This window comes from Pinus tabuliformis, chromosome 9 (assembly GCF_031772625.1).
Source record: "Pinus tabuliformis cultivar Carrire ecotype Pingquan chromosome 9, CPIR1, whole genome shotgun sequence".
Taxonomy (NCBI): Eukaryota; Viridiplantae; Streptophyta; class Pinopsida; order Pinales; family Pinaceae; genus Pinus; species Pinus tabuliformis.
Window position 1 is genome coordinate 1,201,009,149 of NC_142307.1, and position 72,089 is coordinate 1,201,081,237.

The window sequence follows — 72,089 nt, forward strand, 5'->3', positions numbered from 1 at the left end:
ACTAGAGCACTTTGTCGCCAAGCGATGACTGTCAGACCATTCCCGCGGGCATTTCTGAGCCTTCCTCCTGGATTCTCCGTCTAATACCTGTTGTTCCAAATGAAAATAGGCAACTAGATCTGTGGTGCTGCCTGATTCGTTACCTTCATCATTCAACCGAAAGTGATCAGAGTTTTAGAGAGCAACGAAAACCAAAAAATGTAGACGAATCAGGTGACCTCGTCCTCCCGCCTGTCTCCTGAATCCCTTTGATCAGTTCTGTTCACCCATAGTTCCATATCTTTGGTTGCAAGATGAAAACAATCCTCTCACAGTTTTTTGGTAGGAAATGACTCCCAAGCATGCTGAAAATCCCTATCCCTATTGGTCACTCCTTCGTTGCCAACCGATCCACTAACATATTTGCTTTCCTTTACGCATGAACAAATCTTATCATTTTAAGGGTTTGTAGGTGAGAGTGTATACAGTAAAAAACCTGCAGTAGCTTCCAATGCTTTGACACTTTATCTAGCAAAGTTCCATTGTGAATTTTCTTGGCTACTCTGATGATCAATTCTGAATCTGCTTCAATGGTAGCATTCTATAAATTTGCCTCCACCAGGATTTCCAAGCATTACTCTAATACCAGGAGTTCAGCCATGTTATTGGTAGCCTTCCCCAAGTGGCCATGGAAGCTGTATTTTGTTTTCCCTTGATGATCTCTTATGGCACCCCCAAAGCTAGCTACCCTTGGATTGCCCTTAGAAGCTCCATCAATGTTTACGTTGAAGAAACCATGTGGAGGGGGCTTCCAACTACTGGCCCCTATGTTTATTGTTCTCACTCCCTTTATTAATCCTTGAGGACTGATGGACAGGAGTCCCAAATTAAGTAAAATATTCTCCTCTTGAGGTAGAGGAGGATCCTTAGGAAGTGACTTCAATAAGCTTTTTACTATGTCTTTAAGTTGTTTTAGAATTTGATCGATTATGTGTTGAGGCTCGCTAGCTTTATCTTTGAAGATCCGCCTGTTGCGCTCTTTCCAAACATTCCACATTACAAAGCCTGGTACCAGCATCCAGGCTTTGTTAATAATCTCATTCCCTGAGAAGTTCTTTCTCCAGTTTTTCAAGGTGTTGGAGATGCTGAGACTGTCCCTGTGGGTTTGTCTGAATATTGAGGCTACCCAGTTCCACACCTTAGAAAAAAAAGGGCAGAGGTTGAGAAGGTGTTCAATCGTTTCCTCATGTGAGCCACAGAGGTGACATTTGGAAGGGCCACTGAAGCCTTCATTTAGGAGGTTTTTCTAAGTTAGGATCTTTCTTTGATGCATTAGCCAGATGAATAACTTTATTTTCATCGAGTGAGGAGTTTGCCAAAGCTCCTTCCAGACTTGATCAGTATTCACAAAGTTAAATCCTGTGACTACCTGTTTCGCCTCTTTGAGGTTAAAGTTACCTTCATTATTCTTCCCCCATCTTAATTGGTCAGGTGAGGAGGAAACTAGAATCCATCTATTCTCTAAGTTCTGGATAAGAGCATTTGCCTTGCCTTCAAAGGACTCTCATCACTGTAACTTAGATCCTTCCATTTCCTCCATTTTTCATTATTCCTTCCCTGGTCCCAGAAATATTTTACCATTAACAGAACTGTGTTATCTGTGTCTCTCTTTAGGGCTACTAGGTCATTTATGTACAGGATGGGTTCCTGTTTCCAGCTGTCCTCCCAAAATCGAGCACGGTCACCTGCTCAGATTTCCCAGAAACAGTGTTGTTGAACAATGCTTTTATTCTCCCAAGCAAGGTTCCAAATGTGTGAGCCCCTTATTTGTCCTAACATTCTAATATGATCCTTCTCCTGCCAATGCTTAGCATACTTTTGTTTCCAAATATTGGCCCAGGGAGCATTCGGCTCCTTGATCCATCTCCACCAAAGCTTAGCTCCTGAAACTTTGCTGAGAGTCTCTGAATCATGCAGCCCCAAGCCACCATGGCTTTTGGGCTTGTAGAGCTTGTCCCAGGAAACTAAAGCGCACATCTTTTCTCTTCCCCTCTGCCCCACAGAAATTCTCTTTGTATGCTCCTTATTTGCTGCTTAAGACCTTGAGGAGCAGGGAGAGCTACAAACATGAAAATGGGAATGGCCTGCAGTATCGCCTATGTGAGCACAAGCAGGCCTACTAAGTTTAAAGATCTGCGTGTCCACTTTCTGATCTTGTCCTATAGTTTATTTAAATTTTGTTCCAATATTTTCTAGCTTAGAGGTTTTTCTGTAAGAGGAATGCCAAGATATTTGGAAGGTAACTATTCCCTTTGAAAACCAAGAATCCTAGTAATGTTTCTCTGTATAGAAATATTAGTATTAAAGAAAAAAACTTTGGACTTGTTGAGGCTTACCTCTGTACCTGCTGCCATAGCAAAGTCGTTTAGGAAATTTTTGATTGTTCTTGCTTCCCTAATTGTGGGTATTCCTTGCAACATAGTATCATCCACAAATTGTTGATGAGTGTTAGCCTCTCCATCCGAGGTGAGCTTGATATCCTGAATTCGACCTTCAACATTTGCCATTTTTATTGCCCTACCTAACCCTTCCATCATGAGGAAAAAGAGGAAAGGTGAGAGCGGATCTCCTTGTCTGAGCCTCTAGAAGGTGTAAATGTACTTGAAGGAGCTCCATTAAGCAGAATGGAAAAATTGATCATGGTAACTAGTGCCATAACCCATCTTATCCAGTTTTGGTCAAAGCCATAGGCTTTTAGAATAGCTCTGATATAAGACCAGCTAAGTTTGTCATAGGCTTTCACAAGGTCCAACTGAATGATCATACCTGCTTGATTGTTGCATTTGAGAGAGTGTACCACCTCATGTGCTTGGATGATGTTGTTGAGAATTTGTCTTCCTTCCACATAGCCTGTTTGCTCTTCTGAGATGAGGGAAGGTACCAGGGGCTTGAGTCTATTGGTGATCATTTTGGAGATGATTTTATACACCACATTACATAAGGATATGGGTCATAGCATTTTCCTTTTTGGGGATTAAAACAATGAAGGAAGCGTTCAATGCTTTTAGAACCTTTTTGGATTTTCTTGAGTCTTCCAAAACCTCAAGGATGTCCTATTTGAATGTTTCCGAGCAGGCTTTGAAGATGTCTACATTGAATCCATCTGGGCCTAGTGCTTTTCCACTTTGCATTTCCTTAATCACCTCACTGACCTCCTCTTCCGAGACTGGCCTGTTGAGATTGTGGTTGTCCTCTTTGGTAACCAACTTAGGAATATACTAAGTGAACTGATCAATGAACCTAGATCTATCCTCTATTAGCTCCTTTGCAATATTGAAGAAGTGTTGTACTAGACTTTATTCCATGTCTTTGTGAGAGACAATCTCAATACCCTGAGAATCTTTAATCTTTGTGATTCTATTGTGTGATCTATGGGCCATAGTGGATTTGTGGAAGAACTTTTTATTTCTTTCTCCCTCTTTGATCCGTTGAATCCTAGATTTCTGTCCCCAGAAAATTTCCTCTTGTAAGCATCGATCCTCCCATTCTTCCTGCAAAGAGTTAGTTAGTTTTTGTCTCTCTTCATTGAAACCCTCTGTGATATTGATTTGATTGATTTCCTATAGTTTCTACTCAGTTTCTATTATGTCTTTGAGGATATTGCCAAATGCCTTTTTGTTCCAAGCTTTAAGTTTGGATTTGATATGTTTTAGTCTCTACTGCAGCATGAACATTTTAGTACCTTGAATATTCAACTCCTCTTTCCACCATTTATCAATGTTACTGGTGAATTTGGGGTGTGCAAGCCAGGCATTTTCAAATCTGAAGGGCCTGTTTCTCAGAGTGCCCATAAAGGTAGCTTCTAGCTGAACTAGCCAGTGATTCGAACCTCCAAAGGGCAAAATGGAAGCTATGATGGCTGGTCCTGTGAGGAGGAGATCCTCAGAAACAATAAATCTATCAAGTTTGGAAGCCACTTGGGAAGCCCCTCCCCTTTTATTGTTCCAAGTGAAGGTTCCATTAATTGTCTCAGTGTCCACTAGTCCCATGTTCATAATGAAATCTTGGAAGGCTTCAGAGTCTCTGCCTAGCTGTCTAGTGCCTCCTTTTTTTTTCTGAAAGAGATTTTATCATATTGAAATCACCTGCAACTATCCAAGGCATATTGGGATGTCTTGCTCTTAGACCTTCCAGGGAGGTAAGAAGCTTGAGTTTATCTACTTGCTTTTGAGGTCCATAAACATTTGTTATCATGTATGTCTCCTTATCACCGATAGGATTACACACCAAAGATAGATAGTTCCTGGATGCTTCAGCATCCAGGATTCCAAATTTCTATGGATCCCACAGCGTGAGAATCCCACCTGCCGAGTTATTTTCCTTAACCTCTAAATACTCATACTTGATTAACCATTTGTTATGAATTTCTCTTATTTTTTCCATTGAACATTTAGTCTCCTGAATAAAGACCATGTCTGGTTTTTCTTCTTTTATTATGTTACTTAGATTCCTTTGTTTCCTTCTACTACCTATACCTCTAATATTCCAGGTTGTGAGCTTCATTAAGAAAGGTTAGTAAAGGAATAGTTGGTAAGATCTTTCATCTTACTTGAGTTAATCAGTAGTTTTCCACATTCGGTTAGCAATTCATTCTGTCTTTTCCTGGCTCTTTTCCTTCCTGAGTTCTTTGGAGATTGTGCCTGTGAGTTCTCCATCATTTTGATCCCACTTGGCTCCTGGCTTTCGTGGTTTCTTTTGACACCCATTCCCTTCAATTGTGCCCTCCATAGAAAGAGCTGTTGAACTCGATCATAATCTTCTTTTGGCAAGGAGTCCACTCCTTTATTCTTTCCTTGTTCCAGAAATATTTCTAGATCTAGATTTTCCCTGTCTAGAATCTCTTATAGTTCATGGTCCTCCATTCCTGCCTCACTTGGAGTCATCTCATGGTCCTTACTGATCTCCATGCAGCTTGGTAGATCCTCCTTCTACTGGTTGTTTACTGTGATATCCTCCATTTCAGCTTCCGTATCCTGCTCCTTAAATACATTTTCCCTGTCCTAGACTGTCTCCACGTTCTCCTCTACTTCCTCTAGGATTTTGAAGCTGTTGTGTCTTGTGTATATATCTTCATTGATCTTCTTGTGTGGCTGTTTACCCCCTTTCCCTTTTCCCCCAACCTTGGTGAAACCTTCGTGATCTCTATCCAAAGAGGTTTTCCCATTGCCTTCCATATTGTTTGTTGGGCAGTCTCTGAATAGATGGCCGTGTTCATGACATTTGTGGCATCTGAATGGTATGTGCTCATAGTCCACCGTTTGCACCCATTATTCATCATATACCTCTAAAATTATTGCTTCCGGAAGGGCTCCAGATAGATCCATTTCCACACATATTCGGGCGAAGGAGGTATATTTACCTTTAAGGGTTGCCTCTGATATCTTCAGAAAATGCCCCAGCTTGTTGCCTATGGTTTTCAAAGAATCTAGTTGCTAGTAATCCAGAGGTAATGAGTATAGTCTAGTCCAAACCGGTACGGGTGTAAATGTTTCACGTTCCAGGACAAAGTTCATCATCCATGGCTGCATGTAGAGTCCTGCCACAGCATAAAAGTAAGGCCTTCCTTCAAACACTCTATCTTTGTCCTCTAGGCTCACGAACACCACCGTGAAGAAGCCCTTAGAACCTAGATGTGAATGTATTTCTCCCTTTGGCTTCCAATGGCTCCTAATCCAGATATGTAATGCCCTCTCCATTACGATAACCCCATGAACTTGCAAATGATCACATGTTCTTTCACATGGTCCCTATGTGCTTGAATCATTGGATCACTTAGTATGACCTGGGGAATGATGCTCGATTTGGGTTTACAAACTCCCATAGTTCCTGTGGAGGTCGTTTTTCTGCTGCCGCATCCCTTCTCCTTTTCTTTACTTGTTTCCTGTTGATTTCTCTCCTAATCCTGGAATTCATTTCTTCCAACTGTCTCCTTGCCTCTAGCTTCTGAAATCCTTTCCGATGGTTTTTTGAAGTGCTTCCCTCATGCTTCCTTGCCTCCCTCTGTGACTTCCTGACTATAGGAGGGAGCGGCGCTCCCCCTGCGCGTCCCGCCATGGAATCCTAATGCAAAACCCTAGCTCCAACTTCAATGCTTGCTCATGTTTCTCCATTGTGAATTCACTAATATTATTAGTATCAACAATAAATCACAAAGACAAGCATTTCATTTAATGGAAAATTGAAATATTATATGACATTAATTTTTTTTTGCAAAAATTATCATTAAGAGAACAACATAATTTTCCACAAATTTCCTTTTTAATCCGAATAAAAATTCACAAATCTTATATGAATTTTGAGGGTTTCAACTCGATACAAGAGTAAAATTTTGAAATTTCATCACCACATTTGGCCCAAAAGTGTAACGCATCTTCATGCATTCACCTTGTGATTAATCTCTTGTAGATGACCTCAAAAATAAATAAAATTGAATAAAACTTATTTGTTATTTACTAGACATATTTTAAAATTGAATTTAAAACTTATTTCAATCCTATTTGTGTTTTTTAATTCAACCATCATATAGTTTAGTTCATTTTAAGTATCATAGTGACTTGCATCATAACGTAATATTGTACTTATTTTCTTAGTCTATGAAACTAGAAATTAAAATTATTATACTTTTTAATAAAAATGATAATATATAGAAAGAAAATTAAACTAATAAAATAATTTTAACAGATCCATAAACTTCAAAAATTAATGAGCATCCATAAACAAGATTAATATATATCTATAAACTAAAATAATGAAAGTATCAATAAACTATCCATATGAAAATATATACAAATTACAAATATCACATGAACATCCATAATATGAAATAGTGTTCATGTACATCCATAAATTGTTCATGTAAGAAAATATACGAAGTCTACAAATCACTTGTGAATGTGCCCTAGGAAATGGGCATGAAAATATACAAACTAGATATCCACTCGAAGTACCACCAGAACTTCTATGTGAGTTTTGTTGGGTAAAGTAAGTGTCCATAATCTAGTACCTGCAATATAACATTCAAATTCAAACTAATTAGATCATTATTTGTACAAAATAAATAATATGAAAATAAATGATTTTGAACCACATTTTTAATTATATATATGAATTTACTAACCCCATTTGAGTCTAAATGCAAGTCAGATACGATTGGGGTCTGATGAATCTAGGTTTAGTGCTCCCCTACCTATGGCTCAAATAGATGGGGGTCTGATGAATCTAGATTTAGTGATCCCTTATCTATGGCTCAAATATTGGGGCATGCATTGATGGACTCGCATTGTCAATTCTTCTCTACCCAACATCCCTCTCATGCGTCCACATAACTGTGACATTGAAAGTACTCTGCATATGGGCCTATGTACACAATGGCAAAGATAAACTATAATTAGTCTATGAATTAATTAGCATGCATGTAACTTAAAAAAAAAAAATGTTGAAATCTAACATAGTTATCGACCAAATGAGAAAATTACCTAGTACCCATTTTTTTGAGGTAGCAAAACATCACCAAATTTTGAAAAGTGGTGATTCAAAATACACCTTTTTCTTGGAGCATACTTTTGTGATGTAGGAGCATCCAGCTAAGGGTATCATGGCTGGGGTATTTGGTCTCAGCTAAGACAGACAGGTTCACAGTAACCTTTTAGTTTTCATTTCCATTTATTAGTTAAACAACATTTAGGGACTTTTGTTTTTATTTTACTAGTCAAATAGCATTCATGAACATTATGATTAGTTGGAGGCTATTCCAACCAACTTGTTCTTTTATTTTATTTAATTAGCTGTCTTGCGTAAAATTACAACAGGATAAAAAAAAGAACAGTTATCATAACCATGCAACTATATATGTAAGTACCAGCAGTTGTGAGAAACTGTTTCAAAATAGCTTAAAAGAAAATACACCAAAATTGTAATGGGTTCGATTTCATGAGATATGGAATAGAAGACAAAAAGAAATTTTCTGTTACAAACATCTGAATCCATTTGCAGCTAATTATTATCTCTTTCCATTAATTACTATGCGTAGTAACAAATCATAAGAGTGCATTACCTATTCTAGCATTTCTTTCCTAGAATTCATCCAGGCAAACAGAGTGTCTCGAGGATAGTTCAAGCAGCAATCGAAGACATCATAATAACAGGAAGCCAAATTCACAGTTCCAACCAGCAATGAGTTTCAGACATACGAAGATCAGACAATCAACATGGAGAAACCCTTCAAAGATTAACAGTCTCAGCATAAAATAATCGCATTCGATACATAGGTAACCCACAAGCATATAATTTTTTTTTTCCTTTTCCAAGTAACAGTCTTTACATGAAAATAAGTTACAGAATATTATACCAACAATTGTTAAGACGGGGCGAGCCCATACATAAGACAATTGACAGCAAACCCAGGGTGTGAAAACACAGAACGACTCCATAACTGTTGCAAACATAAATTATACAGAAGGGTTGAAGCACGAAGGCAACCCAATAGCAAATGAGGAACAGAGGAGTTGAGGCTCTCAAAAACCTAACCAAACTACCAAGCAACAAGAATGCTGGAGCCGTGAAACAAAAAACGATAACACAGTTCAATATCATGGATTGAACCTACCGATTTCACCAGACAGCAACAGGCATGGAAACAAGCATCCAGGGCCACAACCCACCTGCCGAAAAAACCAACAGAGAGGCATTAGTGATCTAACTATCCAACCTAATAGAAGAAGCATGAAGCAGAGAGGGTGAGGGTTTGAAGGCTTACCAGAGGAGTGGATAGTGTCGGAGAGAAGAACCCATAACCAGGTCGCAACCACAAGAGGGAGTCCCTGCTCACAAGGAGCGACTGCCCTTAGTAAAGAAGAAAAATTGTGAGGAGGAGCTAAAGCATGGACCAGAGGGCTTACCTTGCCCAGTGACGAGCAGAGCCGAGGACCCGGTCCCTTGTGACCGCAACCTGTAAACCATAAAAATATAACAACCAGTTAACCAAAGAAATGACCATGCGAGCAACCAAACATTCAAACAGAGAATGCACACAGAGAAAGCCAAGACAATAGTAACAGGAACAACGCCCATGAGAGGGTAAGCTACAATAGCTGAAGAACGAAAAAAACTCTCCACAGTAGTCGATGGAACAACTAGCATAGTGCCTAGGTGAGGCCAAAAAGTCAGCAGACAAGGAGTTGTTGACAAAGTTACCAAACCTCCAGGTAGAAGGGCCCGTGGCCAAGCGCAAACCGAGCACCATTGCCATAACCCTCACAAGCACAGAGTAATAGTTGAAAAACTCTCCCAGAAAATAGCAGAGAACCACAGTGTCAAAATTCCATAGTGAACGAGGGTTTGGGGTGTAATAAAAGCACGAGAGAGCAAAGTTTGAGGCAGGGACAAGTGTCCCCTCACACCAACCACAGTACACACCTTTTAATTGCACAATAAACCCATCTCACTGTTTACATTATTTCTTTTTATTAATCATAAATTAATTATTGATTGGCTGTAAGGGTTGAGAGGGCTAGTCCCATCATATTGTGGTATCAAAGCCAGGTTTGAGTATTTTTTCATATGAAATGGAAGTTGGAAGACAAGGTCATGGGAGAGGTATTTGGAGAGTAGCAGAGGAAGGATTAAGGGAAGAGATTAGGATCCTAAATGCCCACTTGGCGGTAGTAGAAGGAGGAAGGAGAAGGGATCCGGAAGTAGGAGATGAAAGTGAAGAAGAAGCTGTAGTTACGACAGATGGATCAAATGAGGAAGGACCTGAAATCAGATTATTGAGGTCAGTCTTGTTGGCTAGAAGTAAGCCAAAGCCTGAGATTTCGAATTATGATGGCAGTTTGTCCAGAGAAGTGATGTTGGATTGGATTAGCTAGCTAGACATATATTTTAAATGTGAGGAGGTCAGTGAAGATAGGAGAGTTAAATTTGCTGCTACCAAGTTGAAAGGACACACGGCCTTATGGTGGGGCAGTGTCCAAAGATTACCAGATGAAGGGCGGGTTTTTTCCCAAAGATTGCTAGATTTCTTTGCATCGACAGGCACATAATTTGAAGTAGAGAGGAGTGACGGTGAAAGAATATACTAAAGAATTCTACCGGGTGAATTTGAGAGCTGGTTATACTGAAGACACTCTGGAAAAGACAACAAGGTTTGTGAATGGCCTAAGGCTGGAGATATTGGACGAGATAAGTATTATTTCTCCAAAGAACATAGAGGAAGCATACTAAAGTTCCTTAAAGGCAGAAGAGAAGATCACAAGAAAGCATAATGCCAAGAGTTGACAAGGAACTGGCAGAGGGAAAGGACAATCCTTTGGTAGAGAAAGAGTTGCCAACAACAGTGAAGAGGGTAGCAGTTCAAAGACCTCAGGGATAGCAGAAAAAGAAGGTAGCACTAGAGAAGGAAGGCCATATCAGAGAGGAAGGGAAAATGGTAGAGGCAAAGGAGCTACCTACCAGTGCTACAAATGCCACAAGTGGGGGCACAGATCCTTTGAGTGTCCTGAAGGGGAACAGGCTGGCCAAAGAGGAGCATATGTTGCATAGCCAGAGGAAGCAAAGGCACCACCCCAGGAGGTAGAGAATGTGCCAGAGACAGGGGAGGCCTTAATTTTGAATAAGGTGCTGCTGAAACCAGCAAAGGAGACAGTTGACCAAACCCAAAGAAAGGCATTATTCCAGACAGTCTGTAAGTCACATGGAAAATGCTGTAAGCTAAATATTGATAGTGGGAGCACGGATAATCTAGTTGCCACAGAGATGGTGGAGAAGTTGGGTTTGAAACGGTTGAAGCATCACACTCCCTATAAGGTGTCGCGGTTGCAGAAAGGCCATCAATTATTGTTTGATGAACAGTGTGAAGTTGAGTTCCATATTGGCAAATACAGGGACAAGGTTATTTGTGATATTATGCCTATGGATGTGTGTCACATACTACTAGGAAGACCATGGCAGTATGATAGAAAGGTGGTTCATGATGGAAAGACAAACTGTTACAAGTTTGTCAAGGATGGGATTAAACACATGCTTGTACCCATCAAGGAGGAAGAAACAGTAGAAACTAGTGGAGCCAAAGCATTGTTGGTGGGAGGAAAGGAATTTTTGAAACAGATCGAAGACATTGAGATAAAATATGTTGTTGTAAGGAGGCCAAGAGCAATGTTTTTACACACTAAAATTGCAGATTTTCCTGAAGAAATTCAGGACATGTTGCAGGAGTTCAGCAACATTGTGGTGGATGATTTGCCAGATAAATTGCCTCCTAAGAGAAGTATCAATCATCACATAGACTTTATACCCAGAGCTAGTTTACCAAACAAGGCAGCGTACCGAATGAGTCCTAAGGACAATGAGGAGATTAGGAAACAGGTACAAGAATTGTTGGATAAGGGATTGATAAGGGAGAGTTTAAGTCCCTGTGCAGTTCCAACAGTTTTAGCTCCCAAGAAAGGAGGAGAGTGGTGGATGTGCACAGATTCGAGGGCCATCAATAAGATTACCATCAGGTACAGGTTTCCATTACCATGGATGGATGACATGATGGACTGTTTGAGCAGGGCAGCATATTTCTCAAAAATCGATTTGAAGAGTGGATACAACCAGATCAAAATCGGAGAAAGGGACAAATGGAAGACAACTTTCAAAACCAATGAAGGTCTGTATGAGTGGCTGGTGATGCCATTCAGGTTAAGTAATTCCCCTAGTACCTTTATGCACTTGATGAATGAGATGTTGAAAGAATTCATTGGAAAGTTCGTGATTGTATATCTTGATGATATACTGATTTTTAGTAAAACCAAAGAAGAACATTTTCGACATGTTCGAAGTGTGCTGGAGAAATTACAGCAAAACAAGCTGCTGATAAATTTGAAAAATTGTTCTTTTCTTCAGAGGGAATTAGTTTATTTGGGTTTTGTGATTGCAGAAAATGAGCTGAAAATGGACCCAGAGAAAATTGCAGCTATCATTAGCTGGCCATCCCCAAAGAGTCTGTTCGAGGTACGTAGCTTTCATGGGTTGGCAAGTTTTTATCATAAGTTTATAAGGAATTTTAGTGAGATCTATGCACCTATGTTGGAAACTATTAAAAAGGCAAGTCAACCTTTCCATTGGACTGAAGCAGCAGAGAAAATCTTCCAGATGTTGAAGAGGAAGATCACTGAAAGACCAATCCTGAGATTGCCTGATTTTAACAAGCTTTTCCAGGTCCGTTGTGATGCCAGTGGTACAGCCATTGGGGCTGCACTCAGCCAGGAAGAAAAACTAGTTGCTTATTTCAGTGAAAAATTGAACAAAAGCAGGTAGAATTACTCATCTTGCGACTGATGTCGTCCAAGAACTGAAGCATTAGAGACACTATTTGCTCGGTAATGAATTGTTTTGTTTTCTAATAATTCTGCGTTGCAGTATGTTATGCAGCAGCATAAGCTGAACCACAAGCATGCAAAATGGGTTGAGTACTTGTAGAGTTTCACGTTTGTTTTGAAGTATATCAGTGGATAGGCCAACAAGGTAGTAGATGCGTTGAGCAGGAGAGTTTTTCTCTTGCAGGAGAGCATGATACAAGTGCTGGGTTTTGAACACTTGACAGACTTGTATCAGATAGATGTGGATTTCAAGGAGGCTTATGAAGCCTACCAAAACCCTTTGTTGAGGAATAATAGTCCATGGTTAGATTATAACTTACAGGAGAAGCTGCTGTTTAAAGGAGGATAGTTATACATTCCCGACTGTTCGATGAGAGAGAACATCATTCGGGAGAAGCACAGCGGAGGTCTAGCCAGACATTTCAGCATTGATAAGACCTTAGATCAGCTCAGTCACTTTTATTACTGGCCAAAGATGCGAAGGGATGTGCAGCGATTTGTAACCAGGTGTAAAGTGTGTCAGTTGGCAAAAGGACACAGTCAGAACATGGGACTCTACACACCACTACCTATTCCGAGTAGACCGTGGGACTCATTCAGCTTGGACTTTGACTTGGGTCTACCTAGAACGCAATGAGGTTATGACTCTATGATGGTGGTAGTAGACTGGTTCTCAAAGATGGCACATTTCATCCCTTGTAAAAAACCAGTGATGCCACTCACGTAGCACACTTGTTTTTCATGAAGATAGTCAGGCTGCACGGCCTTCCTAAGTCTATTGTTTCCAATAGGGATGTGAAATTTACAGGACATTTCTAGCACACCTTATGGAATAATTTTGACACACAGTTGAGTTTCAACTCTGCTTATCACCCACAGATCGATGGGCAGACGGAGGTGGTGAACAGGAGGTCAGGAAACCTACTACGAAGCTTGATCAGAGAAAATTCATGGATGTGGGATCACGTACTTGCCCAGGCAGAGTTCGCTTACAACAATTCACCGAATCACAGCACGGGATATAGTCCTTTTCAGTTCCTGTATGGTATGCATCCTCGCAGAGTGCATGAGTTACGGGATCTAGGATAGCTAGAAAGATGGAGTGCTGACAGGGAAGATTTCGCCAAAGCAATGAATGACCTACATGAGCAGGTAAAGTCGAAATTGCAGGACAACAGTCAAAAGTATAAGCAGCGGGCAGATCTGAAATGGTGAGAGGCACAATTTAATGTGGGGGATGAAGTCCTCACACATTTTCACAGAGAACGGTTCCCTAAGGGTGAATACAACAAACTGAAGTATAAGAATATTGTCCCATGCAAAATTCTACGTAAATTCTCTTCCAATGCTTATGAATTACAGCTGCCTCCAAGGATAGGCATATCACCCATTTTCAACATGGAAGATTTGTTTCCATACACTGCCAGTCCAGAAGACGACAGTTCGACACAGCCAAAACAGGACACCCAGGAAGGAAGTAACACATGGATGAGGCAAATGCCTTCAGCTCAGCCCCTTGAGATCGAGAGAATCCTCGATACTCAGGTGGCCAGGTGGACTTGAAGGAAAGAGTACCTATAGTACCTTGTCAAGTGGAAGAACCGTCTCATCGAGGATAGTTCCTGGCTTGACAAAGGACAAATATAGCGTGCACAGTATTCAATCGAGGAGCTCATGGATCGGAGCCATGAATTTTTATTACCCCAGGAGCCTAATGCAGGAGCATCCAATTGAGGGTATCATGGCTGGGGTATTTGGTCTCAGCTAAGATAGATAGGTTCATAGTAACCTTTTAGTTTTCATTTCCATTTATTAGTTAAACAACATTTAGGGACTTTCATTTTTATTTTATTAGTCAAATAGCAATTAGGAACATTATGATTAGTTGGAGGTTGTTCCATCCAACTTGTTCTTTTATTTTATTTAATTAGTTGTCTTTTGTAAAACTACAACAGGATAAAAAAAAGAACAGTTATCATAACCATGCAACTATATATTTAACTGCCAGCAGTTTTGAGAAACTGTTTCAAAATAGCTTAAAAGAAAATACACCAAAATTGTAACGAGTTCGATTTCATGAGATATAGAATAGAAGAAAAAAAGAAATTTTCTGTTACAAACATCTGAATCCATTTGTAGCTAACTATTATCTCTTTCCATTAATTACTGTGCGTACTGACAAATCATAAGAGTGCATTTCCTGTTCTAGCATTTCTTTCCTAATAGTCATCTAGGAAAACAGAGTGTCTCGAGGACAGTTCAAGCAGCAATCGAAGACATCATAATAAAAAAGAGCCGAATTCATAGTTCTAGCCAGCAACGCGTTTTAGACATATGAAGAGCAGACAATAAATATGGAGAAACCCTCGAAACATTGACAGTCTCAGCATTAAAATAATCGCATTACATACATAGGTAACCCACAAGCATATAAAGTTTTTTTTCCTTTCCCAAGTAACAGTATTTACATGAAAATAAGTTACAGAATATTAGACCAGCAACTGTTAAGATGGGGCGAGCCCTTACATAAGACAACTGATAGCAAACCCAGGGTGTGAAAACCCAGAACGACTCCATAATTGTTGCAAACAAAGATTATACAGAAGGGTTGAAGCTCGACGACAACCCAATAGCAAATGAGGAATGGAGGAGCCGAGGCTCTCAAAAACCTAACCAAACTACCAGACAACAAGAATGTTGGAGCCGTGAAACAAAAAATGATAACATAGGTCAATATTGAGGAGCGACCCTACCGGTTTCACCAGGCAGCAACAGGCGCAGAAACAAGCGTCCAGAGCCACAACCCACCTGCAGACAAAACTAGTAGAGAGGCGCTAGTGGTCTGACTATCCAACTGAATAGAAGAAGCATGAAACAGAGAGGGTGAGGGTTTGAAGGCTTACCAGAGGAGTGGACGGCGCCGGAGAGAAGAACCCATAACCAGGTCGCAACCACAAGAGGGACTCCCTGCTCACAAGGAGCGACTGCACTTAGTAAGGAAAACAAATTGTGAGGTGGAGCTAAAGCATGGACCAGAGGGCTTACCTTGCCCAGTGACGAGCAGAGTTGAGGACCTAGTCCCTTGTGACCGCAACCTGTAAACCATAAAAATATAACAACCAGTTAACCAGAGAAATGACCATGCGAGCAACCAAACATTCAAACAGCAAATTCACAAAGAGAAAGCTGAGACAACACTAACAAGAACAACGCCCAAGAGTGGGTAAGCTACAACAGCTGAAGAATGAAAGAAACTCTCCACATTACTCAACGGAACAACCAGCACAGCACCCAGGTGAGGCCAAACAGTCAGCAGACAAGGAGTTGTTGACAGAGTTACCAAACCTCCAGGCAAAAGGGCCCGTGGTTGAGCGCAAACTGGACACCATTGCCATAACCCTCACAAGCACAGAGTAACAGTCGACAAACCCTCACAGCAAACAACAGAGAACCACAGTGTCGAAATGCCATAGTGAATGAGGGTTTGGGGTGTAAGCAAAGCGCGAGAGAGCAGAGTTCAAGGCAGGGACAAGTGTCCCCTCACACCAACCACAGTACACACCTTTTAATTGCTCAATCAACCCATATGACTGTTTACATTATTTCTTTTTATTAATCATAAATTTATTATTGATTAACTATAAGGGTTGAGAGGGTTGGTCCCATCATTTTGGTACTTCAAATTTTCTTATGTATCAACTATGAACAATTTTTTTTTAATGTTAACTATTTTCATGTTGATTTTGACAAGTGTTGATGCAACATTTGACACTTTAAATTTTCTAATTAATTAAGTGTGAATAATTCTTTTTAAAAGCTGATTATTTTACCATTTTTCAAGTTGCCTTGTTTATTTTTGAAGGTTTTACAAACATGTGTTTTTTGTTTTTCTTTGCAATATTTTTTTATAAATAAATTTTTAATTTGTTTTGCAAAGTTTAAAAAAAAATAATAACATTAATATTTTGAGGTTATGATTTTTTATATATTTATATTTCATTAATTAATACTTCAATTCACATAAAATAATTGTCACTAAAAAATAACAATTTTAAATGCTTGATATGTAGTTCATGACCTTTTGCTAAAAACGACATGTTAAAAAAAATGAAAAAAATTAATAAAAAAGTTCAAAAACTAAGACATTTTATGATATTTTTATGAAATTTATAGTAAAAAATGATGATATTTTAAATATTTTTTCAAAAAAAAATTTATTCAAATAAGATTTAAAGTAAAAATAACGAAAAAAAATGTTTAAAAAAACAGAAAATATAATTTAAAAAAACTAATAAATTTACCAAAAAAACTTAAAAATAAAAATTAGAAACATAAAACAAAAATACAAAAACTAAGAAAAAAATATGTCAAAACAATTTAAAAAAAAAAAAAAAACTTAAAACCAACATTAAAAAATAAATTCATTGAAAACAAATTTAACAACTATTAAAAACAAATATTAAAAAATAATAATAATAATAATGTAAATAAATAAATAAAAATCATAAAACAACAAATTTTAAAAATAATAATTAAAAAAATAAATAAATAAAATTTTAAGAAAATAAACATATTAAAAAAAAATTAAAACTATACAAATAAAAAAAAAAACAAATAAAAACATAAAACAATTAAATAAATGAAAATAATAACTAAAAAAACATTTAAAAGAAAAATAAACATATAAAAAAAACATTAAAATTAAATAAGTTTACACAAAAGAATAAAATCAAACTAGGTTGGCCTGGGCCTAAGCAGTTGGGGAGCCACATGTAGCACCCTCCCACCCAGGCCCCAGCCTAGTGGGCCCATTAGCGGCAAGCCGATGCTTGGAATCAGCATGTTGCCTAGGGCCCGCCGGGTTGGGGTCTAGGCAAGCGCGGAGCTACCTACAACTCCCCAACAACCCAAGCCCAACACCGCCTCCCCCTCCCATGTGTCACCCAGTTTGATTATTTTTTTTTTCATTTTTATAAATCTATTTTTTTAATGCATTTTTATTTCTTTTAAATGTTTATTTTTATTTTTATTTTTTTTAAATGTTTATTTTATTTTTTTTAAATTGTTTTTAATTTTTTAATTATTATTATTTTTTTAATTTGTCTTATATATAATTTTTTTAATTATTATTTTTAGTAGTTTTTAATATTTTATTTCCAATTGCTTTTTCAGTTAATTGAAAAAAAAACAATTGTTTCGATTTATTTTTTTAGTTTTTGTTATATTTTATTTTTATATTTAATTACATTAATTTTAACTTTTGAAGTCTCTTTTTTTTTTTTTTAATTTATTGGTTTTTAAAATTTTATGTTCTATTTTTTTTTAACATTTTGTTTTGTTATTTTTACTTTAAATCTTATCTTAATCAATTTTTTTTGGAAAAAATAAAAATAAAAATAAATAAATAAATAAAAACTAAAAATACCATCATCTTTGAATATTAAATTCATCAAAAATTCATAAAATTTGTTATTTTTCCAACTTTTTATTCAATTTTAAATAATAATTAAAAAAAATATTTAAAAAGTCACTTTTAGCTCCCCGCCCACCTAGGCCCAAGTTTTCGATTTTTTTTCATAATTATTTTTTTTTAATTATATTTTTTTAAATGTTTTTTTTTCTTCAAAATGTTTAGTTTTTTTATTTGTTTCTATTTAACTATTTCTTTCAAAGTTTTTAACTTTTTTTTTTAATTGTGTTTTTTTAAATGTTCTTGTTTTTTTATTAATTTATCTCATCAATATATTATTATTATTATTATTATTATTTTTATATTTATTTTTTGGGGTCAAATTTGTAAATTCTTTTCTTAAATTGTAGGTGTTTTTTTGTTTAAATTTTTATCTTTTATAAGTTAATTTTTTATTTTTCTATGTTTTAATATATATTTTTGTTTACTTGTTATTATTTAAAAAAAAAATGTGTGTGTGTGTTTTTTTTTTTTTTTTTAGTTTTGTTTCTAATGTTTTCATATTCTGAATATATTTGATTTGATATATATGTCAAAATAAAGAGTATGTAGAAGTAATAAGTCTATGAGAACAATTTGTTGTTGATGGTGTACTTCCTGGAAATGACAATTTTTTTTTTGGGTAATCTTCAATATGTTTATTGGGTTTTGATTTATTAAATATAGCTTTTTAAAAAACAATTTGCAAATTTCAAAATCTTAAAATTATTTAAAAATAAACTATTTACCTAAATTTCCATAAAAACAAATGTTTTAATGTATAGAGTATCTAAAACTCCAAAATCACATATAAATTCATTTGTTTTGTATGTTGTTCATTCATCATAAATGACTTCAAAACATTATATAAAAAAGAAATTATATTTAATAAATTGTTATTAATATGATAAACTGAAAATACAAATAAATTAATATAAATTAAATGGTAGTATTTTTTTAAAAGAATACTAACGCCATGGCTAAAAATTGTTGAAACTTAAAGGCTTTTCATAGAGGTGTTATTTAATCTTTAATATCATTCTTGGAATTTTAAGGCTTTTCAAAGACATTATATTTTATATATCATGCCTAAAAATCATTGGAATTTAAAGACTTTTCAAAGATGTGATATTTTATATTTAATGTCATGTCTATCCTTGGAATTTTAAGGTTTTTCAGAGTCATGATATTTTATCTTTAATGTAATTATTAAAAGATGTTAACACTTTACCTCGAAAAAAAAAGACGTTATTCCATCATCAACACTTTTCGTTTTCATGGTGTTTTTTGCACAAAAAAAATTGGCTTTTACTTCCATTTTTAAAAAATGTTGAAAATTTAACCTAAAAAAAAACGTTATTTCCACATCAACGCTTTTGGTTTTTAGGTAGTTTTTTCATGTTTTATTGGGTTTTTTTGTTAGAGTTCTTGTTTTGAGATAATAGTTCTCATTTTATCGGTAACTATGTTATCTTAGGAATAAAAAGGTTTACCTCAATTGTTGGTCCATGTGGTTGTACATAGTGACTCACCTTCACATGAGTCTTATGAGGTGGAGGTGGAGGTAGAGGTGGAAGAGAATCCCTGGAAACATTTACTGGTGGAGGATGGCTTAGTTGATCAACTGCCCCCTCGAATGACCTCATAAGCTCATCCATGTAGCTGGGTTGTGTCTACATGTTATCAAGAACTTATTAATATAAATTATTTCTAATACGCACTAAATTAATAGAAATAATTATGCATAATTTGATGATAAGAGTCAAAAAAATCGTATATATATGTACCTGATTTGTGTCACATGGTTTGTGCACTCTCCAAGTGTCACAGATGGAATCACAACACCTACATGCATATGGAAACGGTTGGTCAATGAGTATTGTCGCAATAAATGAATCAACATATAAAGGAACTCGTAGGTCATGAGGCAGTGGTGGCGGTATGCTAATCTTCACACAATGCAACATGCGCATAAACCAATGTTGTCTGCATGCTATCTGCAATGGGTGACGTGGTCATGGTGGGGGAGTTGGCCCAAACTCGAATGGATCAATCAAACACAAAAGGGGCTACATCAACATTCTTGAAATATTTGAGTGGAATCAGACCTGTATGTTTAGCAGGGCAATCCTGAGGGATGTTGAATAACTCCCCATGAACATCAATGTTCTTGGTGACCTCTTTCACCACCTCCCAAGTATGTGGATCTCTAACCTCATGCATCATAATCCTTTGTATAGAATGTAGGGGGTGGCTCTGTAGACCCGACCTCTAGTATGTCTCAATCAACCTATTTATGTTATCTAGAATCAAAGGAAAACCACACCTATTAGGTGAACTAGAAGCGATGTTACATAACTCTCACATGATCCACGTATGCTAGGTCATAACATCCTCCAATGTGATACTAGATGTAACATCGTCCCACAGAGGGATCAATGTTGCATTGTGATCCTCAGCTTCACTCTGCTAAGGATCTGCAAATCATAAACACAATTTAACACACACACACACACAATATACTAGAAGCATAATAATATATACATTAAACTCAAACACATCAGTTGAAGACGAATTAAAAATTAAAGAAAATTTCAAGACATAAACACATAAGGTTTAAAGATGATTTTAAAATGTAAGAGGTATACCTAAAACAGGTGAAGAAGGTCCACTATCGGCAACATGATTATCAGCAGAGATAGAAACACTACCTTTGTCACTCTGATTGGTGTTGAAGGCAAGATCTATGAGTGGAACATGCACTATGGGTGGGTTATGTGATCTATCACAAGCCCAACCATCTATAACAATTCCCCCCACACTCCGACGACCTGCGTTTGGGGGGCATATAAGAGATGTCTCTTCATATTACATATAATACATATAACCTAATCCAAGGAAAAAAAATTCACTAAAATTTTACATATAATACATATAAACAAATGCAAGAAAAAATTGTTGACTTAGAAAGAATGTTGACAAGAAAACGATTTCTAAGCTCAAGTAGAATAATCTAACTTGAAATCCTCAACTTTAGAGTCCATTCTTTTATAATTTACCAACCAAAGTATTGAGTTCCATGTAAACACAATCGAAAGAAGTGATCAAATATACCTTCACACTTTTTCTCATTTCTAAATAATGCATTTTATTCATAGGGCATAATTATCTAAATATATGTGTAAACAATTGAAATAAACATATTTGCAAAACTAATAAAATTTGATCCCAACCAAATACTCCAATATACTTTAAGTTCTTATAATGTTTGCATTTGACGCATGACATGTACTAGGTGCAAGCACATGAAGACAATGTTTCTTGTACCACACATTACTTAATGAAACCATATGGTACAAATTAGAAAAGAGTAAAAATATTTTTATTCACTTTAAATCACTTTTAATGATGGATTTAATGTATCTATCAATGATGCATTGTTGAAACTTGAAATATATATATATATATATATATATATATATATATATATATATATATATATGTTTTAAATAGTTATGTTAGGTTAATTGTTATATTTATGTTGTACATGTTAAGCTATGTTATGTTATAGTTATAATATTATATTATACATAATTTATCTTTATTTATAGTCATGTTTATCTATATATATATATATATATATATATCATATATATAGAAGTATTCTAAGATATAGTTGTTAGTTGATGATGATAATGATGACTAACATCCACTAAGACCAATGTGGTCTGTCAGACCTCAAGAAAAGAGAGTATAATTGTCATTGTTCAAAATCTTGTTTCTATGATCAAAGAGCAGGGAAAGAAGTATTCCAAGATCGCTATAGTTGGGTTAGCTTAATAAGTCAAGAAGGTTGGATGTTTAGCTGATGATAGGGAATTGAGAGTGGATGTGGGCAAGGGTCGGGCAGTCTAAAAGGAAGAGCTTTTCATCTTCCACATTCTTAGTATAACAAAACTGACAAATTCTATCGTCCCAAGGAGTCTTAGGAGTAGACCATTGTCCGGTCTCACTCCGAAGTTCATGAGAGTCAGTTATAATCCTAGTGATGTTCATTTTATTCTTAGTGCTAGTCAACATAGAGATAATTTTGGTTATCGAGGGTGGGGTTGATCACCTCCTTATAGTACCTTAGCTTCCTTTTTCCCTCCAGCTCCTTAGCATCCCACATATTGTCCTTAAAACTATATAGGTAATAGTATATTTGATACTGTCCTTGCTTCCCATCATGAGATCCTCCTTAAGCCCCCAAAGGTTGAGGCAAGACTAAGCATCCTAGTGCCATCGACGCTTGAGGCATAGGTGGGAGTTTTGACTAAAGTTAGGAGCAATTTTTGGGAGCCTCTTGGATTCCATGTTGTGAAGCTTCTTCTTATACATCAGATATCTAAACATAGCCACACTTTCAATAGGGGATAGGCCAACTTCGATCAAAGGATAGGGTAGGGAGTATTTCCCTTGATCTTGAGGTCATAGTTTAAGAATTTCTTTTGGATCATCTCAATGTTTCTCCATGACTCCCTAGATATACTACACCGCAAACTTCACATTCATATAAGATAACAAGGGTGATGAGAGTCTCAAAGAGGAACCTTTTTTTACTCCAAATGTAAAGATCGGCAGACTTACAGTTGTTTTCAAGCTCATAATAAGCTTTCCATCCTCCAATAATTCTTTTCTCGATTCTATAATTCCAGTTGAGCTGATGAGGAAAGTCAATACCCAAATATTTATAAGAATAAACCTTCTCAAGACAATGGTTATCATAGATGAAACCACCATGGGTGAGCTTTTTGGATTTAATGATCATGACTTTAGTCTTATCAGTATTAACTGTCATACCCATCTTGAAGCAGCAGACATGAAGAGTCTTAAGTTGCTTGTCTAGGTCATCATGGCTCCTTGCAAGAAGAACGATATCGTTAGCATAAAGGAGAAGAGTAATGATAATACCAGCGAGCTCAATACCTTTGCAGCCCGTAGTTTGTAGACACTCTAGTTTATTTATGTAAACACTAAAAAGGCTAGGGAAAAGGTGAAAAACTTGCTTAACCCCGATATTACATTTAATAGCTTTATTAAGCTTGGAAATGATAGTCTCATAGAAGTAGATCATAAAAATCCTCAGTTCAAGAGGAACTATGATCTCTTCAAGCCTCTCCCAGAGCTTAGCTCAGGGGACAATGTTGAAATCTTTTCTAAAGTCTACAAAACAACAGAAGATATCGGTTTTACTATTGCGAAATTACTCCACGATGATCCTAAGGGTGACAAGGTGGTCAATGGGCGAGTGATGTCTCCTAAAACCATCTTTCCCTTTAGCTCTTTTACCGTGGTTCTCAAGCCAAAGGCTAAGTTTTTTTCCCAGAATGAGCCCAAAAAGTTTGGCTAGGATGCGGCTGATAATAATGGTCCTATAATTAGATGGAATGTTTATGTCCCCATTTTTTAAGATAGGCACAATAAGGATTTGTGTTTAAAGCTTAGGGAATCCATTCTTTACAGCCAAATTAATAAGCTTGTGGAGATGAGGAATGAGGATAGGTTTTTCCATTTTAAAGATCTAAGCTTGGTAACCTTCAATATCTTTGGCGTTCCCATTAGTGAGTTTATTAATCCCAAACTCAACGTCTTCCAGAGAAAAAATATCATCATTAATAGGAGTGTTTAAGATGGTGCCCATGCTGTCCGGAGAGTCATACAAATTCTTAAGATAGTTATCCCAATTCTCTATGGGGATAAACTGATTACCTTTAGTTTTATGAAAAAGCACATTCCGCCAAAACTTTATGGGCACAACATTAGAAAGGTGGAGAAGATGCTATTGTGTCATATTAATATATGACCTCTTCTTCATCTTAATGAGAGATTTGTATATACTTATATTCTGGAGCTTAATGCTTTCTTTAGGGGCATCTATGATTCCTTTCCTGGCAATTTTACAATCTTTTTCATACCAAGGGTTGGAAGTTCTATTATTTTTCTTATATGAAGTCTAATTAGAGAATTTGCCAATGGTGGTGGAGAGAGTAGTAGTAAAATTGTAATAGATTTGATCAATGTTTTTATTGGAAGTTAGGGAACCTAAATTCCTTTCAAAATACCCTAATAAAAGGTCGACATTACTTCTATCAAAGTGCATGTGACTTTTTCTTTCACTATTCTCCTGCATGTGGGTGGTATGCATAACAAGATTGAGGGATACAAACAAAGGTATATGGTTAGAGTCAAACTTGTACCCGTTAAGAAGCTCAAAGTTTGTAATATGGTTGAGGATAGGAATGTCGAAGATTGCATAATCCATGACACTGCTACCCAGCCCATGGAAACAGGTCGTATGACCAAAGAGATACCATTACAAATTATTAGGTCATAGGAAATACAAAGTTTGAGGATCTCGGTCTTGAATAAGTTCTTGATTATGTCTTCAGATTTTCTTTTGAATCTATTAGCTAAGTGACCATCCTCATCAAGCCACAAGGGTTCAAGGTTAGAGTTGTTACTTAACATAACAACTTGGTTAGCAGAAATCTGAGCATTAAAGTCCCCAAGAAAAAGGATATTTCCATCATTCCTTAGGTTGTAGATGTCTTTTTCTAAGGTATTGAAAGGACAATACTTATCCAGGTTGTTTTTCTTATAGGATGTAGAGTTGATAGGAGCGAAATAGAAGATTGCAAGGAAGATTCTATTGGTTTTAGAATCAAAGATATCGATCTAAATGTATTGATTGAAGGAGTCAATTTTACGAAATCGGATGTGAGAGGAAACAATGTTCCTAATATAATAGGCTATACCACCAAAATCTCTCATGGATGATTTCTTATTCTTGGAAGACCAAAGAGTGAACTCATCAAGGTGAGGGACCCTAGATTCGCCTTTGCTCCCAAGTTTCAACTAAAAGAATAAGATCAACATCACTCAAATCCAACTAACATAGAACCCTTACACCATGGAAAACCATGACATTTCTAGAAGAGGATCCAAATTGATGTTATTCCCTATTTATCATTCATGTTTGGACTCTATCTCTAATAATAACTTTTCTATTCCTAATGATTGCCCATTTCCCCTCTTTTCTTGCCTCCTTGACCTTTTGTACTTCTTTCCTAAGTTCAACTTTGCATTCTGGAATGAGGTCTTCATTTATCAAGATTCACATTCCTTTTAGGCTTGGGGATTTCCTAAGTATATCTAATTTATGGTCATTACAATTGACCTTAACATGGATTAGTCTATGTTTATGCTCAAGTATCTTTCCTACCTTATTGCTTCAGTGATATAAGTTGTTTGAATTTGAGATTTTGTATTTAATTGTTCTTTAACTAATTCTACTGTGACTTCATTTTTTTCTTCTATACCAACAATTATAAGGTGTAAGGCTATTTTGTGGCACTCATGGTTGAGTAAAATTAGTTTATTAATTTTTTCTTTTATGGGTTTAATATCTAATTTAGTCTCTCTAATATTTAGGGCTAAGTTATTAAGTAGTTGTTCTTTTAGAATTTTAATTTTGTTTTTCAAAGTGTCATTTTCTCTAACCATTCCTTATTTTCTATGTTTGATTTCTTGAATTCTAACTTTCATTCCTTGGAGTTAAGTCTCAAGTGAGAGTATTTTATTTTGTAATGATTTGTCATTATTGTCAAGAATTGTAGTTAATTCTAGTTTAAAATGGTTTTCTCTTTCTTCTCTTTGTCTTTCTAAAGATTCAATGTACTCATAAATACTCTCTAGGGTAATTTTACTTGGTCTCCCTTTGCTAGAGGGGGGGTTAGAAAGTTGAGGAGAAGTACTCATAGTGGAAATAAGAAAAACTTAACAAGAGGAGAATAGGTGGGAACATATGCACTTCCCAAAGTTTTATGTAGTTGAATCGATTCTGGATTCACTCGCAGTTGACTTGTATTTTGTCTCCCTCTGAGAGTGCGTGCTCTAATAGCTAAAGTAAGTAGCAAATTGCCCAGCTCCAAATCTACAATATTAAGTTGCTCATGTTCTGCAACAAACTATGTTGGTTCTAAAACCCTCGCTGTAAAGCACTTCACAATTCGAATCAAAGATTTGAAACCCCACTCTATCTCAAAGCCTAGCGGTAAAGCACATCACTATCGACAACCAGTCACACTTGACAATTGACTATAATGCGCACCACAATGACACTAGAAGTAGAGAAAATACAGACCCCAAATCAACCTTTTGTCATCCAATTCAACACGCGATTATATAATCCAGGGATGACCTGGAATTGGAGTCATGTTGTTGTAACTGACATTCCTTTGCGAAAAGGTTCAAAACGCACCCATGAACACGATATGCAAGTCTCGCCTAGGCCTCATAACATGTGGTGACTACAACCACTTGGCGTTTATTTGGTTATTAATTTCGCTACATGGAGGGGTTGGACCTATTAAACAGATCCACTGGACTGTCAGTTGCCTAAGGTTACTTCCTCAAACTAGAAACAAGTTGCAGATGTTGGTTTAAATGCAAATGAATTGTGGTGCTGCAGGTCTGACAACAAGAAATGGCGGTGTGTTGATCCTTGTGCCAACAACTGTAGATATTTCTTTGAACAACCAGACAGATATTCTAAATGTGTCGACGTGGATAGAACGTCTTACTCCCGCAAAGAGAAGCAAACTTTTTGCATTGCTAAAACCCAAAGGAACCCAATAATGTCATTTTCGTATCGTGAGTCACAACAAGGGAATTTGAACCTAGGTATTTCAAGTTTTATCAATTTCACATTTCTTGGGTTAACCAATTAAGCTATTGGGCTTTTTAACTTTAAAGATTAATATTTTATTTAAGTAATTAATATTTTAAAACTAATCATACTATATGTATTACTAGAAAAGTTTAAAATATAAATTATTTTAAATTTAAAATAATAAAATAATATAAAATACCTTATTTGATAAATAAAGGTTTACTATGAGAAACCATATTCATCATGTCAATCTCAACCTCCTAATTTATTTATTTATTAGTTATAGTTTGGTTGTTTTCTCTTTTGGAGATTTTTGAGGTATACTTTTGACCAAATTTGTTGGAAATTTAAAATGAATTTTAAATAACAAAAAAAAATTGAAAATTTATTTAATTAAATTCCTAACAAATAACTTTAAAACCTAATAATTAGAAAATAACAATTTACCATTCAAAATTAGAAAATATTCATAATAAACATGTTACCATTGAAATTAAGAAAAAAAATTAAAACCTAAATTATAGTTATTTTGGTGGTTTCAAAGCGATTTCTTGGTGGTTTTTCGTGGTTTTCTAAGTTATTTTTTGTAGTTTTCTAGGTTGTTTTGTGGTTTTCTAAGTTGTTTTTTGTTGTTTTGAATGTTTTTATTGTGTTTTTTCTGGGTTTTCATAGTTTTTGTATAGTAAATGTTTTTCTCAAATTAATATATTTAATTTTGCAAGAAAAAAAAAAAAGTTAAAAAAAAGGGTTAGGAAACCTAGCTTGGCTTGAGACTCTCGAAGGTTGGCGAGGTTATTGCTTTGCTTCATGGTCTAATTGCTCAATAGAGCTTCAATACATTGGTCGAGCTCCTATTCACTTAAAAATGGATTTTTTGAACTTTAAAATGCTCAATCAAATTCTCTTTTTTTCATCTAAACACACCCTCCATTACCATAAAGTATAACCTAGCTCCCAAGTTTTAACACATTATCCATTGAAAAATGAAAATGTTTTTTTATGCAAATACCAAAAACAACATTAATAATGCTAATAAATATAGGGAAACCATTATTTACGTAGCATTGCAATAAAAAAATATTATTCATATATTAGTAATATATAATAAAAAATATAATACATATATTAGTAATATATAATTCTTTATAAAGATTCTAAATTTATTATATTCGTATTATCTTTTTTAAATGAGAAAACATCATTAAAAAAAATTCTAAAATTTTTACTCTATATTTTAATATTTTCAAAAAAACCTGTAACATTTTTATCAAATTTACAAACATTTTGAACTTCTAACTAATCCTATTAATCTCTTTTTGTGTTATATAGCTATGGCGTAAAATAACCCAGCCATTTAAATTTATGGAATAGAGACTATGAAAACAAGCACAATAAAGATTAGCGAGTCTACAACCACTTTAAAAGTTTTTATTCGTAATCATAGAAGTTGTTACCATGTTTAATAAAGAGACTACGAAAAAGAGAGAGAGAGATAAGGATTCAAACCTACATCCGCTTTAAGGATTTTTAATAGTAATATTATTATTATTATTATTAACATAAAGTAGTTTTTTTTTTTTCTTAATAAAGATTCAAGATACCAAATGAGCTTTTGATAAACAAATTATCTTATATACATGCATTTTTAATTATTTTAATTATTTTCTCAATCTTAAAATAGCTAATAAATTATTTACCAACATAAATATCAGATTTGTATAAAATGTAGTAGATCTGGGAGATAAATATAAGATCTATGAATAATGAGGCAATTTATAAAATAAATATCATATTTGTAAATAATGTAATAGAGCTCTAAAAACATGTTAATTCAAAATTTAGATCTGAAAAGTAATCTAAAGGAAATTCAGACTACCAAAATGAACAATATAGGCAAAAACCTCTAGGAAAGATATGTAACTTTTCCATTAAATAAAACTTACAACCATTTGATGAACTCCAATCTTCATTCCTTTTCATCCCCCACACAATGTCTAACCAATATTATATATACATAATCTCTCATCAAATAATCTTGAGAAATATTATTGGCACAATACCATGTGCTATGAAAACCATGGGTCCAAAACCACAGCTCTAAACTTTTTTGAGAAGCTTTAAGAACTCATAATATTACATTATGCTTTTATTTTATTTATTATTTGGTCTCACACAAAATAATCTCCCAATTGAGACCAATTTATATCTCTTAAGTTACAAGTCTTTTCCAAGTCTCCTTTATCATCTTTGGAATAGCCCAACCAGGGTTCTACAAATATCTTGCTTATCCCTAGGCAAAATTTTGGTTTCACCTAGAAGCATTCTAAAGCCCAATATGGGGTAGATCTGATGTAAAAATATAAACATGTAAACGTATACATAATGTTTAACATTTAACATTTAACATTTTTAATCTAATGTCGACCCTATTTAAAAATCAATCTAATTATTATTCATAAACACAATATAAATTTAAAATATAAAGAGGTTTGTAAATAAATAAAAATATAAATAAACCAAAGGTATAGTAAATAAATAAAACCTTTTTTTTATATTTACTCTAGAGGTATGGTAAACCTCTTTATATTTATGAAAATTCAAAAAGAGATTTTATTTAGGTGAAGCCTATGGGCCAAATACCATGGGACAAATAATTATTAATACCATGGCCAAATACCATATTTATAAAAGAGGTGTGGTAAATAAATAAATATAAAAGTGGTATAAAGAGGTACGGCAAATAAACAAAAATATATCAAATGGGATTAGAAATCAACATCTAATTATATAACAAACCTATGGGCCAAATACCGTAGTAAATAAAAGAGATATGATAAATAAATAAAATATAAATAAACCAGAGGTATGGTAAATAAATAAAACATATTTTTATACTCAATCCTTAAAACTCTTTATATTTACTAACACTCGAAAAAGAGTTTTTATTTAGGTGAAGCCTATGGGTCAAATACCATGGGCCAAATTATTATTAATACCATTATATATATATATATATATATATATATATATATATATATATATAAACCCTAATATTAATAGTATTATTATTATTAATACAATATTAAATTTGTTATATTATAATATTAATATATCATGATATATATTAACTCTAGATATATATGGGAGCGAGGAACAAAGTCATAGAGTTGTGGAGAGATACGGGGGGTGACAAGGGAGAGATGGAGACAAACTAATGGAAAGGGGAGAGGAGGAATGAAGGGAGAGAAAGGAAGAGAGAGAGAGAGAAATGGGGGAAGAGAGAGGAAGATAGGAGAGGAAGGGAGAGAGAGGAGGAGAGAGAGACGGATATAGAGATGGAGTTATAAGGGGAGAGAGGGAGGCAAGAATAAATACAATAAATACATAGAGAGTGATAAGTGGAGAGAGAGAGGGAGTGACAAGGGAGAGATGGAGAGAGAGTGTGTATGTTTAGGGGTTAGATAAAGAGGCAAAGAAGGAGAGATAGAGAGAAGGGGCGAAGAGAAGGAGAGAGGGAGGGATATAGTAACATAGAGAGAGAGAGAGAGAGAGAGAGAGAGAGAGAGAGAGAGATGGGAGAAGAGAGAGGGAGGTAGGAGAGAGAGGAAAAATGATAGACAAGACTTGAGAGAGAGAAGGAGAGTGATCAGGGAAGAGAGAGGATTGCAGGAGAGAGAGAGATCGGGGAAAAGAGAGTGAGGTAGGAGAGAAAGGGAGAGAGAGGAAGTACAAGAGAGCGGGCTTGAGAGAGAGGAGGAGAAAGGGAGGGAAAGGGAGATGGCATTGGAGGCAAAGAGAGGGAAGAAAGAAGAAATACATAGAGAGCGAGAAGTAGAGAGAGAGAGAGGGATTGACAAGGGATAGATGGAGAGAGAGTGTGTATGTTTGGGGGTGAGATAAATATACAAAGAAGGAGAGATGGAGAGAATGGGGGAGAGAGGAGAGAGGGAGGGATATAGTAACATAACTGGAGGGTGAAGAGAGAGAGAGAAAGGTGGAGAGAGAGAGAGGGAGAGAGGACGGTAGGAGGGAAGATAGATAGAAGTAGGGGAGAGGGAGAGAAGGGGAAGAGAGAGAGAGAGAGAGAGTGAGAGTAGGAGGGACAGATAAATAGATCTATTGGAGAAAGAGAATGTATGCTTTGGGGGTCATATAGAGAGACAGAGGTTGATAGAGATATAGATGGAAAGTTAAGAGAGGGAAGAAGAGAGAGATGGAGAGAGGGAGGGAGGGAAAAAGAGGTTGATAGATATGGAGTGAGAGAGAATGTTTGTTTCTTGGGTTGAGATAGAGAAACAAAGAAGGAGATATGGAGGGAGATATAAATATAGATGGAGGGGGGAGAGAGGGAAGAAGATTTCTTTCACTAGATGCATTGATTTCACTGTAGATGGTGATTCCTAATCCTATTTGATTGCTTGCACTAGATGCATTGATCTTAGTGTAGATGTTGATTTCTAATGATATGTGATTTCTTGCACTAGATGCATTGATATCAATGTAGATGATTTCTAATGCTATTTCATTGCTTGCACTAAATGCATTGATTTCAATGTAGATGGTGATTTCTAATCCTATTTGATTGCTTGCACCAAATGCATTGATTTCAATGTAGATGTTGATTCTAATAACATTTGATTACTTGCACTAGATGCATTGGTTTCAATGTAGATGATTTATAATCCTATTTGATTGATTGACTAAACGCATTGATTTTAGTGTAGATGGTGATTTCTAATCTTTTTTATTGCTTGCACTAGATGCATTTATTTCATTGTAGATGCTAGTTTATAATCCTATTTTCTTACTTGCACTAGAAGCATTGGTTTCAGTGTAGATGTTGGTTTATAATCCTATTTTTTTACTTGAACTATATGAATTGTTTTGAGTGTAAATGTTGATTTCTAACCCTATTTGATTGTTTGCATTAGATGCATTGATTTCAATGTAAATGTTGCTTTCTAATCTTATTTGATTTCTTGCAATAGATGGATTGATTTCAGCGTAGATGTTGATTTCTGATTTGATATAATTGGATGTATGATGGTACACTAATTTTAAAGTGATTGGATTAACATGGTGCCTTGATTTCAGTGTAAGCACAAAAAAATATTGACAATGTACATTGATATTTGTGTTATAATAATTAAACATATTAATATTGGAGAGAAAGAGATACAAGGTATGATTTTTACTACAATAGCTCGAGCTAAAGATTTAAATGGTTTACGATTTAACCTTTCCTTTTGATATAATCAATATGAAAAGATGACAATCGATATGAAAAGATGACAAAAGTAACAAGTGTGGCAATAAGAATAGTATAAGAAAATAGTTTGAGATTAATCACAATGAAGACTATTTGTATTTGACTATATTCATATTATTCGCATTTTCTATCATTCAACACTATTACATTGTCACTTTACATTCAGAATTTTTGTTTCATCATTTTTCATCATTAAAGTTATGAACAATATTTATAATCTCAACAAACTAAGGTAACTAAGAAAATTTAAAATTAAAATGATGAGATTAATTTGAGACATATTTAGCATATTTAAAATTATTATATTAATATTAAATGAATTTACATATTATTGATAAAATTAATCATATGTTCATTAGATTTTCTTTGGCTGCACATCACTGAAGCCAACCTAGATCAATCTTAACTTTGAATCTATCAAGCACCAAGAGGGATCAAATCTCTCACGGTGCCAACCTTTCCTCAAGATTTGCACTAAAAAAAAAGGTTTTCACCTAGAGAGATTTGATCCCTCTTGGTGCTTGATAGATTCGGAGTTAAGATGGATATTTAACATATCAATTGGATTGTCCTCTGTGTGTATTTTCTCCAACTCTAGTAGCCCATCATCTAACACTTCATGGATCCAGTCGTATCTAACATCAACATGTTATTTTGTAGTGAAAAGCGTGGTTTTTGGCAACATGGAGTGCACTTTGACTGTCACAATTCAATACATACTTTTCTTGCTGTAGGCCTAGTTCTTCTAGGAACCTCTTCATCCAAATCATTTCCTTGCATGCATTGGTTGCTTCCATATACTCAGCTTCTGTGGTAGGACGAGCCACCACCTTTTGCAGTATAGATACCCATGATACTACAGCCCCTATGATCTGAAATGGAGCAAATTAGTAATGTTGTGCTAATTCCCCATTTATAATAAAACCTAAGATGCTTATCATTTGCTCATCAAGTGCTTAAGGATTCACCATGTTTGCTTAATTAATTGATTCCCATGAGAGTTTCTTATGTAAATGTTATAAACAATTTAACACAAAAACATATCCCGAACAGTAGCAAAGAACATCAAAATACAACACACAACACAAAGATTTGATGAGGAGTTCACCCCTCCTGTGCTACATCTCCTTGGTCTAGCTTCCAATGGTTGGGCCTCTCTATTATGCTCAAAATTACAACAAAAGTGTATTTACAATGCTCAAATGCCTTTGAATATTTTCCATTGTTTTACTTACACTGAAATGTCCAGCAATAAGAGAAGTGTGTGCTTCCCTTGTGACATTTACTCTCTCTCTCTCTCTCTCTTTGTGGAACACACAATTTTCCCAAATGATAGAACATATTATCATGTACATGGTAGTCTAATTCCTCAACTTGGTGGCCTTGACTCAAATTTGAATATACCTCTTCAAATTCATCATCATGTGCGTATTGTTCAACATAACTTTTAGGCAAAACAGAGGCATCTTACACCAAGACCCCATAGTCCAAATTCCAAGAGCGTAAATAGTACTACATTCCACTTGAAGTACTTAAACAAGTCTCTTTCTCCAAACACATATAGATAAAAGAAGAAATGAAGCTACAACACTGTTGTAATGGCTACTGCATAAATCACATGGGGTTGGAAGACCCCTGCAAGGTCCTATCCATCTTCATACTCCTCCATAAACTGAATCAACACTTTGGTTGACGATGACACCCATGGGCTTCACTTTTCAAAAATCATATTTATAAGTGCTCCTTTGATCCTGAAACCTATTCCAATGAGTTCAAAATATCCAAAAATGGCTATCTAGCCTCTTTTTGCATCCCATTTGGTCAAAAACTGCCTTAGTTATGACTTCTGTCAGTCTTTCCACAATTTTTTCCTCCAAATCTAGCTTACTTCCAGTTAAATCCATTATTTGGTGTTAAATATGGAAGTTCCACCGTAATCGGTGGTCCTGCCATCTTCTTTCCTATCTCACAGTAAAGGTTGAGTGGTCACATACAAAGTGGTTGGTCCATCGATTAAGGCAATGGTTCCGCAGCTCCATCGCAACTCACAATTGGCGGAAAACCCGTGGTCTTAACGTCTGTGAACAAAAGTGGGCGATTTGTGCGATTGCGATATCGGCGAACCCAACGGACAATTAAATGGAACCTATAGTCACATCACATTTGTGGCTTATCACTCATCACAATTAGTGGATAACCTGGGGTTTTATATATGCAAGACTTAACGCATTGCGATATGCGATTTGGCGATCCAATGGACCCGATGAGTTATAAACTACAACATATAACAGTATCGCATCTGGCGCCCTATCGCAAATCGCAATCAATACTTACAAACAGGGGCACTTTGTAACCACTTGCCCCGATTGTGATTGTGATATGTGATATATCATATCGCACCTAAGCTCTGTCGGGGACTAATTTTGTAACGCTAACCCTTTCCCGAGCTATGATTGTGATATATCGCATCGCAATTATAACTGCTCCGAGGGTTGATTACCTCAACTCCTCCGATATACAATATGCAAGAACCAATGGAAACCTGCCAATTGGTGCTTCCCCATTTGTTGGGACCTTTTCCATGTCATCCAATCCTGCCATGTGTCCAAGTCAAACCTAACCTTTGACTTGTCTAAATTCTGCATACGAGCTCGGATTTGAGTGTCATTTGCACCATTGGATTTAGAATGACGAGCTCTTCGATCTAAAGCTAATCTTATCAAGATACTAACACTTTGATCTTTTGGAAAATTTTGAGATCCTAATCACCATACAGAATTATAGATGTAACATGTTGTAGATATTCTAGAATCCATGTCACCTGTGAAATCAACATATGTACATCCTTCCAACAAGCTATTAGTACCTTGAAAGCATAAAAAATAGTCAATTTATCCTTTAATATATCTTAAGATCCACTTAACGACATTCCAATATTCCTCGCCTAGATTTGCAAGAAACCTACTTACTACTCCCACTAAATGTGCAATGTTAGGGTGAGTGCATACCATAGCATACATAAGACTTTCCACTATAGAATAATATGGAAGCATGGACATTTATTCTTTTTCTTCAGTAGTAGTGGGGCATTATTTTAATGTTAGTTTGAAATGATAAGCAATTGATGTACCTAAAAATTTTGCATCAGCCGTATTGAATTTTTCCAATACTTTTACAAGGTATTGTTTTTGTGACAGCCATAATTTCTTCCTTTTGTCTGTCATGTATAATTTGCATTCCCAAAATATTCCTTTTTGGTCCTCAATTCTTCATTGCAAAGGCCTTGCTTAATTATTCTTTTAACCTGTTAATCATGATATTATATTTTCCAACAGTCAACATGCCATCAACAAATAATAATAAGATAATGAAATTTCCTTTTTCATCTCTTTTAATGTATACACAATGATTTGCATTTAGCCTTTAAAAAATATAATCAACCATAAAAGATTCAAATTTCTTATACCATTGACAAGAGGCTTGTTTCAACCCATGTCGACTCTTCTTGAACATGTAGACCAAGTTTTCTCTACCTTTTTCAATGAATCCTTTTGGACACTCCATATATATCTCTTCTTCTAAATCTCCATGTAGGAAGGTTGTCTTGACATCTAATTGCTCCAATTATAAATCTAGAGTAGCTACAAGACCAAGTACCACTCGTATTGATGACATTTTGACAACTCAAGAGAAAATTTCTATAAAATCAATACCTTGTTCTTGCCTAAAACCTTTAACCATTAGCCTTGCTTTAAATAGTTGTTGATTTTTGTTTCCTTCATGCTATATTTGATACACCCACTTGTTCTTTAAAACATTTCTTCCTTTTTTCCTTTCAACTAAATCCCATGTCTTATTATCATGTATGGATTTTAGCTCTTCCTACATAGATTTTTTCCATTTGATGTTATCTTCTCCTTCACATGCTTCCTGAAAACAAGCAGGGTCACTTTCATTAGTCAATAAAATATATTCTGAGAGAGAATACCTTTCTGAAGGATTATGTGGCATGGTAGACTTGTGAATTGATGAGTTTTATGGTGGAATTTTTGCCAATAGCGGTTGATTTTGTTGATCTTCATGTTCTTCTCCATATTATTCCTAACTTTCATTTTGCTGCAATGGATGATCACTATCTTTTGATGTGTCTTCTTGTAATGGTGGTTGATTTTCTTGTTGTTCTAGAATTTCAACAGTTCTTTTATTCTCCACATCTTTTTCATTAGTTTTAAATATTTTTTCTTGATTAAAAATAACATCCCTTCTTCTAATAACTCTCTTTTTTCAAAGGATTACATAACCGATAACCTAGCACATTATCAACATATCCTAAGAAAATGCATTTTAATGAATTTTCATCCAACTTGGATCTCTGTTCTTTAGGAATATGCACATATTCTTCACAACCAAATATTTTCAAATGAGCATAACATAAATATTTACCAATCCATACCTTTTCAGGAATTCCACCATCTAATGAAGTTTTGGCAGACCAATTTATTAAGTAGCAAGATGTTCACACAACCTCTGCCCAAAAATATTTAGGAAAACCATAATTTGAAATCATACTTCTCACCTTTTCCATTATTGTCTAATTCATTCTCTCAGTTGTTCCATTTTGTTTTGAAGTGTGAGGAACTATTTTTACATGCTTATGTTGTGTCTACTACAATATTCTTCAAATTCATTGGAGCAATATTCCCCACCATTATCCGTTATAATACATCTCGATAATTTATCATGTTTTTCTTCAATAGCCATATGATCCTTACTTTTAATAGGGAAATCCCACACCCTTTTTGGTGCATCACCAATAAAAGTAACAAAATAAGAAGCACCTCCCAAATATTTTATATTGATTGGACCACAAACATCATAATGTATTAGATATAATATTTGTGTATCTCTTTTATGACCATCTCTCATAAATGACACCCTCTTTTGTTTACATATAACACAATGTTCACAAAATTTAAATTATGGACCTTTTATACTAGGCAAAATTTTTTGCCCAACAAGAATTTTCAGTCCTCTTTCAGTCATGTGCCCAAGCCTTTTGTGTCATAAATCTGTTGTAAACTCCTCCTTAACAATAGCAATATTAGAATTTTGTAGTTTTGATATTAATGTGTAGAAAGTGTTAATTTTCTACCCCTTTGCAACAACTAGTGAGCCCTTCACAATTTTCCAACCTCTTTTTCGAAACACCGTAAGGAAGCCTTCATCATCTAACTTCCAAGATGAAATCAAATTCATTCCAAGATCTGGTACATACCTAAGTTGTTTAAGAAATAAACTACAACCATATTCTATCTTTATTAGTACATCCCCTACCCCTTCAATATTACAAAGACTTTTATTACCCAAGCGAACCTTTCCCATATTTCTAGATCTATAAGAAATAAAACTTTCTCTACTTGGGGTAGCATGGTAGGAGGCTCCAGAATCTAAAATCCAATCACTATCATGAGAAGAAGTTTAAATACATGCATCTTCATAAGAAATGGTAATTAACACCTCACCATCTGATGCAACAATAATAGTTTCTTCATTGTTTTTGTTTTTTGTTGTCTTTTGCTTGTTTTTCTCTACTTTTAATATCTTGCAACATTTTTTTATGTGGCTAGGTTTTCCATAATGATAGCAGGTTATTCTTCCCTACCTAGAATTCGATCTGCCTCTAAAGATGGAGTGCCTTGATTTCCTTCTATTTGGTTGTCTACATCGGTCACCAAGTGTTAATGCCTCCATATTTGGCGTTTCTTCCTTCATAGATTTCTTGTGCATTTATTCATTTAATAAACTATTAGAAACATATTTAAAACACAATTTACCTTTTGGTGCCACATTACTTATTGTGACAATCAAGTTTTTCCAACTATCTAGCATTGAGCTCAACAATAACAAGGTCTCGATCTCATCATCAAATACAATTTTCAGTGAAGTGAGTTGATTTAATATTATATGCAACTCATTTAAATTTTCAATTACTAAACTCTCCTCTTTCATTTTGAGATTAAACAATCTTTTCGTTAAAAATAATTTTTTGACTCGTTCATATAAATCATGAAGTTTTTTCCATAAATATTCATTTTTTTTCTTGAGAAACATGGAAATATATCGTATCTTCCAAATATTGACTAAGAGTGGCAATAAGTTTCTCAATACTTAAGAGTAAGTCCATTCTATCCACTTGTAAATAAATTCTATACAAATGGAATCTCTGACAAGAACCTTGCCTTGATACCACTTGTTAAAACAACCAACATAAATATCAGTTATGTGTAAAATGTGGTATATCTGTAAGATAAATATGAGATCTATGAATAATGTGGCGATTTATAAAATAAATATCAGATTTGTAAATAATGAAATAAATCTTTAAAAGCATGTTGATTCAAAAGCATTTGTAAGATAAATATGAGATCTATGAATAATGTGGCGATTTATATAGTAAATATTAGATTTGTAAATAATGCAATAAATATTTAGAGATTCACACATATCCTTTGCAACATTTTTCACCTCTGATTTTTGTTGTTTGTCTTCACCATTTACAACAGATTAGTGCCTCTAGATCTCAGTCCCTTGACATTAGATCATCTAGGCCTTTTTATGTGTCTTTGAGTAGTTTCTTAGTAACCCTTGTGGGTGGGGTTTTGTGTGCTTGATTGGTTATTTATTTTCCATCATTTTCAAATTTATTTATAGTATTTCAGTACTTTACTTTTAGCAACACATGGCATCATGAAACATGCTTAATTAACTCATCCAATTGACACATTATTTTCACTTGGGCACAAGCGCCGAAAAATATTTGTAGTGTACATGTAGGATCGGTGGGACAGGTTTCCAATAACACCCATCTATTGCTTTCATTGAGACATAGAAGTTGACATATTAGGAAGCTTAAAATCTTTCACCATCCCACGGTCCAAAGACGGAGTGCGTCAGAAGCCTGATTCATAGTGGGTTAGGCTAGGTCATCGTACAAGCGATTCTCCTTGGGGCTACCCAACCCATGGCAGGGAATCACATGCATTGGCTACCTACCAAGAAGCTCAAGACTCGACCACCCCTGTGGGACGAAGGCAACCATAGTGACCAATCTTAGTAAAACACCCTATAGCATTGGTTGTGGAAAGCAATTAGTTCTCTATCCCACATTTCTCTAGACAACTCTATTTGCGGGGATTAGATTCCATCAAGTAAGAAGTTCTTTGGAAGGCCATCTGAAACAATAGATCTAGGATTTTTTGAGGATTTAGATCACCTATAGGCTAGATGTATTTTCCTTTGATAGGACGTGTTTTCTTGTATTAGAGTAACATCATTAAAATAGTTAGTTTACACTTGGCACCATTACACTAGGCATTTGCTTGTTGTTTGTTTCTCTTTTATTCCTATCATCAACCTTTATTTCTTAGATCATTATTGTCTTGACATCATTGTGCCCCCTATTAATTTTTCACATCGAATTCAAGGTCTTCACCCTGAGTTCCCACTAGGACATATTACTCCTCCCAGTCCTCCATCGAGTCATCATTATGATTTTGATTCTACTGATTCATCTAATTCCTCCTTTGATTATGTGTTGTCTCAACCCTATATCATCACCATCTCAGGAACCAACATGGGTGCGGAAAACTCGGGTGGTAACCTAGGTACCCCCACCAGCAGAATCCCCGCCGGTGTGGTCACTCCTACTCTCTTTCTTCCTCTTATGGCTGATTTGAGTCTTCCCGATTTCAACTAGCTTATCAATTATACTCTTCTCCATGATCCCACTTGGATAGTTATGCCTATTAAACTCCCTTCAAACATCCCAAAGTTTGAAAGTAATCCTGGAGAAGATCGAACTAACCAAGTTCGCTCATTCCACATATGGTGTCCATCCAATTCCATTGTTGAAGACTCCATCCATCTTCGTCTGTTCCAACGCACACTCACTGGAGTTGTTGCTAAGTGGTATGTCGATCAACCTAGATCCATTCATTCCACTTTTATGACTCTTGCCACAACTTCTATTTCATATTTCCAGTTACCTCTCTGTTATGACACTGGTACCAAACTTTTGAATTCTTTTCGTCAAACTTCTGTCGCCCACCTTTCCGACCATGTTCAGGAATGGCGAAGAAGGAGGAGTGTCTGTAGATACCCTAAATTCAAATACCGAGTCTATATGGTTTGGTTCCTTATATTGTTGTTGGCCGCCATTGCTAAATATGTCGCATCATGCTTCCCTCAGTCTGAGGAATATGCACTCCAAGTAACCTTAAAATTTGATATGATTTATGCCCAGTCAAGTTATGCTTACATTGTCATCCCCAATCTACCTCAGCTTGGTGTTGCCAATGCACTAAGGGAATCTCATGTCGCAAATAGCACATTTGGAACCATTTCACACCCCCAACCATATGCACCACCCTAGATGATTTATGGTCCACTAAGGGAGGGACCAGTTCCACTTACAATTATCCTTCCCCCAATCCTCCTCAAAGAAACCTTTATCTTGGTCCCATCATGCCATATGCATATCCCCATCCACATCAACAGATGTCAGGGCTAGCTATTGTACCTCCTATTTATCCAAATGTTTCCCCATCTCCTTATTATTTGTATGCACTTCCTAGTGCTCCAACACCCCTGGCACTAGTGCCCTAGCCCCCATGCCTGCTCCCCCTCTGCCACAACAACCACCTCCTCTACAAGGAAAAGTGTATGCCCATCAAAACGGACCCAATTCACCTAACCCTAATAAAAGGAATGAGGGTAAGGGTAATCGGAACGAACAATCTCAAGGTAAAAAAGGCAACCAGGGTCCTCCACCTAATGCCCCTCATGGTCATCAACCTAATCCCATAACACAGCAATAGGGCACTCATCCCAAGCAAAACAAGGGTCTTCATACGAATAATCCTTGTGCCTATTGCAGTGTATATGGTCATTATACCCATGAGTGTCCTCTTTTACCTCAAATTTTTCAAGCTTGGGAAGCTCTAGTTGCTTCTCAAGGATCACATCCCATCGCTCCTCCTTAACCCCCTGCTTCATCTCAACCTGTAGTTCTTACCAATCCTTTCCCTCACCAAGGATATATAGCTACCCAACCTACACAAGGTCAGGTATCTCAGCTAGTTCCACCATCTTGTCACCATGATTATCATATTTCTATGATGAATTCTAATGAGCTTAATACCAAGCAAGTCAACCTTTAGACTCAATCGCGCCAATACAACAAGTCATCCTCTAAGTTAGCGACTGATTCCTAGTCAAAAGTTTCCACTGAGCCTATATCATCAAACAATGGTACCTTATAGATCCCTCAGCCTAAGGTCAAGGTTATTGCCAAGATCCTCAAAGTTCTGTTATGTCAAAATCCAACTTATGCCAAAGCCGCTCAAACGTATAGCATAGTAGATGACTTAGCGCAGTCTCCTACTACCATGTCAATCCTAGAAGTCCTCCAAACATGCCCATCCCAATGGAAATCTCTACTATCTTCTTTGGGTTTCGTGGATCCCCAAGATGATCAAATGATTGTCTTTCATGTTGACAAGTCGGAAAATCCTCCCCTACCTTCATCTGTTGCATTCCAAATATGAGTCTCCATTGGAAATTCCATTGTTTAGTGGTGTATCATTGACGAAGGAACCTCCACCTATGTGATGGCTGCTACTGTTTGGAAGAAACTGTGTTCCCTTGACCTATCCCCATCCACCATCACTCTTCATGCATGGGATGGTCATACTTCACAGCCCCTCGGTTTATATCGCAACTGCCTAGTCACAGTTGTTGGCAAGACTGTATGTATTGACATTGAAGTCATTGATGCTTCCCTAAAATATAAAATTATTTTGGGTCATAGTTATACGTATTCCATGTTAGATGTCACATTTACAGTTCACCATAAGATGTGCTTCCCCACAATGGAAAGATCGTCATTGTTGATTAGTTGACGTACTATGATCCCAAAGCCCAACATTTCTTCAGTGGCTAACCATAAGAGTGTCTCATCCTTCACCAATGTCTCTTCAGGAGTCTACAAACATTCCAGTTTTCTTGGTGCTTACTATGGTCCACCACCTACTCCTTTGGAGCCTAGCTCATCTAGACTATACATGCTCCAAGCATCGTATGCCGCCCACAAAGAGTCTAGTAGGACTTCACAATAGATTGCACCTCCACAGCCTATTGTTCCTAACTCAACCCATCCTTCTGGTATTACTCCTCAAGGATTATTTCCTTTTTCTAGTGTCTCTCCTAACCTGTTCCCACCTGGAATCATTCCTACAGGCCTTAACCATCTTGGAGTAGTTCCTCTAGGCCATTATCCTTCTGGTCAGATATCATTCTTCTTTCCAACTCTTGGAGTTTATTCTACACCTGTTATGGCTACTTTTTGAGTTTACCCAACATTACCTTGGGGATCCGAGTCTACTACATCAATCCTCCTGCAAACACTCCATCTAATCAACTTAAACATTACACTTATTTAACCCCAGTCCAACCTGTTATTTCTACCCATTCCTTTGCTTTAGTTCCAAAAAAATGCAACAGGGGCCTACTCCTATTGTGAAATCATATGGCGTGGGATGGAAATCCCAAAAAAAGGGAGCTAAAGAAAAAGCACCCCCAGCAAATCTAGCTCCTCCTAAGTTGCCAAATACTATTCCTCCTTGTGCTTTGTGTGATGTTATCGATCATGCCACCAATAATTGTCCTGAACTCCCTCATGTTAAATATGTAGTCGATGAGACCTTCCCTGATTCTAACATTCCTGAGGTCCATGTCACCTTACCCGAGTCAGCCAAGAAGAATAAATCTTTACGCACAAATCACCATGTGCTTTGTGTGGTAATTTTGGCCACTATTCTCATCGTTGTCCTCGTCATGAAGATTTTCATGATACCATTCAAGTGCTTCATGAAATAGAGGTCACTCTTAATGATTCCACCAATAATCTACCTACGGATTCTAGTCCCACTCCTACACATGAAGAAGAGGTCTCTCAAACACCCATTGTGATTCCTCCCTCTGATGTCAAGATGACGGATAGTACCGCTCCCATTCTCTACCTATTTTAATCCATGATATTGATGCCTTAGAACTCCCTTGATGTCTCCTTTTGTGATTCTGTTGAACCTTATTCGACAAACACCCCATTCTGAACATCAGCATATATTCCATCTACTAGTCATATGTCTCCCAACCTTGATGATGCATATGTAAACCTTGTCTCTCATGAATATGCTTCACGTAGCTCTTCTCCATAATGTGGCCCCGCTTCCTTGAGTTCGTGTATCTTCCATTCTGATGAAGACATCATGGAAGCTATGACCACCCATGATTATCCTTGGGATGGTATGCACCATTATGCGTACTTCCTTCTGCAGCAAACCATGACCAAAATGTTGTGGAGTCCAGAGACTTCATTCATGGTGAGGGCGATCGGTTCCATTACCCCTTACTTCAAACCCATGAATTCAAACCACATCCACCTTGTGGCCATTGCATTACTACTCAATGTTTGGGTAAGGGGGCATCCATCTTTTAGAGTCTAGGAGAAGCAATTAACCCCAACCCTCCCAGTGCATCTGGTAGTGTTGACTATAGTACCATTATTATTCCCCATTTAGACGAGCCTCTAGAGTCTCATATCACTTCATATCACTCTTGGGATGATCCACTTACTCATCTCTCCATCTTACCTCAACAACTCAGTCCCTTAGACATTGTTGTTGTTCAACCCCCATGTTTTCTAGGTGAGCATCACTTTAGTATATCTGAAGCCACTATTTACACCATGTATGTGAACCCAGAAATTCAGTCCATTTGATTCATATATATAATGCCAAATGAGATTGGTAATCCACCATTTCCTTTCTCTAACTATATCTATTTACACTTCCCACAATAAGACATCCATAACATAAACAAATAGTGAATTACATCATCAAGATGTGATTGGAGTCCACTACTCTAAATACATCTGGTATTCCCATAGCATACTTCATCTATACATACAAAACTAGGGGGGAAATATGACCCTTAATTCTATTCATGATCCTCTTGTCGGATCTTGTGCCAATAGCTTTGAATGCTTGTATCCATTATTTGAGCACTTGTAACATAATGGCACTCCACAAACTCATCCATCTAGGGGCATCACTCCAACCTTTGCATATCAGACCAGTCCCCTCCATCACATATGATGGGGGTAAGTATCCCATGCTTGGGGGCATGAAGACCCGTGACCACCTTTTCACTTTATTAACATAAATCTTGGCCTAGACCCCAATGATCTAGCTATGGTCAATTATCTTCTCATACCTTGAATAGCTTGTCCTACGAGCCTCTCTGGCGAGCCATGTACACATCGAATATTGTATATGCTTGATACCATATCTTCAAATATTCTACTCGACGTGATGCCTCACTTACCACTTAGTCCCCATGTTTGAATTATGGGTCGGGGGTGATCCTATACCTTCTCTAGTTGTCAATATCTTTATTCATTTCTTACCTTGATTCTTCATCAGTAACCATCCTTCCAAGAAGCATTAAGGCCATATTCAGACAAGTAAGGCCACCTACCTGAAAGTCGCAGATCCAAATTTTGATGGTTGGTTTGTCCACTACGATCTCCACAAGATTTAGGGCCTTCTCCTCCTCTCCAAATTCTCCACAGCTCACTATGCAAATGAATTGGATTTGGGGGAAAAATCATTTTTATTAGAGAAACCTTAGTTTTTCCATTGCCCATTGCGACCAAACCATAGCTCTATTTGACAAACCGTCAACACTGTTGGAAAGATCTCACTGAGCTCTATAATGGTTCTCTATTTTTTTTTGGTAATTTGACACTTCACTAGGAAGCCATTTTTTTCCCATGGGATTTCACTTTTCCGCATATTAAAATAAAACTTCTTCATTTGAGCCACCTATACTCTGGTACCACTTTACCTTCACACTAGTTGACTCATATGTCAATTTTCGTCATGATTAACCATCATTTACTCATGTTTTCATGGTCCCCTCTGGGCCTCCCCCATGTGGAAGCATCATTGAGTCACCCTTGTTCAGAACATTTGAGATGAGTCACCCTTGTATTTATGGAGTCTTTTCTAAGTCCCCTTGTGTCCCATTATAGTGTTTCATATGTCATCATGTCGCATCCCTCCCATTTTACTCATATTTCACCTCCAACTCTATTGCTTTGTCTTTGCCTAACCCCATGTTTGAGTCATTAACCATCTCCTCAGGAATCAAGTCAGTCGTTTCCAGGTCAACCATCCTTATTATGCTTTGAAAAGGGAATTATTCAATCTACCACCCATCTTATTTTCTTCTATTGTCATCCCTAGTATCAATCCATCAGTCACTCTACTATGTTCCCTCGTGCCTTTGTTAAGGATTCCTTATTTTTTTAACTCTCGAGGGCCCTTTTCAGTCGACCTCATCACATTTATTCTAAAAGAATGGTCTAGAGGGAGGTGTACCTTGGTTCCAACTTCCATCTTTGTTCGGTGCCACAAATAAAGCAAAGGGAATCATTACTTCCCTTTGACTTGTTTGTTTCTCACATGCTCAACCTCAGCTCCTTATTGCATAACTGAGATTTGTACACTTAACAGTTTGGTGATCCATATGATTGTCCCAATGATTCTTGGGTGTGTGTGATATTTTCCAGACCTCATGAGGTGGTGACCCTTCAGGTAGCCCCCCACATGCCCAGATGATCCAGCCTCATATGCAATTCTGCGGATTTGATAGGTTCGGTTTCCGCCACTTGTAGCACCCACAACACACATGTCTCCTTCAAATGATCCAGTTAAATCTTCGGAACCCTTTCCTATCCAGCAGGGCTTCTTTGGTTGTGATCCCCCCTCACCATGTCATCTTGAGGGGAATTATGTCTCATGTACTCATATGTTATTGTATTCAGTCCTAGCATATGTTTTTCCAAGCACATTATGTATATGGGATCCATTGTATTATTTTCTGGCCCATTGATGCCAGTGTATCACATATAATGTATCATGTACTTTGTAGCTTAGTCCCACCCCACATTATTGGGCTCATCATTATTATTTATAAGTAGTTATCTCGGTTGGTATGGGTATGCCTCTTCTGCCTCATTTGAGCTCATGTACTCCCACATAAAATGAGACTTCTATCAGTTTATTAGGTCTCGCCCCTTCCATTTTTCTCTGTCCTTATATTGCTTCAATTCTTTCTCTCTCTCTTTGACTCCCCTTTTGGTGTCTCATTGAACTGTAATTTCGGTCATACGATTTTCTCTTAACACTCATATGTGTGGGGGGAATCTGTTATCACCAAAAAATGATCACAAAGCCATTTCTAATTAGGTGGATTGAAATACACCATGTAGGATTAATTTTACCATTGTAAAATCACTTTCACTATGGAAAATAATTTAGTAAACCACTTTTATTAAATTATTTTCTCATTTAAATAAATAAAAAAAAGCCATAAGAATAATTAGATAAATCATTATTTATTTCATTTTATCTAGGAATAATTATTAAATCATTATTTAAATAATTATTCCTTGTCACATTTTGACTAAATCTCTTGGGAATAATTAAACAAATCACTATTTCTTTAATATTCCTTATTTCTATTATTGGAATAATTGTTAAATCACTATTTAATAATTATTTCAATTTCACACCATTCTTAATTCTCACGAAATATTTAATAAATCATTTTATTTGTTAATTATTTCTAAATAAAGATATTTAACCATTTTAAATATCTTTTCCCTCTCCAATAAATATAATAAAGTATTCCAAGCACTTAGATCTTGATTTAGTTAATATTATTTCATTATTCTCCATTTTCGAGATCAACTCAATACTTTGCTATAAATAGGAGATTTTTCCATTCATTCTTCAACATGATCATAATCATCGTCACCGTTATCGTCTTTTTTATTTCAAGCTCCCATTCGAGTTCTCCACATTTTGTCTAGGTTTTTCACATATTGAGACAAAAGATTATTTTCTGAAGCATCAACAACATCAAAGGACCCATCCCATGGAGGAAGACTTAAAAACCCTTTTGTATATCTCCTTCACCATGTGTTTTTAATAAATAATTTATTCAATTAAAGTCTTTCCATTTGGGTTATTGCATTGGATATTTTTACTGTTGTTTTCTATTCTAGATCATCTATACTTTTGTTGTAGGTTTTCCATTTTTATTGCAGATCTGAATTGTAAGAAACCATCAAATTCTTGTTAGGGTCACTTGCCACCTAGTGACTTAAGTGAACTATTTTGGGTACACCTTCCAAGAAATTTCACACTAACACAATGCTTCTATGTTTGGCCAAAAACCATTAAATTGATAAACAATCACCTTATTTTACATGGTAGATAAGAGGGAATCCAGCTCTAAAATATCTACTTCCACTCATGGAGATAACTCCATTTGTTCAACATAGTATGGACTCAGTATGTTTGGTATTGGATCATTTTGTGTTCTAACACCTGGAGCTCCACCCCACAGCCCCACATTCATTATTACAATGAATTCCCTATTTATATGGTAGTCCTTTATCTATGCATAATTTTCCATAACCCTCCCCTCAAATTGTAGGCTTTATTTTTCGATTGGAAGGCCCCATTTGTCCCCAATAACTTATTTTTATTTATTTATTATGTCAAATACCCTCATCCAAAATGGTGTGGTCTTCCCTAATAATTTTTTTATAAAAATTTGAAATGGGCCTAGATCTTCTTCAATTTGTCTATTTCCTAGTATATGACCAAAGTATGGGAGGGATATGAGATTTGAGCATATTCAAGGCATCCTCGATGGTAGCCAATGAGGAAAGATCATTATCTCAGTGATAGAGAAAAAAAAGAAAGAAAAGAAATGGATTTGTGTGTACTTAAGAATATCCTCAAGTACTCTTTCGTTATGTCGCCCATAAGCCCTGAACCCACTAGGAACATTAGTTGTAACTGTGAAACCCCAACGCGTGTTTGAGAAAATAAACCCATGGGAAATGAAAAATATAACACCAATGAATCTATGACTGTGGATAAGTGCATCTCCCTTTCCACACATCCCATCTACATTTTCTTTCTCGAAGCCCTCACTTCGTTTGAAGAAAAACCATATAAGGCCTCCAAACCCCATGTCACAATCTTCAACTCCAAGTTGGTCCCAAAACACCAATCAGTGGGAGACTGACCAAAAAATTGTGTCGCCATCATGACTGAAATTTTTGGAAAGTGTAATGCTAGGGTATTCACAGTCCATATTTTCAAGATTAAAAAAAACCCACCTAAATTTACTTAGCTATCCAGGTATTTCAATCAATTCCTTATGATTGAAACAAGTTTTATTCAATTTTAAAAGATGTGGAGATGTCAAAGTTACAAATAAGTTTTATTAGATTTTATTTCGTTTAAGGTTATCTATAAGAGGTTATTCATAACATGATATATGTGTGTGTGTGTGTGTGTGTTCTAATTTTTGCACTTTTTACAATCCAATATGAAGCATGGAAAACGAGAATAATAAGAATGTATTTTTGATTTCAGACTTTTGTGGTCCATATCATTATCGAATAAAATTTTCGAAATAATCAAATCTTTTTTTTGGAGTCGACGTTTCAAACCATCTATTGTGGTTCATCCTCAGGACAAGGATGAAAAACCATATCTGAATTTAGGTATAAATAGCAGAGATGCCCCATGTGCTAGAAGTATTGGAGTCAACGTTTCAAACCTAATTTCAGATCTAGTTTTTCATCCTTGTCCTAAGGATGAACCACAATAGATGGTTCCAAATATCGACTCTGAAACAATGATGTGATTATTCCAAAAAAATTATTCGATAATAAGAATGTAGTTAATTACAAATAGTTTACAGTTTCAAGAAGAAAACACTTCAATTAAGTGAACATTTTATTTGAGATGAAAATTCAAGTATTTTATTTATGGTTGAATTAATATAGCATAGAAATCAATGCATATCTTCAATAATTTTTTTGTGCTTACACTAAAATTGATGCACAATGTTAATCTAATTACCTTGAAATTAATGTACACCATACATTTAGTTACATCAAATTAGAAATCAACATCTTCACTAAATTCAATGCATCTAATGCAAGCAATCAAATAGGATAAGAAATCAACATCTACACTCAAATCAATGCATCTAATGCAAAAAATAAAATAGGATTAGAAATAAACATCTACACTGAAATCAATGCATCTAATGTAAGAAATCAAATAGGATTAGAAATAAAAATCTACACTAAAATCAATGCATCTAGTGCTAGTAATCAAATAGGATTAGGAATCAACATATACACTAAAATCAATGCATCTAATGCAAACAATCAAAAGAGATTAAAAATTAACATCTTTAATGAAATCAATGCATCTAATCCAAGCAATCAAATAGAATTAGAAATCAACATCTACACAAAAAAAAACGCATCTAGTGCAAGAAATCAAATAGGATTAGAAATCAGCATCAACATCAAAATCAATGCATCTAGTGTAAGAATTTCCTTCCCTTTCTCTCCCCCCTCCATATATATCTATATCTCCCTCCATCTCTCTTTATTTGTCTCTCTATATCAGCCCCCAAACACAAACACACTTTCTCTTCATATCTATCTATCTCTCCCTCCTTCCCTCTCTCTATCTCTCTCTTCTTCCCTCTCTCCCCATTCCATGTATATCTATGTATCCCTTCGTCTCTCCTTCTTCAACTCTCTATATCACCCTGCAAAGTTACAAATTATTTCATCCTTGGAATTTTAAGGCTTTTCAGAGACGTTATATTTTATCTTTAATACCATGCCTAAAAATCGTTGGAATTTTAAGACTTTTCAAAGACGTGATATTTTATATTTAATGTCATGTCTATCCTTGGAATTTTAAGGTTTTTCAGAGTCATGATATTTTATCTTTAATGCAATTATTAAAAAATGTTCACAATTTACCCCAAAGAAAAAAGGTGTTACTCCAGCATCATCACATTTCGTTTCCATGGCTTTTTTGCACAAAAAAATTGGCTTTTACTTCCATTTTTAAAAAATGCTGAAAATATACCCTAAAAAAAACATTATTCTAGCATCAATGCTTTTGGTTTTTAGGTTTTTTCACTTTTTATTGGGTTTTTTGTTAGAGTTCTTGTTTTGAGGTAATAGTTCTCGTTTGATCGGTAACTATTTTATCTTAGGAATAAAAAGGTTTACCTCAATTGTTGGTCCATGTGCTTGTACATAGTGACTCTCTTTCACATGAGTGTTATGAGGTGGAGGTGGAGGTAGAGGTGGAGGAGAATCCCTGGAAACATTTACTGGTGGAGGATGGCTTGGTTGATCAACTGCCCTCTCGAATGACCTCATAAGCTCATCCATGTAGCTGGGTTGTGTCTGCATGTTATCATGAACTTATTAATATAAATTAAATCTAATATGCACTAAATTAATATAAATAACTATGCATAATTTGATGATAAGAGTCGAAAAATTGTATATATATGTACCTGATTTGTGTGACACGGGTTGTGCACCCTCCAAGTGTCACAGATGGAATCACAACACATACATGCATATGGAAAAAGCTAGTCAATGGGTACTGTCGCAATAAATTAATCAACATATAAAGGAACTCGTAGGTCATGAGGCAGTGGTGCCAGTATGCTAATCTCTCCACACAATGCAACATGCACACAAACCAATGACATCTACATGCTATCTACGATGGTATCCCTTGTCTCAGTGCCAAGTTGTGACGACTCCTCTAACTTTGTCAATAATACTACACTTTGAGATGGTAGTGGCAACAATCTCAGAGGTGGTGGTACATGCCTAAGGTCCCTACAAGCCCCATCACAATTATATGTGTGTCTGAAGTCAGGTCCATAATAATGAGATCTGGTAACAGTGTAATCGAGCCTCATATGTAGCACAAACTCTGCATATATATATATATATATATATATATATATATATATATATATATATATATATATATATATATGCATATGCTTGGAAAAATAAAGGGTGACGTGGTCATGGTGGGCGAGTTGGCTCCAAACTCCAATGAATCAATCAAAAACAAAAGGGGCTACATCAACATTCTTGAAATATTTGAGTGGAATCAGACATGTATGTCTAGTAGGGCGTCCGGAGGGATGTTGAATAAGTCCCCATGAACATTAATATTCTTGGTGGCCTCTTTCACCAACTCCCAAGTATGTGGGTCTCTAATCTCATGCCTCATAGTCCTTTGTATAGAATGTAGGGGGCGGCTCTGTTGACCCGACCTCCGGTATGTCTCAATCAACCTATTTATGTTATCTAGCATCAAAGTAAAACCACACCTATTAGGTGAACTAGAAGGGATGTTACATAACTCTCACGTGATCCACGTATGCTAGGTCGTAACATCCTCCAATGTGATACTAGATGTAACATCGTCCCACGGAGGGATCGATGTTGCATTGTGATCCTCAGCTTCACTGTGCTAAGGATATATAAATCATAAACATAATTTAACACGCACACACACACATAATAAACTAAAATCATAATAATATATACATTAAATTCAAACACATCAGTTGAAGACAAATTTAAAATTAAAGACAATTTAAAGACATAAACACATAAGGTTTAAAGAGGATTTAATGATTTGAACTGGATGTGAAGCAGCAGGAGAAGCGAAGCGGCTAGGTTTTCCACAGCGAACAGAGTTCGATTCTAATGGAGAGTGGCAGGGGAGGGAGCTCGGCTCCCTCCTACAAGGATGTAGTGGCCAGCAGAAGTAAATCACCACCTGGAAATAGTGAAGACGGTATGAACTACAGAAACACGGACAATGAAAAGGAAACTGATGGGACCAAAACAAAAGAAAATAGCAACACAAAAGACAAAGAGGAAGAAGACAAAAGTCTGGGTTCAAGAGACAAGAAACAAAAAGGACCTTGCAAACCAAAAGCATAAATCACTCCTCGAGTAATATTAAATGATCCTGCACTGCAGGACCACAGGGAACAAATGGGAACCTACGCCATTATCTGTAAATTCATGGGACTATGGCCCACTGAAAAGGCTTTACAAACGTGGATCAAGTATCATTGCAAGCCTAAAGGAAGCATTGACCTACATCTTGGGTCAAAAGGATTCTTCACATTAGTGTTCTCTAACATTGAATATAAAGACAAAATATTCGAAGGAGGACCCTATTTTTTGTTGCTGCAAGTCTCTATATGAGACCCTGGAAAATGAACTTTGTCCCAGAGAAGGAGACTTTCTCTTCGGTTCCTGTGTGGGTAAGTCTCTACTCTCTAGCTTTGGATTATTGGGAAAGAGAATTGTTGGATGCCATTGGAAATAAACTAGGACGCTATGTCAAAGCTTCAGAAGCCACAAGAAGGGGAAAATATACCTCCTTTTGTAGGATCTATGTGGAAATGGATCTATCAGGAGCACTTCTGGATGAAGTGGTCCTGGAAGTTTTTGATGAGGAGTGGGTGCAGACGATAGACTACGAACATATCCCCTTAAGATGCCGAAGATGCCACGAACATGGCCATCTATTAGGAGACTGCCCTCTCAGCAAAGAAGATAACAAAGAAAAACTTAATACATCGAAGGACACTGAAAGCTTTCAGAAAGTGGCTAGTAGAGGAAGAGGAGTAAGAAAGGGATCAAAGCAACAACATACTGAGGGACAAAAGGGTAGTCAAAATAAGTTTCAAGTGCTATAAGAGCCTAAAGAAATCACAAGAAAGAATCAATATCAGGAGGAAGATGCTAAAGAGAAATAAAAAAAGAGGACACAAATCATTCTCTGGACATTGACTCCCAAAAAGAAGCCAGGAGAAGTGAAACAAAAATGGAAATGGACCAGGAAATGGCCCAAAGTGAAACAGATCTGGAAGATCACGAACTACAAGAAATACTCGACAAGGAAAACCTAGATCTGGAAGGATTCCTGAAGCAAGGAACCAAACGAGGAATAAATTCTCTGCCTCAAGAAGATTGCAATAGAATACAACAGCTGTTTCTATGGAAAACACAGGAACGAGGACTGGAGAAAGGTAAAAACATCCACAAACAGGAGAACAGAGGGGTGAAAATAATGAAACTAATTCCAGGATTAGCCACCAGAAATCCAGTGAAGAAGAGAGGCAGAAAAAAGAAAAATGAGCTCCTAATGGAGTGTGGAAATTTAATGTTAGATTTAGGTAAGATGAAAGATCTAACAAATTACTCCTTTACAAATCTTTAGTTATGAAGTTCATATCCTGGAATATCATAGGTCTAGGTAGTAAAAGAAAACAAAGAATGTTATGTAACCGATTGAAACTAGCAATGGCGGACTTAATCTTCATTCAAGAAACGAAATGCTCCATTCAGAAAATGAAAAAAATCCATAACAAATGGCTCAGTAAATTTGAGTTCCTAGAAGTCAAAGCAGAGAGCACGACGAGAGGCATACTCACTCTTTGGAACCCCCAAAAAGTCAGCATTGTAGATGCGGAGGAAACGAGAAATTACTTATCAGCTATCATTCAACCAATGGAGATGTCTGAGACCTTCCTAGTTACGAATGTCTATGGTCCTCAGAGAATAGATGAGAAGCTTAGATTTTTGAACTCCCTGGTAGATCTCAGAAGTAGACATAAAGAAATCCCTTGGGTCATTGGAGGAGACTTTAACATGATCAAATCTCTTTCAGAAAAAAAAGGAGGCACCAGAATCCTCAGTAGAGATTCAGTAGGATTCCATTCTTTCACAGAAGACATGAAAATGGTTGACTCTGAAACGCATAATGGTCTTTTTACTTGGAACAACAAAAGAGGAGGTAATGCTCAGGTTGCCTCCAAGTTAGATAGATTTTTGATCTCCAAGAATCTGATGCTCACAAATACAGAAATATCTGCAAGTTTTCTCCCATTTGGAGGCTCAGACCACTGGCCGATTCAATTAGAAATTAAGGGAATAGATGCTCCCAGAAACAGACCCTTCAGATTTGAGAATATCTAGCTCTCCCACCTAGATTTCATCAACAACATTGAAAAATGGTGGTCCAAAGATCTACCTTCAGGTCTCCAAAATGTTCCTCCTCCATAAAAGACTAAAGCACATAAAAATCAAACTCAAAGAATGGAACAAGAAGGATTTTGGTAACACTTTTGTAAACAAAAAATCAGTAGAGATCAAAATGCGGGAACTAAATCAAGCAATGATCAAAGATGGTTTTGATAAAACCATAAGTGTACAAGCTGATAAACACACCCTTGACTGAGAAAATTTATGCAAACAGGAGGAAATCTTTTGGAAACAAAAGTCAAGAGCTCAATGGCTCAAAGAAGGTGAACGAAACACTCATTCTTTCCACTGTTCCACCATTGCCAATAGAACGCATAATAGAATCTCCTCAATATTGAATGAAGATGGGGAGCTTCAGACCTCTCACAAGAATATTGAAGCTATGATGGTTCAACATTTCAGAGGCATCACAAATGAAAATAATCTAGACAGAGACCATCACATCAAGGAAATTATAAAGAATATTCCCAGGATGGTGTCTAGATAAGATAACTTTAACCGAAACAAACCAATAACCGAAGCAGAGGTCGGTACGGTGATCAAAGATATGCAGTATGGAAAATCTCCAGGTCCAGACGGTTTTAATGTGGAATTTTTCAAGGCCTGCGGGAATGTTGTCAACCAGGATATTTTGGATGTGGTAGAGGACTCCAGAAGAAGCAGATCCATTATGAAAGCCCTCGATACCTCCTTCATTACCCTGATCCCCAAATAGTACTTAGCCCTGACTCTTGATAAGTTCAGACCCATTGCTTTATCCAATGTTGTTTACAAAATTATTTCCAAGATCTTGGCCAACAGACTCAAACCTCTTCTTCCTTTGTTGATTTCTAGGGAACAGTCTGGCTATGTGGAAGGAAGGAAAATCCTAGATAATATTATTCAAGCCCACGAGGTTGTTCACTCTCTCACTAGTAAAAAGCAAGCCGGTATGATTATGCAATTAGACATTGCAAAATCGTATGACAAGGTGAACTGGATCTATATCAGAAAGGTCCTTTTTGCCTTTGGGTTTGACCATGACTGGATCAGATGGGTTATGGCTTTGGTTACTTCAACCAGCTTTTCAATTCTGGTGAATGGCTCGCCCTCGAAGATCTTCACTCCTTCCAGAGGCCTCAGGCAGGGAGACCCACTCTCTCCCTTTCTTTTCATCCTCATGATGGAAGGACTAGGCCAAACTATTAAAAATGACAAAGTCTTAGGAAAGATCAAGGGCCTACAATTAACGGAGAATGGCCAAGCCTTGACTCATCAACAATTTGTGGATGACACCATGTTGCAGGGTATCCCCATAGTCAAGGAAGCTACAGCATACAAAAAAATCTTAAATGACTTTGCCTCGGCCTCAGGTATGGAAGTCAATCTCTCCAAATCAAAAAAAAAATTCTTTAACACTAACATTGCCATTCAAAGGAACATCTCTAGAATTCTGGGCTTCCAAAGGGAGGTCCTCCCTTCAAAGTATTTGGGAATCCCCCTCACGGATAAACCAATCCACAAAAGTATATGGGAACCGGTTCTCAACAAGATGCTAGACAAGATCAAAAGATGGACTTTTAGAGCGTTGAACCTTGTTGGTAGATTGATTTTGACGAAGGCAGTTCTTCAATCTATCCCTATTTTCTTTTTATCAGCCCTGCCAGCTCCCAAAGGGGTCTTACAAAAATTCAGAAACATTCAGAGAGACTTTCTCTGGGGCAAGGAGGAAACCAGAAAGAAATGGGCCCTGGTTTCTTGGGATAAAACCTGTAAACCCAAAAGTCATGGAGGCCTAGGCTTAGATGATCAGGAGATTCTAAGTAATGTTTTAGGAGCCAAAATCTAGTGGAGATGGGTTAAAGAACCAGGGGCGCATTGGGCTAAAACCTAGAAAGAAAAATATGCAAGCTCCTGGCAAACAAGTGATCTTATCAGAATGTCAGGGAACTTAAAAGGCTCTCACATCTGGAATAAATCCTGGGATAACAGGATCCTAGTACAAAACTATATCTTTTGGAAAATCAGAGCAGGAGAACAAGCTCTCTTCTGGGAAGATAAATGGCAACAAGAACCAATGTTGTTAAGGGAGGACTTTATGAGCATCAAGCAGGAAACACATTTCCAAGGACTTAATGTTAGGGATTTCTGGAATCTTCCTCATGACACTGAGAAATGGAGAAGCTGGAAGAAAATAGAATGCAGAGGCGACGGCTCCATAACAGCAAAAACAGAAGAACTCATGAAAATATTAGAACAGAGAAAGATCTTGGTTACAGATGGGCAAGATCAGTTAAGATGGGTCCAGAACAAAGAAGGTATCTTTAATATCAAAGAAGAAAAAAGAATTTCCCTTAACCTCAATCCCTACATTTTGGCTAATTCTTGGCAAAAACTTTGGAGCCACCAAGGATGGATGAAGATCAAACTGTTTATGTGGCTAGTTCATCACACGAAAATATTAACTTGGGAAAACATTCAAAAGAGGGGGGTTATGGGGCCTTCTAGATGCCAATTATTTGAGGCCCAAGAGGAAACCATGGAGCATATTCTCAACAACTGCACCTATACCACCTGGTTATGGAATTCTTTCAACATCATTTTTCAACAAACAGACAGAGATAAAGGAAGCATTATTAATACCCTGAACAAGTGGAGGAAAAAAAATTTAGAGTATGAGCTCCTTAATTTAGCCTAGACCTTAACACCAAACTTCATTATCTGGAATGTTTCGAAGGAAAGGAATAAGAGAATTTTCAAGGATGGAAAAACTTCTCCTCTTTTCCTGATGGAATTGATCTTGAAGCAGATTAAGGAAATAGTTTCCACCACTGTGCACAGTTATGCCTCGATTCCTCCCACGGCACTTGAATTGAGAACTCTCAAGTAGCTGGGAATGCATGAGATCATCCTCAAGGATCTTAACAAAAAAGAAAGAGTTTTGGAAAGGGAAAAGGAGTTCTGGCATCCTCCACCACAAGGTTATCTGAAATGCAACATTGATGGGACTTCAAAAAGAAACCTGGGGACTACAGGTTATGGAGGTGTGTAAAGAGATGAAGAAGGAAAAATAATTTTCATCTTGCACTATCATTTAGGCAAACCCACCAACAACATGGCTGAATTAATGGCTTTGGAACAATGTCTAAAGCTTCTTAAACTCAATCACAGCTCAAATGTTCTCATCAAAGCAGACTCCGAGATTTCTATAAATGCAGTTAAGAAAATCAGCTATGGTACAGCACCTGAAAGGGTCTCACAACATTGGAGACTTATACAAGTGTACCAGAGAATCCAAAAACATCTCCAGAGTCTTTGAACAGTTAGCTTCAATCATGTTCGGAGGAAGGCCAATAAACTTGCAAATCTACTGGCCAACCAAGGAGTGACTAATCCAGATTACAAAATCGAAATGAATTGGCAGGAGAAGCCTCCAAGTTGGCTAAAAGCTCTCTGTGATGCTCAAGCCACAGAGGACAAGGAAATTTTCGATCATTGGGCTCGAGGGGCAAGCTATGATTAAAGCTCTTGATGCCTGTGCTCACTCATTTCGGTGGTCGGCTCTTTGAAAAATGGCTTTCTCTGCATGGAGATAACTTCCGTTGGGGCAAGGGAGCTTATCTCCTTCGTTTCTTGAATGGCGAAACAAGGTTTCATTCACGGTTACAAAATGTCTCGGCGGCGAGCGCCATGGTTAGTTTCAGCAGTTCGAGAGGCTGGATTTCTCCCACAAAGGAAATTCCATGACACTTTTCTCTCGATTCGGAGAACTAGGCGTTAAGCGGTTTTCTTATGATCACAGGCTCTCAAATGGTAAGTGGTTTTGGCTCATTGAGAGCGATTCCACTCGGCTCTCAACACGTGGGAGCGGTGGGGGTCACCTTATTACCCTTCATCGCGCCTTAAAAAACCTTGCATCTCGGCTCTCCGATATCTCTCTGTGTCGTCCTTTTTCATGGGGGAAATTGATGGTTAGATCTGTTCGGGCTAGTTTGGCGGGACATGAGTTTATTTAATCTTTGCGAGTTAATGAGGGGAGGTATGAGGACTTTGACCTTAGGTCAACTTGTAATCGCGGGGACAATTTGATCGGTTAGTTTGTCCCTTAGTTTGTTTAGTGGGTCACATCCTTGATAGTACGATCTCGTTGGTTTCGTAGGCCTTGAGATATTCAAGCCTTTTGTACTTATTGTAACTTTACTTTTGGGTTATTGAAATAGAAGGAAAGTCTCTTGCTTCAGCAAAAAAAATAGGATTTAAAAATGCAAGAGGTGTACCTAAGACAGGTGAAGAAGGTCCACTATCGGTAGTGTGATCATCAGCAGAGATAGAAACACTACCTCTGTCACTTTGATTGGTGTTGAAGCCAAGATCTATGAGTGGAACATGCATTATGGGTGGGCTATGTGATCTATCACGAGCCCAACCATGTATAACAGTTCCCCCACACTCCAACAACCTGTGGTTGGGTGGAATATAAGAGATGTCACTTCATATTACATATAATACATATAAATTAATCCAAGGAAAAAAATTTCACTAAACTTTTACATATAATACAAAACTATTACATATAATACATATACACAAATCCAAGAAAAAATCATTGACTTAGAAAGAATGTTGACAAGAAAACCATTTCTAAACTCAAGTAGAATAATCTAACTTGAAGTCCTAAACTTTAGAGTCCATTTTTTTATAATTTATCAACCAAAGTATTGAGTTCCATGTAAACACAATCAAAAGAAGTGATCAAATCTACCTTCACACTTTTTCTCATTTCTAAATAATGCATTTTATTCATAGGGCATAAATATATAAATATATATGTAAACAATTGAAATAAACATATTTGAAAAACTAATAAAATTTGATGCCAAGCAAATACTCCAATATACTTTAAGTTCTTATAATGTTTGACTTTGATGCATGACATGTACTAGGTGCAAGCACATGAAGAAAATGTTTCTTGTACCACACATCACTTAATGAAACCATATGGTACAAATTAGAAAAGAATAAAAATATTTTTATTCACTTTAAATCACTTTTCATGATGGATTTAATGTATGTATCAATGATGCATTGTTGAAACTTGAAATATGTGTGTGTGTGTGTGTGTGTGTGTGTGTTATGTTAACTATTATAGTTATGTTGTACATGTTAAGCTATGTTATGTTATAGTTATAATGTTATATTATACATAATTTATTTTTATTTATAGTCATGTTTATATATATATGATGATTATGATGATGACTAATGTCCACTAAGACCAATGTGGTAAAAAGAAAAGAGAGTATAACTGTCATTGTTCAAAATCTCATTTCTATGATCAAAGAGTAGGAAAAGAAGTATTCCAAGATTGCTATAGTTGGGTTGGCTTAATAAGTTAAGAAGGTTGGAGGTGTAGCTGATGATAGGGAATTGAGAGTGGATGTGGGCAAGGGTCGGGCAGTCTAAAAGGAAGTGCTTTTCATTTTCCACCTTCTTAGTATAACAAATTTGATGAATTCTATCATCCCAATGAGTCTTAGGATTAGACCACCATCCGATCTCACTTCGAAGTTCATGAGAGTTGGTTCTAATCCTAGCAATGTTCATTTTCTTCTTAGTGCTAGTCAACATGGAGAGATAATTCTGGTTATCGAGAGTGGGGTTGATCACCTCCTTATAGTACCTTAGCTTCCTCTTGCCCTCTAGCTCCTTAGCATCCCACATATTGTCCTTAAAACTATAGGTAATAGTATCTTTGATACTATCCTCAATTCCCATGATGAGAAACTCCTTAATCCCCCAAAGGTTGAGCCAAGACTGAGCATCCTCGTGCCACTGATGCTTGAGGCGTAGGTGGGGGTTTTGATCAAAGTTAGAAGCAATTTTTGGGAACCTCTTGGATTCCATGTTGTGAATCTTCTCCTTATACATCAGATATCTAAACATAGCTGCACTTTCAATAGGGGACAGGCCAAGTTTGATCAAAAGGATAGGGTAGGGAGTATTTCCCTTGATCTTGAGGTTATAGGTTAAGAATTTCTTTTGGATCATCTCAATGTTTCTCCATGACTCCCTTGATATACTCCACCCCCAAACTTCTCATTCATATAAGATAACGGGGGTGACGAGAGTCTCAAAGAGGAACCTTTTTTTACTCCAAATGTAAATATTGGCACACTTACAATTGTTTTCAAGCTCATAATAAGCTTTCCAACCTCCAATAATTATTTTCTCAATTCTATAATTCCATTTGAGTTGATGAGGAAATTCAACACCCAAATATTTATAAGCAAAAACCTTCTCAAGACAATGGTTATCATAGATGAAACTACCATGGGTGAGATTTTTGGATTTAATGATCATGACTTTAGTCTTGTTGGTATTAACAGTCATACCCATCTTGAAGTAGTAGACATGAAGAGTCTTAAATTGGTTGTCCAGGTCATCATGGATCCTTGAAAGAAGAACGATATCATTAGCATAAAGGAGAAGAGTAATGATAATACCAGCGATCTCGGTACCTTTGCAGCTTGTAGTTTGCAGACACTCCTCTAGTTTATTTATGTAAATACCAAAAAGGGTAAGGGAAAGGGGAAAACCTTTTTTAACCTCGATATTACATTTAATATCTTTATTAAGCTTGGAAATGATAGTCTCATAGAGGCAGATCATAGAAATCCTTAGTTCAGGAGGAACTATGATCTCTTCAAGCCTCTCCCAGAGCTTAGCTCAGGGGACAATTTTGAAAGCTTTTCTAAAGTCCACAAAACAACAGAAGAGATCGGATTTACTATTGCGAAATTACTCCATGATGATCCTAAGGGTGACAAGGTGGTTTATGGTCGAGTGATGTCTCCTAAAACTAGATTTCCCTTTAGCTCTTTTACCCTAGTTCTTAAGCCAAAGGATAAGTCTTTTTTCTAGAATGAGCCCATAAAGTTTAGTTAGGATCTGGCTGAAAATAATGGTCATGTAGTTAGAGCGAGTGTTTTTATCCCCATTTTTTAAGATAGGCACAATAAGGATTTGCGTCTAAAGATTATGGAAGCCATCTTTTACAGCCAAAATTGACAAACTTGTGTAGATGAGGAATGAGGATAGATTTTTCCATTTTAAAGATCACAATTTGGTAACCTTCAATATCTTTGGCGTTCCCATTAGTGAGCTTATTAATCCCAAACTCAACGTCTTCCAAAGAAAAAATATCATCCTTAATAGGAGTGTTTAAGATGGTGTCTAGAGAGTCATACAAATTCTTAAGATAGTTATCCCAATATTCTATGGGGATAGACTGATTATCTTTAGTTTTATGAACAAGCACATTCTGCCAAAACTTTATGGGCGCAACATGAGAAAGGTGGAGAAGATGCTCTTATGTCGTATTAATATATGACCTCTTCTTCCTCTTAATGAGATCTTTGTATATAATTATATTCTGGAACTTAATGCTTTCTTTAAGGGCGTCTCTGATTCCTTTCCTAGTAATTTTACAATATTTTTCCTACCAAGGGTTGGAAGTTCTATTATTTTTCTTATATGAAGTCTAATTAGAGAATTTGCTAATGGTGGTGGAAAGAGTAGTAGTAAAATGGTAATAGATTTGATCAATGGTTTTATTATAATTCAGGGAGCCTAAATCCTTTCCAAATCCCTTAATAAAAGGTTCACATTACTTCTATCGAAGTGAATGTAACTTTTGCTTTCACTGTTCTCCTGTATGTGGGTAGTATGCATAACAAGATTGAGGGATAAAGACAAAGGTTTATGGTTAGATTCAAGCTTGTACCCATTAAGAAGCTCAAAGTTTGTAATATGGTTGAGGACATGAATGTCATAGATCACATAATCCATGACGCTACTACCCAGCCCATGGACACACGTCATCTGACTGGAGAGAAGCCATTTAATAATACCATTACAAATTATTAGGTCCTAGGAAATACAAAGTTTGAGAATCTCGGTCCCGAATAAGTACTCAATTATGTCTTCAGATTTTCTTTTGAATCTATTAGCTAAGTGACCATCCTCATCAAGCCACAAGGGTTTAGGGTTAGAGTTGTTACTTAACATTAAAACTTGGTTAGTAGAAATCTGAGCATTAAAGTCCCCAAGCAAAAGGATATTTCTATCATTCCTTAGGTTGTAGATGTCTTTTTCTAAGGTATTGAAAGGACAATTCTTATCCAGGTTGTTTCTCTTATAGAGTTGATAGGGGCGAAATAGCAGATTGCAAGGAAGATCCTATTGGTTGTAGAATTAGAGATATCTATCCAAATGTATTGATTGAAGGAGTCAATTTTATGAAGTCGGATGTGAGAGGAAAAAACGTTCCTAATATAACAGGCTATACCACCAAAATCTCTCCTGGAGGATTTATTATTCCAGGAAGACCAAAGAGTAAACTTGTCAAGGTGAGGGACCCTAGATTCTCCTTTCTCCCAAGTTTCAACTAAAAGAATAAGATCAACATCACTCGGATCCAACTTAACATAGAACCCTTACACCATGGAAAACCACGACATTTCCAGAAGAGGATCCAAAGTGATGTTATTCCCTATTTATCATTCATGTTTGGGACTATATCTCTAATAATAAATTTTACATTCCTAATGATTTCCCATTTCCCCTCTTTTCTTGCCTCCTTGACCTTTTCTTCTTCTTTCCTAAGTTCAACTTGGACTTCTCGAATGAGGTCTTCATTTATAAATATTCTCGTTCCTTTTAGGCTTGGGGATTTCCTAAGTATATCTAATTTATGGTCATTACAATTGACCTTGACATGGATTAGTCTATGTTTATGCTCAAGTATCTTTCCTACCCTTATTGCTTAGGTGATATAAGTTGTTTGAATTTGAGATTTTGTATTTAATTTCTATTTAACTAATTGTAATGTGTCTTCAATTTTGTTTCTTATATGCCAACAATTATAAGGCGTAAGGATATTTTGTGGCACTCATGGTTGAGTACAATTAGTTTATTAATTTCTTCTTTTATGGGTTTAATATCTAATTTAGTCTCTCTGATATTTAGGGCTGAATTATTATGTAGTTGTTCTTTTCGATTTTTAATCTCGTTTTTCAAAGTGTCATTTTCTTTAACCATTGCTTATTTTATATGTTTGATTTCTTGAATTCTACCTTTCATTCCTTGGAGTTTAGTCTCAAGTGAGAGTATTTTATTTTGTAACGATTTGTCATTATTGTCAACCATTGTAGTTAATTCTAATTTAAAATTTTTTCTCTTTCTTCTCTTCATCTTTCTAAAGATTCAATGTACTCATAAATACTCTCTAGGGTAATTTTACTTGGTCTCCCTTTTCTAGAGGGGCAGTTAGAAAGTTGAGGAGAAGTACTCATAGTGGAAATAAGCAAAACTTAACAAGAGGAGAATAGGTGGGAACGTATGCACCTATCATATTTTTCTGTAGTTGAACTAATTCTAGATTCACTGGTTAAAAGCATGTTAATGTGTATCACTTCTTCCATTTTTGTAGCAAAGAAGTTTTATAAAAATAAATGGAGTTGGAATGTTTACTCTTAAATTTACAAAATCATCAAGAATTAGGTGGTGGTAAAAGAAGACAAAACATGTCAATTTAAATTCAATTTCATGTCATATTTTTTCTAAAATTTAATATATATTTTTTATCTAATTTATTCATTTTCTTTAAAAGATATTCATTAATATTTTACATAAATTTTAAGTAGTGACAAAACTGCGACCCCCCATTTCTCTATTGATTTATGTTTTTTAATTCCAATTTCTTTAAGAGATGTGTTGTAAACATTCTAAAGATTGCTAAACAAATTTAAAAATAAAAAGTAAGCATATTTTTTAATTATTATTAAAATACTAGTAAAAATGATAATCTTTTTGTATATATAAAACCGCGACCCAAGAAACTATCCTTTCAAGTTTATAAAATAATTTTTTTTAATAGAAATTTGAAAATAACATATAACAAAATGTTAAAATTATTTTTTGAAATTTTTTAAAATATATTTTAATTTTTTTATAATAAAATATTTTATATTATTCAAAATGTAATTATAAAATTATTTGTTTAGAAATTCTAATTCTATTTTTATATATATTTTTAAAGAGTTTTAGCATTTCATTTAACTTTACATATTTAAACCTGCATATTTACAAAAGTTATTTATATTTTGTGAGTGATTAACCATAGCTTTTACCAATATTTACTATGAGTTGACTTATTTACAAATTTAGTATTTTCTTTTTATAACATTATTTATATTTTTTGAACCCATTAAATAGGTTCACTATAGCTTTTACCAAAATTTATTTTCAGTTAGCTTTGTTACAAATTTAGCATTTATTTTTTATAATTAACAAGTATGAAACTCAACTCATTTAATTGATATATATATATATATATATATATAATCTTTTTACTTTTTTGCTTTTGCCTGAGACACATTAACATGCTTTTATCCCACTCGCAGTTGACTTGTAGTTTGCCTTCCCTCCAAGAGAGCATTCTCTAATAACTAAAGTAAGTAGCAAATTTCCCAACTCCAAATCTACAATATTAAATTGCTCACGTTCTACCATGATAGTAAACTATCATGGTTCTCAAACCCCACTCTGTCTCAAAGCCTAGCGGTAAAGCACATCACTATCGACAACCAGTCACACTTGAAAATTGACCATAATGTGCAACACGATGACACTAGTAGCAGAGAGACCCCAAATCAGCCCTTTGTTATCCAATTCGACAGGAGACTATATAATCCAGGGACGGCTTGGAATTGGAGTCATGTTGCTGCAACTAACATTCCTTTGCGAAAAGGTTCAAAATGCACCCATGAACATGATCTGCAAGTCTCGCCTAGGCCTCATAACATGTGGTGACTACAGCCTCTTGGCGTCTATTCAGTATTAGTTTCGCTACGTCGAGGGGTTGGACCTTTTAAACAGATCCACTGGACTATCGGGTTGCCTCAGGTTTCTTCTTCAGACCAGCAATGGGCTGCAGATGTCGGTTTAAATACAAACAAATTGCGGTGATGCAAGTCTGACAACAAGAAATGGCGGTGTGTTGATCCTTGTGCCAACAACTGTAGATATTTCTTTGAACAACCTGACATATATTCTAAACGTGTCGATGTGGATAGAACATCTTACTCCCGCAGAGAGAAGCAAACTTTTTGCATTACTAAAACCCAAAGGAACCCAATAATGTCATTTTGGTATCCCGAGTCACAACAGGGGGATTTGAACCTGGGACTTTAAGTTTTATCAATTTCAATTTTTTGGATTAAACAGTTAAGCTATTTGGATTTTTAACTTTAAAGATTAATATTTTATTGAAGTAATTAATTTCTTAAAACTAATCGTACTATATTTATTACTGAAAAAAAATTTATTTAAAATATAAATTAATTTAAATTTAAAATAATAAAATAATATAAAATTCCTTATTTGATAAATAGAGATTTACCATGAGAAACTATATTCATCATGCCAATCTCAAGCTCCTAATTTATTTATTTATTATTTATAGTTTGGTTTTTTTCGATTTTGGAGTTTCTTGGGGTATATTTTTGGCCAAATTTGTTGGAAATTTAAAATGAATTTTAAATAACAAAAAAAATTGAAAATTTATTTCATTAAATTCCTAACAAATAACTTTAAAACCTAATAATTAGAAAATAACAAATTACCATTTAAAATTAGAAAATATTCATAATCAACATGCTACCATTGCAAGTGAGGAAAAAAAATTAACACCTAAATTATAGTTCTTTTGGTCTTCTTGGTGGTTTTCTGTAGTTTTCTAAGTTAATTTTTGTAGTTTTCTAGGTTGTTTTGTGGTTTTCTAAGTTGTTTTTTTGTTGTTTTGAAGGTTTTTCTTGTGGTTTTTTGGGGTTTTCATGGTTTTTGTATGGTAAAAGTTTTTTTCAAATTAATTTAAAAAATAAAAATAAAAAGAAAAAAAGCTAGGAAACCTAGCTTGGCTTGAGACTCTGGGATGTTGGCAAGGTTGTTGGTTTACTTCATGGTACAATTTCTCAACTGAGCTTCAATACATTGGTCAAGCTCCTGTTTGTCTAATAGTCGAGCATTAGAGCTCAATCTAGCTATATTGCTCAATACAGGATTTGTTTTAAACACTTGATCGAGCTATTCTTTTAGAGCTAAGGAGCAAGACAAAGTGCTTAAAAATGGATTCTTTGAACTTTAAAATGCTCAATCGAGCTCTGTTTTTTCCACTAAACACGCCCTCCCTTACTATAAAGTGTAACATGGCTCTCAAGTTTTAACCCATTATCCATTAAAAAATGAAAATATTTTTTCATGCAAATACCAAAAGCAATATTAATAATGCTAATAAATATAGAGAAACCATTATTTAGATAACATTGCAATAAAAAAAATATTATTTATATATTAATAATATATAATGAAAAAATATTATACATATATTAGTAATATATAATGCTTTATCAAAATTCTAAATTTATTATATTCATACTATCTTTTTTAATGAGAAAACATCTTCTATATAGTATTCTCAAATCTTTACTCAATATTTTTAATATTTTCAAAAACCTGTAACTTTTTTATCAAATTTACAAACATTTTGAACTTCTAACTCATCCTATTAATCTCTTTTTTTGTTATATAACTATGGTGTAAAATAACCCCAGCCATTTAAATTTATGGAATAGAGACTATGAAAACAGGCACGATAAAGATTAGAGAGTCTACAACCACTTCAAAAGTTTTTATTCGTAATCATAGAAGTTGTTACAATGTTTAATATAGAGACTACGAACAAGAGAGAGATAAGGATTAAAACCTACATCCACTTTAAGGATTTTTATTATGAACCTAAAGTGTGTTTTTTCTCATTTTTAATAAAGATTCAAGATACCAAATGATGTTTTGATAAACTAATTATCTTATATACATGCATCTTTAAATTATTTTAATTATTTTCTCAATTTTAAAATAGCTAATAAATTATTTAGCAACATAAATATCACATCCGTGTAAAATGCGGTACTCCGGAAGATGACGTCGATTTATAAAATAAATATCATATTGGTAAATAATGCAATAGATTTCTAAAAGCATGTTAATTCAAAAACTAATTCTGAAAAATAATTTAAAAGAAATTCACATTACTAAAATGAACATATATTTACTTGGAAAACCCTACATGGAACAATTTCGATCAAAGATCTATAACTTTTCCATTAAATAAAACTCACAACTATTTGCTGAACTCTAATCTTCTTTCCTTTTCATCCCCCACACAATGTCTAAGCAGATTGTGCTGGCACGATCTTAGCTGGGATAGTCATCAACCTTTTTCTTTCCTTTTCATCCCCCACACAATGTTTAAGCAGATTGTGCTGGCACGATCTTAGCTGGGATAGTCATCATCCTTCTTCTCTATGTTGACAATATTGTTCTTCTCACAAGGTGCCCATCTGACCTTGATAAGCAACTTAGGCTTCTTAAGGATTTCTTCTCTACCATGGGTATGACTGTCAACACTGACAAAACAAAACTTATGATTATCAAATCCAAGAAGGACACTTACGCTAATTTTAAGTATGACAATAATAACTTGGAGGAAGTGTATTGTTACAAGTACCTAGGAATTAATATTCATCACAAGCTCAATTGGAACCATAGCATCGAGAAAATGATTAATGGGGGGTGGAAAGCTTATTTTGGTCTTGAAAATAATTGTAAAACGACAAACCTTGTAATGTGGGATAAAAAGAAGTTCCTCTTTGAAACTTTAGTCACTCCTGTTATCCTATATGGATGTGAGGTTTGGGGTTGCAACATCTCTAGAGAATCCTAGAGAAAGATTGAGCAAATCCAAAACCGTTTTATAACGTATAATCTGAAAATTAAAAGCAATACACCCTATCCTATTCTCCTTATAGAAGTAGGTATTGCCCCTATCAAGAGCCTAGCTATGATTAGGCTTTTTTTGTACATGCACACGCTCAATAACATAGGAGATCATAGACTTCCTAAGCTAGCTTTAAATTCCAGCCAAAACCACCTAAGGCTCAAACGGGGGTGGTATAAAGACACGAGGGCCTCGTTAAACTATTGGGAGATCAACGAGAATGATGCATTGCAAAACATTAATAACATTAAAAATATTGTTACTTCTAAATTCAAAGAAAAAATGTGGTGTGAGAAAGATTTAGCTACTAAAAGAAAATTAAGTTATTATAAGAAGGTCAGAAAATTAATATAGCAAAGATTAGAACGAACTCTCATGAGCTTCATAGTGAAACAGGTCGTTGGGAAATTCCTAAAACACCATGGATGGAAAGGATCTACCATCTCTGTGAGAATAGAAACATCGAGGATGAAAACCACTTCCTCTTAGAGTGCCCCAGGTACAAACACATTAGATCTCAATTTCATAATCTTCGTGGCAACACTGACCTTCCTAGCCTTTTACAATGTCAAAATTATAATGAGCTCGGGAGGCTTCTCTCCAAGTGTTTTGAGCATAGGAATAAATGGGTCCAAAACCACAACTCTAAACTTTTTTCAGAAGCTTCAAGAACTCATAATATTACATTATGATTTTATTTTATTTATTTATTTATTTGGTCTCACACAAAATAATGTCCCAATTGAGACCAAATAAATTTATGTATCTTAAGTTACAGGTCTTTCCCAAGTCTCCTTTATCATCTTTGGAAAAGCCCAACGAAGGTTCTACAAATATCTTGCTTATCCCTTGGCAAAATTTTGGTTTCACCTAGAAGCCTTCTAAAGCCCAATATGGGGGTAGATCTCAAGTAAAAATATAAACATGTAAACATAAACATAATGTTTAACATTTAACATTTTTAATCTAATGTCCACCCTATTTAAAATTCAATCTAATTATTATTATGTATAAACACAATATAAATTAAAATATAAAGAGGTTTATGAACACTTAAAAAAGAGGTATGGTAAATAAATAAAACATTTTCTTATATTTACTCTAAAGGTATGGTAAACCTCTTTATCAAATTCAAAAAGAGATTTTATTTAGGTAAAGCCTATGGGCCAAATACCATGGGACAAATAATTATTAATACCATGGGCCAAATACCATATTTATAAAAGAGGTGTGATAAATAAATAAATATAAAAGAGGTATAAAGGGGCAAGGTAAATAAATAAAAATATATCAAATGGGATTAGAAATCAACATCTAATTATATATCAAGCCTATGGGCCAAATACCATAGTAAATAAAAGAGATACGATAAATAAATAAAAATATAAATAAACGAGAGGTATGGTAAATAAAACATCTTTTTATGCACTCCTTAAACCTCTTTATATTTACTAACACTTGAAAAAGTGGTTTTATTTAGGTGAAGCCTATGTGTCAAATACCATGGGCCAAATTATTATTAATACCATAAAAAAATTATTATTAACCCTAACATTAATATTAAAATATTATTATTATTATTATTATTATTATTATTAAATCTAATATTCATATTAATATATTATAATATAATATTATTAAATTTAATAAATTTAGATTAATCAATTATTAAATTTGTTATATTATAATATTAATATATCATGATATTAACTCTAGATATATATGGGAGGGAATAACAAAGACATAGAGTTGTGGAGAGATGGGGGGTGACAAGTGAGAGATGGAAACAAACTAAAGGAAAGGGGAGAGGAGGAATGAGGGAGAGAGAGAGAGAGAGAGAGAGAGGAGGGGAAAGAGAGATGGAGTTGGAGGGGGAGAGAGAGGGAGGTAAGAACAAAGAAATAGAGAGAGAGAAAGGTGGAGAGAGAGAGAAGGAGTGATAAGGAATATGGAGAGAGAAGGAGAGAGGACGGTAGGAGGGAAAATAGATAGAAGCAGGGAAGAGGGAGAGAAGGGGGAGAGAGAGAGAGAGTACGAAGGATTTGGGGGTGATATAGAGAGACAAAGGTTGATAGAGATATAGATGGAAAGTTAAGAGAGGGAAGAAGAGAGAGATGGAGAGAGGGAGGGAGGGACAGAGAGGTTGATAGATATGGAGTGAGAGAGAATGCGTATTTCTTGGGTTGAGATAGAGAGACAAAGAAGGATATATGGAGGGAGATATAGATATAGATGGAGGGGGGAGAGGGAAGAATATTTCTTTCACTAGATGCATTGATTTCAGTGTAGATAGTGATTTCTAATCCTATTTGATTGCTTGCACTAGATGCATTGATTTTAGTGTAGATGTTGATTTCTAATGATATTTGATTTCTTGCACTAGATTCATTGATTTCAATGTAGATGATTTCTAATCCTATTTGATTGCTTGCACTAAATGCATTGATTTCAGTGTAGATGGTGATTTATAATCCTATTTGATTGCTTGCACTAGATGCATTGATTTCAATGTAGATGTTGATTTCTAATAATATTTGATTACTTGCACTAGATGCATTGGTTTCAATGTAGATGATTTCTAATCCTATTTGATTACTTGCACTAAATGCATTGATTTTAGTGTAGATGGTGATTTCTAATATTTTTTTATTGCTTGCACTAGATGCATTTATTTCACTGTAGATGTTGGTTTATAATCCTATTTTCTTACTTGCACTAGAAGCATTGATTTCAGTGTAGATGTTGGTTTATAATCATAATTATTTACTTGCACTATATGCATTGATTTGAGTGTAAATGTTGATTTCTAACCCTATTTGATTGTTTGCATTAGATGCATTGATTTCAATGTAAATGTTGTTTTCTAATATTATTTGATTTCTTGCAATAAATGCATTGATTTTAGTGTAGATGTTGATTTCTGATTTGATATAATTGGATGTATGATGGTACATTAATTTTAAAGTGATTGGATTAACATTGTGCATTGATTTCAGTGTAAGCACAAAAAAACATTGACAATGTACATTGATATTTGTGTTATAGTAACTAAACTTATTAATATTGGAGAGAAAGAGATACAAGGTATGATTTTTACTACAATAGCTCAAGCTAAAGATTTAAATGGCTTACGATTTAACCTGTCCTTTTGATATAATCGATATGAAAATATGACAAAAGTAACAAGCGTGACAATAAGAATAGTATCATAAAATAGTTTGGGATTAATCACAATGAAGACTATTTGTATTTGACTATATTCTTATTATTCACATTTTCTATCATTCAACACTATTACATTGTCGCTTTACATTCAAAATTTTTATTTCATCATTTTTCATCATTAAAGTTATTAACAATATTTATAATCTCAACAAACTAAGGTAACTAAGAAAATTTAAAATTAAAATGACGAGATTAATATGAGACATATTTAGCATATTTAAAATGATTATATTAATATTAGATGAATTTACATATTATTGATAAAATTAATCATATGTTCATTATATTTTCTTTGGTTGCACGTCACTGAAAATAGCCTAGATCCATCTTAACTCTGGATCTATCAAGCACCAAGAGGGATCAAATCTCTCAAGGTTCCAACCTTTCCTTAAGATTTGCACTGAAAAAAAGAGGTTTTCACCTAGAGAGATTTGATCCCTCTTAGTGCTTAATAGATCCAGAGTTAAGATGGATCTTTAACATATCAGTTGGATTGACCTTGTGTGTATTTTCTCCAACTATAGTATACCATCATCTAACGCTTCATGGATCCAATGGTATCTAACTTCAATATGTTGTTTTGTAGTGAAAAGTGTGGTTTTTGGCAATATGGAGTGCACTTTCACTATAGAAAAGTGTGGTTTTTGGCAATATGGAGTGCACTTTCACTGTCACAATTCAATACATAATTTTCTTGTTGTAGGCCTAGTTCTTGTAGGAACCTCTTCATCCAAATCATTTCCTTGCATGCATCGATTGCTGCCATATACTCAGCTTTTGTAGTAGAAAGAGCCACCAGCTTTTGTAGTATAGATACCCATGATACTACAACCCCTGTGATCTGAAATGGAGCATATTAGTAATGTTGTGCTAATTCCTCATTTAAAATAAAACCCAAGATGCTTATCAAGTGTTTAAGGATTCGCCATGTTTTCCTAATTAACTGATTCCCATGAGAGTTTCTTATGTAAATGTTATAAACAATTTAGCATAACAACATATCGTGAATAGTAGCAAAGAAAATCAAAATACAACA